General features: G+C 40.4%; 2 protein-coding genes across 3 annotated transcripts; one reads left to right on the top strand and one right to left on the bottom strand.

Moving 5' to 3' along the window:
- The first annotated feature begins 9035 nt into the window (after nucleotides 1-9035).
- Nucleotides 9036-50742, top strand: GYS2 (glycogen synthase 2). 2 transcript variants are annotated; one of them, XM_014262369.2, is made up of 17 exons: nucleotides 9085-9163; nucleotides 9304-9529; nucleotides 17992-18173; nucleotides 20684-20875; nucleotides 21357-21542; nucleotides 29950-30094; nucleotides 34207-34324; nucleotides 34730-34850; nucleotides 37466-37572; nucleotides 39504-39563; nucleotides 40208-40286; nucleotides 41204-41317; nucleotides 43604-43730; nucleotides 45018-45113; nucleotides 46863-47026; nucleotides 48174-48254; nucleotides 49835-50742. In XM_014262369.2, exons 2-17 carry the CDS (start codon nucleotides 9409-9411, stop codon nucleotides 50054-50056), a joined length of 2115 nt encoding a protein of 704 aa, XP_014117844.1. In that variant the 5' UTR covers nucleotides 9085-9163; nucleotides 9304-9408; the 3' UTR covers nucleotides 50057-50742. The 2 variants fall into 2 exon arrangements, with proteins under 2 accessions (XP_005533931.1, XP_014117844.1); XM_005533874.3 differs by having other exon boundaries at nucleotides 9036-9529.
- Nucleotides 50743-53894: 3152 nt separating this feature from the next.
- Nucleotides 53895-58143, bottom strand: SPX (spexin hormone). Its single transcript, XM_088055092.1, has 6 exons — nucleotides 58138-58143; nucleotides 57142-57222; nucleotides 56849-56906; nucleotides 55923-55985; nucleotides 55209-55292; nucleotides 53895-53953 (listed from the first exon to the last, which is right to left on the bottom strand). Exons 1-6 carry the CDS (start codon nucleotides 58141-58143, stop codon nucleotides 53895-53897), a joined length of 351 nt encoding a protein of 116 aa, XP_087911218.1.
- Between the last annotated feature and the right edge of the window lie 5120 nt (nucleotides 58144-63263).

Raw genomic sequence — 63263 nt, forward strand, 5'->3', positions numbered from 1 at the left:
ATAAAATGAAAAACATCAGTCAAAGCGAAGCCTGAATGAATTAAGGCCTAGCAACTCCAAAAAGGCTCGCTTGTTAGACTAAGAAAGAATTGAACTTAACATCCACAATGTTAAGTGAACTTTCAGCTGATGTGAGTAGTGTACATCATGCAGTATTACAAAATCGAGCTGCAATTGATTTCTTGATCTTAGCACAAGGACATGGTTGTGAGGAGTTTGAAGGCATGTGCTGTCTGGATCTTACTGATCATTCAGCTTCCATCCATAAACAACTACAACAGCTACAGGATGGGATACATGCCCTGAAAGAAGATAGTGACCCCATTGGAAGTTGGTTCACCAGCTGGGGCATCACTGGATGGTTGAGGTCTCTTGTGCTAGAAGGGAGATGGACTTTACTTATAGTGTTAATGGGGATGACAGTCTAAGTTGTATGTTATCTTGTCTTCATAACAGTATAGAATGAGTCACATCCAAAGCCTGGTTTGTGCAAAAAGAGAAAGGGGGAATTGTTGATATATTTTATATATTAGTAAAGGCCTGTCTGCACAAGCCAGTCTTTGAAATAAGTTGTGATATTAAAGGCTAAAGTCCTTGAAACCTTCCTGCAGAAGAGAGAGTAAAGCAAAACAATATCCTTGTGTGTAGGAGAAAAAATGTAAACCTGTGTGTGTTAGCCAAGAGTAGCTTGCTCTGCCCGCGGACCCTGTAGAACCCTATAAAAGGTGTGCTAAAGACAGAAATAAACAGCGTTCACAATTACTTCTGTGAAGGGTGGTGAATAGCTGGCTGTCTCTCAATATCAAAGGATAAAATTGGGCCAGGGAATTGAAGGCACATTTAAACAGTGAGACAATGTTAAACAGAACACACAGCTGCAGAGGGATGAAAATGTTTTATAAATATATTTTGAACACTTGTAGTGCTTATGTGACTTTCATACCAGCTAACTTAGAACTGTGGTTTATGGTAAGTAGGTGACTTCAGTTGCCCTCTGAGTTCCCATTACCTTGTATTTACCCACTTCATGTTAGCCTTGTGCTGCAAAGAAATGCTATTTCCCCTGATTAACAGGTGTAAGTCAGAAGAAGTAAGCCACAAACTCTCAGTGGAATGTAGTTGCTGGATTCCTTGATGTCAGTGTGACAAGTAGTCCAGAAACATTTAGGAATCAGATCCTTACATTGTGCTCCCACGGCCTCCTAGAGCAATGGCTAATTTTGGGCATTTCTTCTATAAACAATTCTTCCCTAATGCATGTGTGTGAATCCAGCCTTATGCAAGGTAAAACTTCCAAAGCCTTTCAGACTACAGTAGCCAGGGCCTTGCTAAAATCCATACTGGTCCCTGTGGTGTACATTTTTATAAACTGTTTATAAACTGAGATACCATTGCTTTGTGAGTTGTTATTCTGTGCCAGCATGGGAGTTGTGCAAATCATTAACTTAGAATGGTCTGTTGGAGAGGTCAGGCTCAGGAGGGCTGGATTTGCTCAGTGTCTGAAATGAATAATTCACCTGCAAGCATAAGCAACAAGGACCAAGCAGTGGCTATGCAAAGTAAGATTTCTGAGTAAATACCTTGTTCTTTATGGTCTTCTCTTTAATAGCTCTTCAACATTGTTTAGGTGGGTTTACACATTCAATACCTGAGGTAAAAAAATCCAGAAAATCTATCAAAATAGTGTGAAGGTGGATTTCTACCAACACTGATTTCTGGAAGGAAATATTGATAATTCTTACTCTATGAGGTATGCTAAATGAATATACAAAGGGAAACAAAAAACCTGTTTTGCTTGAGAAACAGCTTTCTCTGTGATGCTGATTCTGTATTTTGGGCAATATGACAGAAATGCAATGATTTCCAGAGTCTCTGTTCACTCAGCAGTCTCCAGATACTCAGCAGTAGTAGATACTAGAATACTTTCCCAGTATCACTGGGAATCAGTCTAAGAACCACATCAAACTTGATTTTCCTACCCACAGTAGCAGAGTCCTGATACCCTGATACTCTGACTGAAGATCAGTCTAGAAGAGTTTTTGTTGAACATCCCTTTTTCTGAGTTTGTTTTTCCCATAGCAAATGGCTGTGCAGAGGGAAATCATTTCAACGTTACTTCTGTACTGGTTTGATCCTGCACACTGCAGGGTTTTGTTTGTTTGGTTGGGTTTTTTAAAGATAAAAGACAGAAGAATAAGAATAAATATCTTATTTTTATATACTTCAAGGGCTACTTCAAGTCAGTAGAGTGGCTCTCAAGGAGGAAGAAAAGAAGACCACACTGACCTTAGCTCAAGTGCCTCTACTGCACAGAGTAGGATTTATGCTTAAGTGGTTTGTTGAATGGAGTTAAATTTCAGTATGTTAAATTTTAATTGGAAGGATTATCATAAACATAACCTGTTTTTTATAAAGTCCTCACTATACTTCCACAGCTGAATGGATGGAAATGCCTCTTTCAGCACTGCACCTCTGTTTGCAGCATAGTCTTTCAAAGCATAGAAACCTTGGTTTGCAGACAGAGAGGTAAAATGATGCAGTGGCCACTTGCTGCTGCCAGCCCTGACAATTCCTCCAAAATCACTCAAAATAATAGATATAAAATAATAAGAATTCATACCCAATCTGAGCCTTTTAACAGGAGAAAAAAAATGCCAACCCAACAAAAAAAATAACCCCAAAAATGACAACAAAAAACAAATCTGGAAAGAGTTGACTTTGATGTAACAGAAAGGAAAAAGAACTATTGTAAGAAAAGGAGTCAGGACTAAAACAGAAACTTCCAGAGTATATATTTACATGAGTAAATAGTGACAGGACAAGGGGGAATGTCTTCACACCAACAGAGAGCAGGTTTAGACTGGATATTGGGAATAAATTCTTCTCTGTGAAGGTAGAGAGGCCCTGGCACAGGTTGCCCAGAGAAGCTGTGGCTGCCCCATCCCTGGAAGTGTCCAAGGCCAGGTTGGATGGGGCTCTGAGCAAGCTGGGACAGGGGAAGGTGCTCCTGCCCATAGCAGTGGGGTTAGAACTGTGTGATTATAAAGATCCCTTCCAGCCCAAACCATTCCATGATTTTATGATATTAAGCAAGTGAGGCTTCCGTCTGTCTGTGATTAGAACTTTTAGTTAAGGAGAAAATACCACAGGTTACACCAACATACTGACAAATTCCCATGCTAAATATGATACAAAAACTGTGCTGACCACAGGAAACAAATCATTATCAAAGCAAACATGTGTGTATATCTATGAAGGTGTTTGTGTCTTTGTACATGAGTCTGAATTATGGGTGGGGGCATGGCACCGGACAGTCGAAAAGATGCAAAACAGTGTATTAGTCTTACATTTTATTTTTCAAGTTACAGCCATATCAGACATGACACAGAAAATCTTGGTGTCTCTCAGATATTGTTTGCATATGCCTGTGCATTTGTTTCCCATGAGAATTAGTGGGATTCTTTTAGTCTCTAATGCCTAGTGCCTGCCTGTAGATACAGACAGGGACATTGCTCCCTCTCCAAGAATGTGAGCTGTATGTCCTTGCTTTGTCAGGAGATCACTTCAGGTGCCTGGGGTGAGGTGACTTCAAAAGGGAACATTCCCAAATCTCTGCTCACATGGGAAAATTGTATATATGAATTGTAGCATAGATTATACATTGAGCCATCCTGTCCCTCAGAGGGATACCTGCTCATCACAGCATTTATTTTAGCCTTTAAATAGGATGGTGGCATTCTGATGCTTATCCAAGTTGCAGGATCCAGCTTAGTGGCCAAGCTACTCTGGTATAATTTTCCAAAGACAAGTCAAAAAATATTAGCCTTAAACTTGCCCATGGCAAACTGGTATTTGCAGGATGGCTCTTATTGTCACTCCTGGATGAAACAGCAGAGGCCAAAATATTCTGCAGAGCTGGTGTGATTTGTGCTAACTAAATTGTAACTATTTGGAAAGTTATTATTATAAAGCAATAAAGGGAATTAGTGTTACAAGGACCCCTTTGCAGATGTTACATGTTAAAAATAAAATGCAGGATGTAGTTTTAAGATAAGTAACGTCTCAAGACAGAATCGACCTTGAGATGGACAAAGTTGGAACAACTTCAAGTATAGGATCTGAAATTATGGTTTTAACTATGAAATGCAAAGCTAATTATTGGAACATAATGCTTACTTACATAACAAAACGCTTAGTAAGCACAAGCAGCCTGTGAGGTTAACCAGAGGGCAATGAGGATGAGTGTGGATGGTCTTCGTCCAAAGACCACCAAAAGAAGACTGAAGACCCCCTGGCAACAAGTGAAGCATGTGCTGTGAAGTACAGTGATGTAGAATTTAAGAACTGAAAGTGGGAGAAAACTTACGGGAAACATTAATGAATATCTATAAGCACATAGTATATAAGTTTAGTCTGAATTGCTTTGTTTTGTATGTGAGGCAGGGTGGGAAGCCCTCTCCGTACCCTGGTCAGTTTTGCATATGTTTTAATCATACTTAATTACTGGCAAATTAAATTGTATTTTTTTTACTAAATTATATTAATTTATACCAAATTGCTATTCAATTCCCTAAACTGCATTAATTTTTAATTAAATTGCTCTTAATTCAATAGACCTAGTTGTCTAATTTCATTCATAACAGCTGGGAATGTCAGCTTCTGAGACCAGCTGATTGGAATGTCTTTGGTTTGGTGTGTCCTGGAGTCCACGCACTCGCAAATTCCTAACTTGGGACAAAATATACCAGGTGTAACTGAGAGAAATCCACTGTGTCCCATCTAATGTTTTGTAGCCCCTTTTGCCTTCTGGCTGTTTCACAGGACCACTCTACATGCCTGTCCTCTAACCGGAAGGAAAACTCGCCACTTATGAGAGTTTTGGAGCACTTTTTGGCCTTGCACAGACAGGGCAAGAGTGAAGGCCATCACTTCCCAACTGGAATGAGGTGTATTTGCTGCCAGGCAGGCAATGAGGGCTGTCCCTAGAGCACTTCTGGGCCCCTCCCTGATCTTCCCTAAACTCTGCAAAGACAAACAGGGACACTGGAGAACTCACGTGAATACCGTCAGTGCCACCTACTGCTCTGTATCACAATTACAGTGTGTGTGCATCAGTGACTGCTACAAACTCCTGCCCTTTGGCAAACCTGGAAACCACAGTTCTGTTCAGAGCAAGCCAGTCCTAGACAATTATCTCTTAAACTTCCACGCATGGAGAGTGTTTGTTCTCCTACGGACACCTTTCCACTTGCAGCCAGGGAGACTGAGGCTGATATTCCAAGAAAAAAAAGTTGTCTGGAGTGGTTCTGGTGGAAGGACTCTGGTATGAAGACACCATCCATAACTCACTTCTTGAGGTGATATACTGAGTTACTTTTTGCAGAAAACTTTGCTCTACCCAAATAGGAGTTGGATCAAAGTGTGCAGACAAGACAACATCCTAGAGGTAACAGTTTCAAAATGAGATTTAGGTGAGGCAGAATGCACAGCGTCATCCCTGTATTACTCTCTCCAGAGAACTCTAGGAAATTTGGGAAAAACAATACACACTTCGTATATTTCTCTTCAAGAACCTTGCAAACTCAGCCTTCTTACTGTCCAGTATTCTTGCAAACAAAATTATTTCAATTCTGTGGGCTGCAAAAGAATTTGGTGGGGTAACAACTGGTGTCTGGCAGAATTGCAACACAATGAATAATGTATTACCAAAGGGCATCTGTATAGTTTGTGATAAGAACAATATGAAAATCTAGGCTGGACTCAAAACCCGTCTCACTGGTTTCCAGAATTCTGGGAAATATTTTAATCAATGTTATATTTTAAAAACTAATCTTTTTGGTATGTTGCCATCTCCTCACTTCAGCAGCTGGCCTCTGGTGAAAAAGGAGCAAACTTCACAATCATAATCACAACTTTTCCCTGCCTCTGTGACAAAAATGACACATTTCTAGTGGCAGCAGGGTGTTCCTTTCAGCGCTTTCACCTCACTCCAGTTCACATGGAGGACAGCTAAAGGTTGCCCTTCTTAATGTCAGATACAGCTTTTCTTCTGAAGAGCTTCTATTTTGTCTTACTACATGTGCACAGCAACACATGACCTCCTTTATGGCCCTAAACCCAGATAACTCCAGCTGCACCCCGACTATCCCACAGTTAAACCTTGCAGGCCATAAATATAATGAATGGGGCCCTTTGCTCTCTAGCAATTAAAAGCATTTGCTGGGATGAAAGTTTCTGGACTACCTGTTGGAGCTCGCCTTTTCTGGGCACTACAAATACTTTTCCCTCACTAATAACAGGAAAGCAAAATTTGGGATGGGATTGTGTGAAAAAAAACCCTCCTTCTTTAAGATGTGCAGATTGGATAAAATGAAATGTACTCAGAATATGAAGTGCTGATGTTCACTTTGCTACTGAACACTTTTTATCAGTTAAAAACTCCATTATCTCCAAACTGCTAAACGTGAGTTACTCCCAGATTCACTCAAGGATGGCATTGCCAGTACTTCTGAAATTATTTCATGGTATCTGACCATTCTTTCTAATTCATTCACTCAGGTTTAAGAAATTATAAAATTTTTTGCCAAATTCAAAGAGTAAAAGAATTATCCTCTTATTACAAGCAGAAGCTGGAAAAACGTGACATTCAAGAACATGAAAACCATAGACTGTGTGAGGAGCTTGAAAAATTTGCTGCTACAACTTTAGTTCATTGTTGTAAAATTATTTACATGTTTTTCATGCTTCTTAGGGACAGTGATATGTCAGTGAACCAGTGACACTGGGTTATCTGGCTAGAGGTTTTCTTTAGAAGGATGGAACACCTCTCCTATGAGGAAAGTCTGAGAGAACTGGGAACGTTCAGCCTAGAGGAGGCTCTGGGGTGACTTTACTATGTGCTGAAGGGACACTACAAGAGAGCTGCAAAGGGACTTTTTATAATGGCCTGGAGTGACAGGAAAAGGGGTGATGGCTTTAAGCTGAAAGGCCCTGGCACAGGTTGCCCAGAGAAGCTGCGGCTCCCGCATCCCTGGAGGTGTCCAAGGCCAGGCTGGGCGAGGCTTGGAGCAACCTGGGATAGTGGAAGGTGTCCATGCCCATGGCAGGGGTGGAATGAGATCTTTAAGGTCTCTTCCAACCCAGACTATTCTGTGATTCTGTGGTCCTTGGAGAGGTAACTGATGTGAACAGTTTTGATTTCAGCACCTTGAGAGCTGTGTGAAGACCTGCAGAGCACAGTGGTAACCAGGCAGCAGTGGGTATGGGGCCCACACACCCACAATTCCATCAGGTTTTCCTTGGGGAAGCTGCAGCTCCTGCTATTTACTTGCAGTGAGGGTGACCACTCTCAGTGCAGTCAGTGAGGGATGTTGGGGGCTCACTGTACCTTCTGTCACCTTTAAAATGAGCAGTTTTGCTGTGTATTCATTTACATAAAGTGAGGTAAACCTGGTCAGCTTCTTTATTCTCTGTTCTCCACTCCTCACCTGAGAAGGCCTTTGTGCACCTGGCAGCTTTAGGCCTCACCCTCAGCATGAATGTCCCAGGAAAAGTATGAAAATGTGACTTGGGCAGATTTGATATTCAGAAATGAAGGGAGCCTTAATGTACTACTGGTTTTTCTTTTAAATAACATGGGGTTTTAGCTATGGGATGATCTAGTTTCCTACCTACTCCAGGTAGTAAAAGTCACAGCTGCTTCAAAAGTAATGATTCAGTGATCATTAATAAAGGCCAGGCATTTTTTTTGGAAACTGATGAATAAGAGCAACTCAAGCCATAGAGACAAAATGATACTCAGCCAATAAAATCCTGAATCTTTGCCTGGCCTCTTACCAGGCTCTTTTCTGAGACAGCTCCAGTTCTTAACTCTGAAAAAAAAAGTTTTCTGCACCCTTAGGTTTTTTCAGTGAGCTGTATCCACCAGCTCAGGGATGGGTCTGACTACCATGAATGCAGACAGGGCAGGAGTGTGGAAGTGGAAGAGCAAGTCTTTTTGGGGGTAGGTAGTCTTTAAGGCAGGTTCAGCTGTACCATGCATTATGTATTATGTCTAAGAGCATGCAGATGGGCTGCCTGTCACCTAAACCAATTGTCTTGGACTTGTTTTGTCTTAGGAGAACTCAGAGCCTTTCCCTCTCCACCTGCTGGTGCAGTAGTATTCTCCACAGAGAATTCTGCCAGAGGTATCCTGGAGCTCACCTAGAGATTTGCTCCCTGCTGAACTGTGGGTTTTGGGCAGTTTGTGCTCTAAGCTCAGAATCAGATTCAGCTCACACAGCTTTCCCAGAAGCACTGGCTCCTCAACCAGATGTGTAAGAATCTAGCAAGCAGACAGGTGGTCTGCAGAGCTGTGAGGATCTCAGGCTGTGAGTTAGGGACTAGCATCTCTGTAGATGTGTGTTCACTGCTTGCTGCATCCCAGCTCTGTGCTGGAGAAGACAGGGGCATGCTGTGCCCTGACTAAGCTCCCTGGGTGGAGGACATGGGCCCAGAGGCCAGGAAAGACCTCTGGCATAGAACAAACAAACAAACAACAAAAAAAAAACCAACAAAAAAACCCAAAAAAACCCAACCGAACAACAAAAAAAAAAACCAGCTGGAAAATCAGGGACAGGAGTGAAAGGAGGGGCAGAGTGCATGCCAAAACAGGAGTAGTGCCTTTGTAGCTTTGTAAAAGCTGTCAGGGCTGCAGAGCTGCTAAAGCAGTCAACAGCTGGGGTAGAGTCCTGGGAACAGAGCTGGAGATAATTGTGGAGGTAGGAGATGAGGTAAACTTGGGCTCACAGACTGCCCAACTGAAAAAGAAGAGGTAACAGCATTTAGCCTGGCAAGGAACCCAAGAGCCATGGTGTAAAATGAGTCTCCTGTAACTCCTGCAGATGGCCAGCAGGTAGGAAAATTCCCTGTGTGTAAGGGGAGGGTGCATCTCGAGGGGAGGACTCAGGGGCTGGACTCAAATCAGGTGGTGAACTCAAAGTGTCCTCCCTGCTGGAGTTGGCTCAGGGCGGTGCTGACTTTACAACTGTCCAATGTCAACTGTTCCTGAAGTGTTGCTGGATACTGAATGCTGTGGCTCGGGAGCTCAAAACCATTTTTTACCTCCCTCTGAGAGAAGAAGAAGAAAGAGCTCTGCCCCCAAAACAGTCAAGACCTTTCTCAGGTCAGTCTTAAATTCTTACCTCCCCCAGCACCTGCTTCTCAAGCCCTGAGGATTTCACTGAGCCAATTTAATGCTGGTGGTCAGACAGTTTAAACCCATTAGCTCCCAGCTATCTGAATAATTTTCTCCTGGGCTGCCAGCACACAGACAGACTGCTCTAACCAGAACTGCAGAGCACTGCCACAGGACCTGGACCTTTGCTGACTGCTGTGGCCTGTGTGGTGAGCACTCAAGGGCTGACGAAAATGCCACTGGCGAGATCCTTGTCCATGACATCTCTGAATGGGCTTCCTCAGTGTGAGGATGAAGACATGCCCGTGGAGGATTTGTTGCTCTTTGAAATTTCCTGGGAAGTTACCAACAAAGGTTTGTACCACACTTGGGGGTTAGTATTGCTGTTTTCTCAGGAATGGAGGGAGGGATGAAGGGCTGGAGATGAAAGGCATTCAGAGGGAGATTGGAGAGGGCTGCAGAGCTGCTGGATTGGGAGAAGTGCAGATGTTTAATCGTGCATACTGAGTGTGGGCAGCACCTGCTTTTTTGTGTGGGATGGGCAGAGCCAGGATGTCTCTGTGTCCTTTTGTGTTCCACCAGCAGGGAGAGGGGGTTTGAACATCTAAGTGGTAAGTCTGAGTGTGCAGATATATATATTGCTTTGTACATACTTAGCTTTTGCCTTCCATGCAAATTCTCTTGGGAACGTCATGCATGGAAATGAGCTGTACAACAGAGATCAGATGCAGAGCAGTTTAGCAGCCCCCCTGTCAGCCTTCTAGAGCAGTGTGGAGAAGAGGCCAGGCCTGGAGGGGGTATAAACAAATAGAGCTGTGTTACAGCCACTGAACAAAACCCAGGGGTCAATGACCGGCAGCCTTTGTGTACGAGCTGAAACTCTTCTGGACTGCTCTTTGCAAACACAGGTGGTGCCAGACAGGGGCTTCATTTGTTCATTGGTTGCTGCTGGTCAGGCAAAGGGCATGCTGCTTATTGGGCAAAAATCCTCCTGCCTCTGTTTCCAATTCACTAGTCAAATCATCCCCTTTCGGGGATGTAGTTCTGTAAGCTTCCATTTTCACCACAAAAGTGAGTTAGTATTAGTAGGAGTAAATGATTGACCCCATGTGTGTTTTTCTCTTGGCAGGTAAATAGAGATTGTTCAGGAGAGGGGATCTGTAATTTGTTAAGAATTTAACTTTAAAGGGAAATGTGTGTGAGAGGATTGGGCAGTGCTGGGATTTATCCCCATGGGGAAACTGGAATTACTGTTCTGTGATAATTTCTGCTGGTTTATATTGCTCTTTTTAGGGTAGTGAGCCCTATTAATACCCAGAGGTGGGACAGAGCAGATTTGGCGGTTTGAATCCCTGTGGGCTTATTTTTCAGTAGCTTCAGCTGAGATTCTAGAGTTAATTTACTAAAGCCACAACTTGGAGCATGCAGCATTCACTTTTGCAGTGTGCATGATAAGTAAGGCTCTGGCAAGCAGATGGCAGCAGAAATCTAGGAAATTCAGGAGCTCCCACTAACTTCTCTGAACTCCACAGCATACATGTTTTCTGAGTCATCTGGACCCAGTGGTTGTAGATATCACACAAGACATTTAGGAAAAGGTAACCAAATTAGGTTTTCCCAGAGCATGTACAAAAGGTAGTGAATCATTTAATCACCCATGGAACTCTGTCTGACTTCACTGGAGCCAAATCAACTGACACAGCTAAAATTTACTATTTACATATTTAATGAGACAAAGTCAATTTTATCCAGTATGTTTAAAAGCAATGTGCCTTTGCTTACACCACTTTCCAAGCCCATATATTCAGACAGGGCTGAAGCAACATGGCATGGAAAACAATTTCTTCATTAGAATCTGACCTTGTACAAAGTTTCCATTAACCAACCTTGACATCTGTGCAAAACCCCTTTTATAAGCCTGTTTCAGCATATTTTTCAGGTAAATTCTTGATACTGAGGGTTTGGGGTTTTTTCCTCAATAGCAAAATATAGGGAGAGTCATCACAAAAGATATATAGGCTTAGGAAATAATAGCTTGTACTATATATTTCCTATCTCCTTTAGCAGGAGGAATTGTTTATTTGATGAAATAAGCTGACCACACAGAGATTTAGTTCTGCTGCATGTTATAGTGTTTGTGCTGCTGTATATGTTCCTAACATAGAGGGCAAGATAAACATTAGATACATGTATTGCCTGACAAGCTAATTTTGAGCATTTAAGATGAACGTTTCTTTCTTCCTTTCTGGCAATGCAAAGGTGTGTCAGAGGAGCTCAGGCTGAAGTTGGTTTGCATTTCTGAGGTGGTGTAAAGCTGCTGCTGCCCACAGGAGTAAATCTCAGCCTTTGTGTTTATTTTGTTTGCATCACCAGGTGCTTGGGTACATTTCCTCCTTGGCCAGGGCTGCTTCTTAGTAATCCCTCCATTTCTCTTGTGGCACTGACAATCAGGCTGAATTGTCCTCTTTCCTGTGAGGAAGATGATAGCAGAGCTCACAGGTGGATATCCATCCCCACACACTGTAACCAATGATCTTTACAGGTGTTGAGCTGAACCTCCTCAGAGCCAGAGGATGGTGAGGGGATTCTGCAAATTGAAGAATATCTGATTCTGGAGAGAGAGAGGGTCTTCATGTGCCTGGCTGCCCACAGGGAGCAGGCATTCCCTGGGATTTTCCTGATGGTGCTGGCTGTTACTGAGGCATGAGGTGCAGCTATAGGGAAGAACAAGATGGTTGTATGAACTCAGGGCTCTGAGATCTACAAGTATCCTTTATTTCCAGAGACTCATCTTTTCTGTGTCAGCAGCAGGAACAGAGAAGTTGTCTCTCCTTTTTTTAAATGTAGAGATCATTTAACACATGCTCTAATAAGGCAGAGTTTCTACTTCTCCATGTTTCCTTTTTGGATTTTCTGTCCTGGCTGCTGCCTCTGCTAAGTTACAACCTCTGACATGGAAAACATTGGCCTCTCAGTTACTGCTCTCACTCTTCTCTGTCTAGAGGAAGCAAAGATAAGGTAGCTGAAGGAGAAAATGGGAAATAAAAAAGGCTTATCTGCCAGTGCCACTGTCCCTCACCCTTCCCCCAAGTCACATGATAGAGAACTTGCCATCTGAACTAAACAAAGTATGGAAATCCTCCAGCATTGAAAGTGCTCTGCCAAAGAAATGAGAAATGTGCAGTTTGTTTTGTGAGATTTCCCTCACTTTAGTTGGCTTTTCACTGGTGGGCAAAACCCTGTGTAAAGTGGATCTACAGTGTTTCTGTGGCAGAAAGTGAAAAATGCAGGCAATGAAAGGTCCCAGTCCACTGCAGTGCTACAAATCGTGGGGGAGATCAGTATTTTTAACTCTTCCTTTCCTGCCTGGCCATCATGCTCTAGTAAAACCAGGTCTGGTCATACAGGAGTGAAAAAAAAGACTGGTTTCTTTCCTCCATGGCATAAAGATCAATAAGCACAGCAGCACAAAAGAAATGGCTACCAAGCTATGGAGATTTTGTGCCTGGATTTGTCTGTAGTGGATTTTCTGACACATTAGTTAGAAGGGCTGAGAATGTTCAAGATCTGCTCTTTTCTCTAGAAAGATGTCTTGAAAATAATTCCAGTGATATTTAGATTAGTACTCCTTGCTGTACCACTCACAGCTTTTAGATAGAAAGTAGAAAAATGCTTAAAAATGCTGGGCAAACAGCCAGCTTGTGTCATCATTCAGCTGGGAACAGCTTAGCTCAAGAGTCACTGGTAGATGAATCTCAAATGGTTTTTTTTTCCCATCATCATTGGAATGAAGACTGTGCTAAAAACAAAACTTGTTTCAGCTCTCCCTGGAGCAGAGATCTCAGTTCAGTTTCTTTGGTGAAAAACTGGACTCTTGGAAATTAAATCCTGCATCCACTGAAGTCAGTAGGACCAGCATTTAACCTCCTCTGTGTCTTCCTATGATGAAACTTCCTTGGGAGAAGGTGATTACTGTAATTTGTGACACAGCTGAAGTAACACCTTTTGGAGAGTGGGGATGTGCTGGCATAAACTTGGCATAAGCACAGCCTCAGAGCTCTGTGCATTTATAGAGTGGGGTGGAATATCAATGTCAAATCAATTCCAAATGAAATCCTGTGGACTGGGGATGATGCACACAGAAATAGCTTTTTGATTGTGGACATCTGTCATAAATTTCAGCGGTTCAATGTTATTTCAGAATATGTTTGGGATGTCAGTATTTCAAAGAATGTAGAGATCTGTCTCCTGAGGAGTCCCAGCTACAAACATAGCCCCAAAACCACAGGAAAAATATCTGCTGGCTGAAGATGCCAGTTGTTTTTCACCTGACACATTTTATAGCCTGATTTTATTAATGGCAGCTCAATAGACATAAATCAATCAATCAATCAAATTCCATTCAAATGTTAGAAACAAGTTAAATCCAAGTTTTTATCACACCTGTGCAGATCAAAGACAGTTTCTGAGGAGATGGGTGAAACAATTCATGTAATGAGTGACTGTGGCAGTGAAGTCAGTTTGAATCCTGAGCCTGGGCTCATGCTGCTCCCATGGATCCTGTGGCACTCATGGTTCTCATGGAAGCTTTAATGCCTTCCTAGTGATCTGGTCAGGACATAGCAAAGAAGCTGCAGAGCCCTGGAAGCATCCTGATCCTCTCTCTGTGTAGCAAAGGTGTGTGGGAAAGGATCAGTGATCATCTCCACTTATCTCTATCTCACTTCCATTGTTCACTGCCTACTTCTCTCCCTCATTTTTGGTTTCTGCTGCTCCTTCCCTCTGTCCTTCTGCAGTGTGGGGTGGGTAGCAGGACAAGCCCTAACTACTGCTTGGTTTTTAAATATACAAAAGAAATAATGCAACAGGACTTGAAACAATGAAAAAAGAAAATGCTGGAGTGGCGCAGAGAACTCCTTCAGACAAATTCATAGTAGTGTTAACATAGATAAAAAGACTTAGACTTTTAAAATAATTTTATAGAATATTTTCTGAGAAAGTATTTTGGTTTCATCTTCTATTTTTTAAAGAGGTCGGTAAAAAGAGGTCAAACTTCCCTTAAATTAACAAAATCCTTCTTTCCCAGATATCTTAGCTCCCCTTTCTGGGCCAGTTTATTTTTTTTCCCCTAAAAAAAAATAAATAAAAAAAAAAAAAATAAAAGAGAGGAAGAATGGAAAGGAGCTAGATGGGGGAAAGATTTGTTCTTGATTTCCTTTTCAACTTGATTTCGTTTATTGGTGGAAAAGTTAAGAGTGTGTTTTAAAAATAAATAATATAAATATATTTCTTTCAAGGATGTTTTAAAATCTAACTAAAACTTAATATGTTTGAATAAAGCATTTTGTTGAACATCAGAAAACTAAACTATTCCTGTAACAACATTTTACTGCTAATTCTCCTTAATCTGTGATATTCCAAAACAGTTCTTTTGTTCTGATCTCTACTGATTCTCTATCTGTTTCTCATTTTGTCATTCCTTGTTTGTTTTAACCCTGTTTCAAAGTACAAAACTTCAGAGGCAACATAGAGAAACTTGCAGCATTTTGGTATATCCCTGCTGTTTGGAAAGGTTTTCTGTTTGTAGCATGACCTAAAACAAATTAGAGAAGAAAAAGAAGGTTTACCAAATTGTTGAAGCAATTTGAGAATTCTGTGAGGTGAATATGTAAACCCCTACTTTGCTTTTCAGTAGGATATGTAATGTTTTGCTTACTGGCACAGGTATTTCCAGGGAATTCAATGCAACTGAGCATATAGAAACTATCTCTTAAAGATAGGTAATGTGTTCCTTGAGTTTGCTATGGAGAAGTGTAATTTCAAGTCAACACATTATTCTAGACGTTGCTCTGTTCTTCTCAAGATGTCTTTTTTAAGTTATACCCAACACTTCCTACATACATAGTTTCACTTGCAGTTTCCCTCCGCTGTCAATTAAACCTTATGCACAGACATGCTTTGTGAGTCATATTTCCACAGTAACAGGGAAGACAAAAGCAAGTCTGGGGGCCAGGTAACACTGCTTTTTTTATCACAATTACCTTCAGAGGGGTTTTAACAGCCTGTGGAATGCACTCTTTGGATTTTATCATAAGTACTTTTAATTGCATTTCAGGCAAACCAGGGCCCTGAAAAGTTTACCTTGCTGTGCAACAGATTTCCACAGCACAGCACACTCTCCATTCTTTCCCCCATAAGAGGTCTTCTATACATCTTTGGCCCTTTAAGGCACACAGGGATCCTAAGGAGAACCTTGTGGAAACAAACACTCAGATGCTGCCTGTGTGAAACAAAGATCCAGGCTCTAGCCAGCTCTGAGCTGCAGCTTCCTCATTTCTCTTCAGATCTGTGGCTGTGGAAACTCAGCTACATTGCTGTGGCAGTGTGCTTCAGGGGAGACAAAGAGTTAACATTGTCCCACCCCAAACCCCTTGTGAAGGACGGCCCAGGTGTTCTGATTGGGTTTGAGTCCCTGGGGGTTTCTCCCTTGTTGTGTTTCTAGTGGTCCCTGACCCTGAACTCCACCCTCAAGGGTGGAGACCCTTGGGAGTTCTGTCCCTGCTGTGCCTCTGTTCGGGGCTCTCTGTTCTGGATCTGAGTTTGTTCCAATGCTGAATAAATGGTTTCATGAACTGGGAGCCCGTCTTGTTGGTGTTCCATGCTGGTCCCCGGAACCCTGCAGCTTCCCTGGACGAGATCCCAAGATTGCGGAATGCAACACATTGCCAATCCCAGTGTTGAACCCCTTGCAATATGGAAGAGGCTGCTCCATGCTCCTGGGATTGGGGAAGGAGCTTTTGCTTCACTCTAGGCATGCACAGCTTTATCATGATATTTAGTGTCTTTCATCTTGCAAGTCATATTTCCTCTTTTTTCCTGGATCACCAGGCTGCTCTGCACTGAAGTCTTCCCTCATTCTAAGTTCTGTATCCCTGCCAATTCAAACCAGCCAGTTTCATGAGTAAGATTTCTACCGAGCCTCATATTTATTCATTTTGGATTGAAGCCCCTTATGCTCCTATGATGAATTTACCACCCTAAAAAACAGATGTATCATCGTAACTATTGCTTTATTGCTTTCTTTTTATTGCTTTTTTTATTGCTTTCTGGTCCTGCTGAAGGGGAGAGTAATAGTCTTACACATAGGTTTCCTTCTGCAGTTCCGTGTCTACATGACATGAAACTCTTGAACTGACAGCTTGATTTAGGAAGAGACATCTGTAAAATTATTGTCTTCTTAGGTCTTGAATTATTAAGGGTAATAATTTATTGTACTAATTCTGCTCAGCAAGCTGGTACATTGGAACTGCATTTTTTTTTCTCTTTGTAAATACCTAGAATCTTGAGACATGAAAATATTAAGACTAGAAATCTTTGCAGCATTCAGAACAAATGGGATATTTGTAGAGAAAAAGCATTTAAGTGAACAATTTCTTTTCTAGGAGAATAATTAAAACTGTAGTTCTGTCATTTGGCTCCTCAGGGCTGCAAGACACCAGGCTTTGCCGAAGGCTTTCTGTAGTTGTCAGGGGATACATTTTAATTAATCTGGGAACTAATCTCCCAAAGTGCTGAGCAACTTCAGCTGCCGTGTTGTACATACCAGTGGCAGATTTTTAAGAAGAATTAGGTAACTTCTCAAAGTTTTAAATTCAATTGGATGTGGTGCATTGGCACCTCTGAATATCCCAATAGCTTTAAAAGGGTGAGCCTAGAGTGCCAGCTCTCAATCCCTGGCAGCTTTCTGTGCTGACTCCATAGGCAATTTTGATGTCACTGCTGGAAGCTTCAGCACCATCTCCTTCCCTGGAGCCAAGTATTTCCAAAGCTTCGTATTCAGTGGAGGAAGAAAATTTTATGTAGGTGCACCAATCCTTTCTGTAGTGTTTCTTTTGCTCTTTGTACCTGTTGAGCTCCCTCTCTCTCACCTTGCTGGAGCTACACTCATTGTCTCTGGTGTGCAGCAGCTGCTTGGCTTCAGGTTTTCTTTTTCCTTGCCATCCCTCTCCCTTGCTGGATTCAAGCATCCCCTATTGTTCTTCTGACTTGGTGGTGGTGCAGTGTCCACTGCCTGGCACCCTGGGGACTGTGGCGAAGGGAAGTTTGCCCTGCCAGTGCATGAATTCCAGGGCTGGCTGTGGAAAACTGTGAGGAGGAGCAGCTAAGGGACTCTTGCACACCATCTGCAATGCTGGATAGATCTGTATTGACTTGGCAAGGGATGCTGCTGGATTCTCTTAAACATTTGAATGCTGCATTTGTTTTTAAAGCAAACAATATTTTGGTGAAAGATGCTACAGACATTTATATTGTCAGTGTAGGCTACATTCCCTCCAACTTTAACAGCTCTTCAAGACTGATAATGGAAGACTCCTTATGCTTTAAGGATATTGGTTTAAGTCCATTTTATAGCCAATAGTCAATGAAATCCATCAGTTCCTCAACTTCTCTTAGTGATTTGTGTCAAACAAGCACAGTTCTTACCACGTGATGAAAAATAGGTTTGAAAATTATAACTGTGCCAATAAAACAAAAGCAGAAGGCTGTGCTTGGGATGCAGCAGAATCAAGATTAGACATGGGAGAGTGGAAGTATGAGGCCCAGGATTTTAATCTCTCAACTGAACTGTGAAGTTCTGATATCATTTAAGAGACTGAACTTCCATTTATTTGGTAGAGGCTGGATTTCAATTAAAACCTACATGTGTGAAGGGATTTAACTAGCAGTGTATCTGATCCACAGGTGGGTTGGACCTTAGTACAGAGATCTGTGGCCTGTGCCCCTTTCTAATTTTTGTTCTTTGTGATCTTTTGCAGTGGGAGGCATTTACACTGTGATCCAGACAAAAGCCAAAACTACAGCAGATGAATGGGGCGAAAACTATTTCCTGATTGGCCCCTATTTTGAGCAGAATGTGAAGACTCAGGTGGAATTCTCTGAACCTCCAAACCCTGCAGTTAAGAAGGCAATGGACACCATGAAAAGCCAAGGGTGTCAGGTAAATCAGATGTGCTGCTGCTTCCCAGGGCAACAAATCTGACTCTGAGAAGATTAAAGTTTGGGTTAATGCTCTTGTCGTTCCACTTGACACAGCAGTCCTGGGCAATGTCACAACGGGAAAGGCTTGGAATCCACTGTTAGAACAGCAGAGTCAATTCATTAAAGGTTATTTTTGAGGAAGAACCGGTTCATCCAATTATGGGTTTTAACAGTCATTTATCTGCAAGCTGCTTAATTGGATTAATGACTTATTTATCTGGTCTCTAAGTATGGTGAGATTTTAGTAGATATAATATGACCTTACTTTGAGCCTTTACATTTCACATTCTTGCAAAGGAATGAGAAGAGTGTTCCATTAGCTCTCAGTTTTTCTAATGAAGCATAATGTTGAGCTGAAAACCAGAAAAGGACTTGAGAAAAGAACTGAGGTGACAAAGAATCGACTTCCTCAGTTCAGTGCAACCAGCTGTCAGTTCCCTGGGAAGAGAGGTTAAACCACGACACAAGAAGTGGATTCATCTCTCTTCCAACATGATTTTTAACCAGTGTTTTCTGTGTGATCTCATAGCCTTCCTGAGACTTGGTTTCTCCAACAATAAAGTAGGAATAAACTTCTTCCTGTAAAGATTATTTGCTAAAAGAAATAGATTATCTGCTGTGTTGGTGGGAAATGATTAAAGCGGCAAGCAGCTTTGGTTACCTGAAAATGAGTGGAAGATAACTCATGCTAAATTTGCCCTCCTTTCTTTAAGTCCTTATCAGAGATGTAGAACTCGCCTGCACTCTGACTGTGTTGAGTCCCTCAGAGATGCCTGTTTGCAGGAGGAAAAATTGTCCGCTCATTATGCGTACTGAACAGATGTGGAGAGCATCGAGAGGCAGCAGCAGGGAAATGTTCTTAGCGTTGCTGAGGGGATTGACATACTTCACTGTAGAAATTCCTAAAGGTCTTGAGCTGCTGCTAGCTGTGGCACTGGCAATGTGTTGTCTCCCTTTGTAAGTGCAGTTGTGCTGTTCTTAGGATCTAATGCCCTGTTTTGCAGATGTTTCTTGTTGAATGAGTGTGTGCCACAGCTTGAGAGAGTGTCAAGTGACATGATGCTTGCATTGTACAGGCTCAAACTGAAAGGTCCAATTTCCCATTTCTTATCTTTTTCAGATTTTCACAGGTGATTGATCAAGTTTTCAGTGTTGCCTCTGTAACATTCCTTTGTCTGGAAAATGGCTAAAGACTTCTACGGCAGATTGATTGCAATGCTTTATATTTTTCCAGCAATGCATCCAATTTAATCAGCCGCCTCTGCCAGCCCAACATGTGTATGGTGCTGCTGGAGTATTCATATACAGCAGCAAATCTGTCCCAGGGACGTCAAATACAGCTTTGACCTCCAATAATGACGCTCTCGTTTCCAGGAGCTGCACTTATCCTATTAACATTTATGTCTGGATTTTGCTTATGCATCACAATGGATGGTTTTAAACCAGGGGACCTAGGAATTCTTCCAAACTTCTCAGGTCAGGTGTGTTCCTTGCCATGACCTGACCCCGTATTTAGATGAAGTCTGGGTTCCATTCATTTTCCTGAACAGCAAATCTGGAGAGTCTGAAATAAATACATGAGGAGCAAAAAGGAGCAAACCTGTCTTTGTTATGACTTGTACTTTTTGTGAAAACAGGCCAAGGGCTTTTCTCTTTTTTGTTTTCAAGACCTGACCTCTCTTCAGCTCATTGTAGCATCAGGGCTGGGTTCAACCCCTGAGGTCCCAGCTGTTTTGATGGCAGATTTAATGTGAAATAATTTGACTTTGCAGACTGTAGTGTGGGCCCAGCTGGGCTGGGCAGGCCGGTGAGGGCAGTGAAGTTGTAAATATTCTTAGAAATGTTTAACTATACCAATGGAGACAAAGCAGGAAAGCTGCATTTTTAGCCTGAAGTGATTTTAGGTATTGAAATACTTTCTGATAGATCCTTCCACTCTTCCAAATGGAAGTGGAATCCTTCCCTCCTGTGCTGCTTCTGGGGAAGAAGGAAGAAATGACATGGTAGATACAGGCGCCAAAATACAGCAGTCCTACAAAACCTCTCCCCAGTAATCAGGCATAAATAGCAAAAGACTGGAGACATATATGAGTGAAAGAAAATAATAATTTTAAAATAAGAACAGAAGTATCATAGATGCTTCAATAAGAAGACCTTATTATTCAAGCAAGTGCAGTCTTCCTAACCATTTCTTTTCTTTTATGGAAAAGAAGTTAATACTGCAATGAAAATCTGAAATTAAAGTCTTAAAAGTAGAATGTTCCTAAAGATTATAGTTTCCTTTGTTTCAGTATTACTCCATGTATTTTACTAGGAAAACTGCAAGTCCTGAGTGTGTAGGACTGTGAACACATATTCTTTGTGTGAAATACTTCAGATTTGATGGATGAAGATCATTGTGCTAACTGGCCTTTACATTCACTTTAACATTTTCTTTCTGTCGTTCTTATCCTTTCCTCCTTTCCACAGGTCTTTTTTGGAAGATGGCTGATAGAGGGCAGCCCATATGTCTTACTGTTTGATATAGGATCAGCAGCTTGGAACCTGGACAAGTGGAAAGGTGAATTTTGGGAAGTCAGCAACATAGGAATCCCTTTTCAGGACCGAGAAGCCAACGATGCTGTGATTTTTGGATCATTAACAGCCTGGTTTTTGAAAGAGGTACAGTTTTTAAATCTAGAGACTTGCAGACCAAAACTGGCTTTGGGATGTGGTTCCTAGTCTCCAGTTTGAAAACTAAGGTTTTTAGGAAGTTGATCTTAATGTAGATCAAATTGTATTTAAAACTTAAATGTTAAGTGGTCATTTAAGTACATTTTTCTAGAGGAAGGGCAGTGGGGCTGCCCAGTGCAGAGTCTGAGTGACTGTGCTTGCCAGAACCCTCAAAAACTCTAGAAAGGAGTCTGTTCTGAGGCACTAGAGAGGCACACATTTTTCTTGTGCTAAGGATTAGGGCTGTTGGAAATCAAGGCACATGACCACTTAAAATGGTACTGTTTTGTTACAAGAAGAAAAGCAAGCACACAGAAGGCTTCACAAAAAAAACCCAAAACAAACAAACAAAAACCAAAATAAAAAAAAATCTGAGGCTGGGATGATGGACAGGATGATGCATGTTTTCTATATTTCTTTCTATTTTCAGCTTTCCTGTCAGTTTGATGAGAAGCCCAATGTAATTGCCCATTTCCATGAGTGGCAGGCAGGAGTGGGTTTAATCCTGTCTCGATCACAGAAACTCCCTGTCGCCACAATTTTTACTACCCATGCAACTCTGCTAGGGAGATACTTGTGTGCAGCCAGTATTGACTTTTACAACAACCTGGACCAGGTAAGAGACATTTTTCTCATTCTTCTCTGTTTATTTTTAGCTAATCATCTCCTGGCTCCCTTTCTGTTTACTGTGTTACACCATTTATTGAATTTTCTGTCTTGTGTGTGATCACTTATGACTGACCCACAGCTGGTTGTTGATTCCAGAGCACAAGAAATGGTATTTGTAAGATCATGAGGTGTCTAGGCATGAGTGCCCTTGTGTCATCTGACAGGTCTGAAAGCTCAGTGGAAACTAGTAAAACCTATTCAACCCTAGACAACATCTGACCCTTCAGGTGCAGCCTCACAACACTCTTCCTTAATGTAACACAGTAGAAAAAATAACCAGTAGCCCTCCTCTTGCGAAAAGTTGTGGAGGATGATGGCTGCTTTTTTTCCCCCCAGCTTGCTTCTTAATTTTCACAAACCATAATCAGTCCTAATTTCAAGCATTTCAGGTTCAGCCTAATTTGTAACTGGCAAATGTAGGAAATATTTTCTGGTCCAAAAGACCCATATGTATTTCTTGGAATCTGTGTAAACTCTCTATTGGTTTTGATTTTCACTGTTCTCTTTCCACTCAAAGCATAGCACAAACCAATGTTTCGAGGACCCAAATGTTTTTAGCACTGCCATCTTTGGGGTACTTTGCATGATCTGGAATTTCTTACATGGTCACAGACAAACCTGAATTCAAGAGGCTTTTCCATTCCAGCACTTAGTGAATGTAGAGGTAGATGAAAGAACCACGTTGTTCAGGCACTTCCTTAGCTAAGATCGGTGAAGAGAATTACATCGTTGGTAATTTTCAGTTGGATGTTTGAAGCTTGACACTTTGGGGAACTGTCTTTCAAAGACAAGGCCTAAGCAGTTGTGTACTGCTGGCCTGATTCAGGAACAGAAAATCATGGAATCGTGGAATGGTTTGTTTTGTTTGGTAAACATCACTTCATTCCAACCCTTGCCATGGGCAGGGACACCTTCCACTATCCCAGCTTGCTCAGGGCCCCATCCAACCTGGCCTTGGACACTGCCAGCGATGGGGCAGCCACAGCTTCTCTGGACAACCTGTGCCAGGGCCTCACCACCCTCTCAGGAAAAATTTCTTCCTTGTATCCAATCTAAACTTTCTCTCTGTCACTGTGAAGTCATTGCCCCTTGTCCTGTCACTCCAGGCCCTTGTAAATCATCTCTACTAGTCTCCTAAGCTAGTTATGGTTGTTAGGTACATTAATAAGGCAGCATGAATATCACGGTCCTGCTGTGGAGGAGTCCAGACATTCCTGCTCCCTCATTGTCTCTTTATGTATATATATGCATAATATAGAATGGTTTGTTCTGATTCTGGTTAATTCAGTGAGCTGCAAGCAGTCTGGAAAGTAGACTTTATTTTCTCAAAGCAACTGTTTTTTCTCTTCATGATGAATTTGGGGGCCTCACCCTTGTTCGTGTACTCAAAAGAAAAGTTAATGATCTCACATCTTAGTGACCCTGCAGACTTTAATATATTTATAAACTAGCCACAGTATTAATACATTTTCTTCTGTTTATATGTTACATGGACACCTTTATGTGTAGAGGCACTATCTGTCCAAAGCCCCACAAATCCCATTGGTAACCATCAGCTATGTCACAAATACAGAAATGTCTATTCAGATTTTATTCTAAGAATATGTGGAATGAAAAATAAGTATCAATTTCAGATATTTTTCTAAATTGCTGTAAATAATATTTAAGGGAAGAAAACAGTGGATTTCTAGGCTGTAATGCTTTATACCCTCTGTTGGTTGACATTTAAAGGTACTAATAGAGGAAATTATATCAAGCTGTTATACCATTGTTTAATATTTCTATAGGATGCTAAAACTCTTCCTGGAAAAGTTAACTGAGGACTTCTTTGGCTGTGAAAAGATCACCTTGGCCCAAAATTCAGTTGAGACACAAGAAGCTGATCTCGAATACTATAATTAAATAACAGAGAGCTAGATCTTCAGACATATTCTTGTTGTTGCCTTCTAGCAGCAAGCTATTTAGGTCAAACAAGCAATTTGTCAGTGAAGAAGATTCTTTTAGGGCTTCCTAATGTTTAATCTTTGGAGGAAGCAATATTTTTTAGAGCATTTCATTCCCTCCCACCCTAAAGTAAAATAGCTGGGTTTCCTGTTGTAGTGCTATTGCATAAATGTTTTCCTTTGAAGTATAATTAAGTTCTCAGATTTGACCAGTGTTTCACAGCTAGAACACAGTTCCCACCAGGCAGCAGCTGAGATTGGGGGAAAGATGCAGCTGCAGGATGTGTTGTGGCAGAAGTCACAGAAAAATGCCTGCAGCACAGATTGAAAGTGCATGGCCTTATTGTGCCTAGACACAATCAGGCATGTACAGCTCATACGGAGAAAAGAGGAAACCTCATATCTTTGTTTCGGCTCCCCAGCACAGTCCCCAAATTGCTGAGTTAGGGTGCCTGGTAGACAGTTCTACATCACCCACACAGTGCAGGACTCTCCCACTGCACTGTCAAACCATCCTCACAGAGAAGCAGGGCTAGAAGATGTAAGATCAGTAGAGTCCTGAACTGTACACTACCAAAACTCCCTGTTTCATGAGCTGAGGGCACATGTCAGTATGTAGGCTGCAAAGCCAGTCAGCCTAGTAGAGGAGAGCAGTGGATGGCTGGAAGATGGGAGGGTGCATTAGAGATGTAAGACTGTAATGTTCTGTGAGTCCTGACCTCTTCCTGAGCCATCTGCTCTTTGCCTCAGTCAGAGATGGGATCCTGGTTCTTAAGGCAGCATTACAGCTTAGCAACTAGACATGGCACTCAGGGCTGTGCCTTAATTGACAAGGTGGTGATCAGTCAAAGGTTGGACTCAGTGATCTTTGAGGTCTTTTCAAACCTTAATGATTCTGTGATTAAAGTTTGAGCTTATACAATTCCTATATTCTTACAGTTTTAACTCAGTTCATCTGGACTGGCTGCAATTTATCTGCCTCTGCTCCAGTGAGAACCTGGGTGTTAAACTCTTAGCAGGTGCTCAGGAGCACAGTGACCACCAGAAGTAATGCTGTTGTGTTACTATTTAGTGCATATTTTAGTACCTAGATTCACATTTAATTCACTCCCATCCTGGAGAAAGGAAGGGAGGGAAAACCAAAAGAGCAAAACAGGGGGTGACATGTGCAGTAACTGTCAGTGTCTTTACTTCTATTTACTTTTAATTATTTGAAGAACCCTGGGTAGATGACTGGGCTAGGAACTGCTCACTAAACCTATGGGTTACTGGCTTGAACTCTTGCAAACTCAACTCTTCCTAATTTCAATAACAAGAAGGGTTTGTTATGAGTTTAATTCCCAAAAGAAGTTTAAGAACTTTTGTATGTCTAAATAATCCAACCAAAAGAGCATTTTCCCATTGTCTCCATTTCCAGTGTAACTTTTACATTAGATTTCTTTTTTGCCAAGATCAACTGAACCAAAATTGCTAAAAGTTAGGAATTTCTCTGAAAAAAATCTCTAAGTCTGTGGAGCCTTTCTGTCTTCAGGAAGAATTGGCTTCTTAGCTGAAGATTGAGAATATTAATCTGTTATTGTTTTCCCCATTGTTTAAAGGGACTGATTTAGGTTTTTGTTTGTTTTGCATGGGGATTTTTTAGTATCCTTTCATCTCTTTAGAGTTTTAAATAGACCAGCACCTTTCATAAATTGACTGAGACACTGATGATTCAGACAAGTTCCTAGGTGAATAGACAGCTAATTTTGGGAAATTATTTAACCTGGAATTTCATCTTAGAGGTCATCATCTGAAATGATTTTTGGGACTACTGGTCTGGCATCATGAGAAATTTGTATGCTTCAGCCTCTGATGCTTCTTACTAAAAAAACACTTTGAGTTTAATGGGAAAAGTGTTCTAAGAAGAAGGAAAAAAAGGTTAGTCATAGTCTTCATTGCCTTTTTCCTTAGGTTGACTTGCTGATGTGTAACACTTCCGTTTAGAACTTGGAACATTTTCATTCAGCTCACGAAGGTGCAGCTGAATCCCATTTGCAAAGTGGTGGAAAATCCTGTCCCAAGAAGCGTAAAGCAAAAAGTACTAAAAATCCCAATTAAAATGAATAGTCAAGAGCTTTTTTGCTGACAGTATCTCACTCCAGTTAGCGTGGTACTGTCCAGTTTGTCACCGTGCTCGCTGTTACACAGAGCTAATCCACTTTGTCAGCAGAACAGCTGATGGAAATCTGATTTAAGCCAGGAAGTGTAAATTTCATTCTCTTTGGCCTGGCAGAGCTATACCAGAATGAAAATTCTCTTTGCACAAGGCAACAGTAATTTGGCGGTAAAATTGATGTAAACTGGATTTTAAAGGAGACAGTGGCAGTCAGTGAGATTATGCTGGAAGCAAAAATGTTTCCATTCTACCTTTTAGTAGTTAAGAAATTTGAACTTCAAACCTGTTCCCTGGTCCTGCAGAATCACTTTGAACTTGAGTGTACCACTGTTTTAAAAGACCAAGAGAGATTATTTCATTCTCTGTTTAAAATCCTCATGCATCAAACCTGTACCTTTTAATTGAATTACAAGATATTTACAGCTATATTATCCACTCTTGAGGTAAGGTTTAAATGGTGAGGGTAGTCTGTATTATTTCTGCAAAGGTGTTGTAATGGGGTTTTTTAGGAAAATTACATCTATTAATTCCAGTTTGAATTTATATTTGTTTAACTTCTGTTGGTTTTCCCATACTTTTTTTTTCTTTAGGAGACCATAGTCTAATATCAGTATCTAGAGATTCTTTGCAAACTGTGACAAATAATTTGTCTTTCTTTTAGACAAGTATTTAGATAGCTAACATAGTCCTTCCTCCTTTTCCACTCTCAAATGATTCTTGTACTTTGGAAACACTTTGCAATTTGTCTTTATAATTTTGAAGTAGGAATGGCTGATTTGGATTTACTACTTCAGTGACTGTTTCCAGAAGAAACATTGCTGCTTAATATTCACTTGTTTTTCATTAAAAGTTCATCTTAGCTGTCTTAAACAGAATGTCATGCTGGGAGGCTCAGTGATTACCTGCTGTGCCCCCTAACATGTTAAATCTTAAGACATGAATGAGATGTTATGCTCATTACATGAATCCATAGAAAAGGCAGAAATGACCAGAAATTTTCCCTCAGAATTGCATTGCAGAAAATGCAAATTTTGCTCCAAAGCATTACACCTTTGGAATATCTTCTTCTTTTGCTTTGAAATTAGAGTGGCCTTATAAAGCAGTCATTTCACCTTCTAATCCTTGCCATCTTGTAAATTCTAACAATCTGCTTGGTTTCTATCAGTCAGGGAAGAGGATACTCCAATAAATTTATGGGGAAGTGGATGTCAAAGTTGTTGGTCTTTAAATATCACTGAAATGGTGGGACTCAAGGATCTGAAGAGCCTCTTCTACCCTAAAGGGTTCTGTAAGCTGTTCATCTGACTTAGATTTTTTTTCTCTTGATGCAGCTGTGATCTGTGGCTTTGCTAGTGTTCCCGTTTGCTGATAACAGCAAACAAACAAAAGCAGGCGTGATGCACTTCACGGGTATCTCGTGTCACTCTGGCTGAACATGAAGGATATAGAACAGAGTTCACAGGTGCCTGATCTGGGCTGGACAGAGAGCAGGGCTTGGTGTTGAGCAGGAACATTGGGTTGGGGGTGAGGAGCTGCCCTGGTGTCCTGCTGGTTTCAGCATATTGTTCCATGCCCCACAGCACCTCTAACTCTGGAGATTGTCAGAGCAGGCTCAGCTGTCTTTGCACAGGACTAGGTGGGTTAAATTTGTCACCTGCACTGTCTCGTCATTTAATTTTAATTTAACCTGCCCTTCAACTTTGCTAAGGCTCTTTGCTGAAGTCGCTTGTCTAGCCTGCTCAGAAGTGCACAGTTCTTACTCCACGCTGAGATCAAAAGTCAAGGTCTTGATTTACTGATTGGTGCTGGAAGCTGCTGGAGAGTGAGAGCAAATGAAATGCGAGAGTCCTGTTACCTCTGTTTGTACTTCCTAATAGATGTGGAATTGTGTACCTTTGAAAAACACGCCGAATGTCCCACAAGGACTATATGCAAAATAAAATACTTCCTGTTTATAAAAGATGGAAAAATGAATGCCAATGAAGAAATAAGCACCAGTATGTGTTAAATATATCAAGTATTTTCATGCAACCAAAGAAATAAAACTAGAAATAAATCATAGTGCTTAACAATCTTTTTATGCACCTTTGTCCCAGCAGTGTTACAGGGAGTGTTTGTCTACTGTTAGTGATCATGTCCCAGATTTAATTTTTCATCACATTTTGTAATTAAAACCCGTTCTTGCTGAGAAAGAGAAAAGAGAACAAAAGCTCCTTGAAGTTTGACCAGCTATTTGTTTGCTAGCAATTTCAAAAGTATTTTTAATAGAAAGCCAAATGTGTTTGAAAAGACTTGCATAGTTCTGACTGTGTAGTTGTGCCCATCCCATTCATATGTTTGTCTAGCATGCTAAGGAACTGTCCCATTTTATATCTTTTTTGCACAGAATGTTTGAACAATCAAATATGCAGTTCAGAGCTGCTTGTGAATCAGTTTAGTGTAAGCCAGGTATGATACTGAGACCTGTGGCACGATAAGGAGCCAAATGAATTCCCTTTTATGTTTCTCTTCTTTGTGCTCTTTCTACCACTCAACTTCTGTCAAATGAGATGAATGTTCTAGAGAAAATATCATCCTTTGTATTTCATGCTCTAAAATTCGTATGTGGAATGAGGAAAATACAATATATGAGGATAAACTGAGAAATGGTATCATAATATTTAGCACATTTATGTGGCAAGTTGTATTTGGCCAATGTAGAAAAGCCCTTGATATAGAGGATCATCAATACCATAATAAAGTATCTAGTTTCTTTGGAAGTTTTCAGCTGAGATTTTTCAGGAGTCCTTTTTTTTTGGTCACACTAGGTTGGTTAGATTGGCACTTTCAACTAATACAGTGGAAGCCACTTTCCCACAAGTTGTGTAGCACTGCTGCAAAATTAAAGCAGATAAAAGCTGTTAACCTTCTCAGCAAAGCAGTTCTAAAATATGTGTCTGCATCTGTGTCTATACATATCTAAGTGAAAATAAGTTGTCTGCTTCACTCTAGTTCCATGAAATGGTTCACATTGCATCAATGTTCTCACAGTATGTTCTGTTCCAGCATTAAGCTTTGCAGGACAGGTCACAGCCTAAATAGCTTTGCTTCTGTCCAAGTCCTGAAGTGCTAAAAACAACTGGCCATGGCAGGGGTCACACAGTCCTAACTATAGAAAGTGCTGTCTGGCCTGCCTGTGATAAGGGTTAAATCTATTATGGTCAATGAAGTTGCACAGTCAAATACAATCAAAATCAGGCTGTGCAGCCAGCATTAGGCAGTGATCATGACAGAGCTCATTGAGAGCCATTGTCACCCTCCATGAAACTCACATTGGGTGCCCATGCTGTTGACCTTAGGGGCTCAAGACTTCTGTTTCCAGAAGTGAAACATCATGGAAGACTAAGAGGATTGTGATTTAATTGAAAGCATTGACACCTTTTTTAGACTACGTTGTAGTGATTTTGCAGTGGACACTGTTAGTGAACATTTGAACCTTTAAGCATGAGCTCAAGGAAATTGTGCATTTTCTTTGCCTCAGGATAACACAAGCTCAGTTAAAAAAGGGTAGCTGCAAGATTTAAAGGTGATTTATAAATACTTGGGTGTTTGGGATGTCTAATCTAGCAGTTTAACTTACATCTGCCTTAAAAAATTAAGGGAGTTCAAACTGAAATATAAGAAGCAGCAAACAACAGCAGTTGAGTTGGAGAAAGAACATCTCTGAGTGTCAGAAAATATCTCATTTTCTATTTTCTTTTTTTCCTTTGGGATTTGTGATTGAGGCTTTATATCCTGTCTCTCCACCACAGCTCCATTTCTCTCCTGCCTTCTTGTGATTCCCACCATTCTACCAAGTCCCCAGGTTCTGTCTTCATCCCCATTCCTTTTTTCTTCTCTCCCCTTCAGCTACCAGCAACTTCCCTGCTCTCCCAAGTTTTCAAACAAGTCCGGGGAAGTTGCAACATGGTACATTGGCAGCTAGCAAGCCAAATTCCACAGATCCTTACCTTTCTTGGGATCATTAATCTAGGTATCCTTCCATGGCAGAGCTGCCGTTTTTCAGGAACAAGTGGGATCTCAGAGCTCTCTTGCTCTTTCAAACCCTTTGAAGTTGATAAAATAGTTGAAAAACCAGAATGACAAAACAGCAGCATAATCACATGGTTCTCATTCCCTGGGGGAATGGAGCCTAGCAGGAGAAACCTTCCCTGAGGGAGACAGTCTGATGGTCATGTCACACAGGTGTCTTTTTAATTTGTTTTGTTATTTAACAGTTTGACATTGACAAGGAGGCTGGAGAGAGGCAGATTTACCATCGGTACTGTATGGAGCGGGCATCTGTACACTGTGCCCACGTGTTCACCACAGTCTCTCAGATCACAGCTACAGAAGCAGAACATATGCTTAAAAAAAGCCCTGGTAAGACCTGAATTATTTTTTTTTTCTGTATTTCCTCCAAATGCCTGCACTTAGACTGGATGAACACAATAGAGATAGGTATGCAGACATGAAGAGAAAGAACACATGCACAGCGTGGCTATGTTATTAACCAAATTTCCATGGATGTTAGGGTTTTTTTGCCAGAGCTCCTCAACTTCAGGAATTTTGTCTGTGGCAGGGTTTCCATGCCTTTAGAACTGAACCATAATAAGCTGCATATAGATAAAGTATTTTCTATTTGGCCAAAGAGTAGAGTTTGAAAAATAGTTATGTGCCAAATAATTTGTCTGGTTTTCCCCTTGATATTAGTCTCATAAAATATGAAGCTTAGAAACCTTGTCCTGTTCCATACATAGATTTTGAGTAAGGTCACGATCCCAGTTTGATGTGTCATCAAAGTTCTCTTTAAATCATCTCAGTGCTTTATAGGGATAAACCTCAGTACACCATCTGCAGGTAAGCAGCATGAGGGAAAAACTGCACAACAGTTTTGGAGAGTGTTTAGCAGGTGTGTTTGTATCTTGGTTATTTTAAATATAACAGTGCTCAAATTATTTTTTTTTGTTTGGGTTTGGTTTTGTGGGGGTTTTGGGGTTTTTTTGGTGGTTTTTTTTGTTGTTTGTTTTTTGCTTGTTTGTTTGGGTTTTTTTTTGCTTACTCTTTGTAGAGTTATTGGTTGATTTGCAGTGCTAATTATAGTTTGGGTTTGTTATCCTGGTTAACTTCAATGCTTTAATTACATTGTGGTTCCTGAACCCAAACAAATCCTTTGCCTCATTCCTGACTAGCTGTCAATAGGATGATGGACTTAGATTATATTTTTGATTTTATTTTAAGCATGAAAGCCATGTCTTAAAAGTCACTGAAGTTCAGTCATTTAAACTGGGATATCTCTGAAGGGTCTTGATTTTTAAAAAGTGAAGATCACTCTGAAAATCAGACTTTTGAAGCTTTTTTTTCATATAGGGATGAGGCTTCTCCCTACCACAGCTACCATTGAAAATCATAGTCTGTGTTTTGGGATTTTAGGAGACTGAAATGAGTCTGAATCCAGTTTAATTTGGGGAAGAAAATCTCCAGGCTGCTCACAGATAAAACATCAGTTGAAGCTGAAGAGAATTCCATGCACAGAGATTCACAGGCCTGAGCTTTTTGTGATTATTCTTGCAACTTTGAAGAAACCAAGTAAATATACTTAATGTTTGGGTTAAAAAACTACTGACACATGTTGACATAGCTAGAAAGAAATTCAATAGGAATTGTCACCCCAAATCCTAAGGGATGACTTTAAGTGGAGAGTATATTACGATGGGAATAAGTACTTTAATAGTTTCTCTGAATCCAAGACCACAAATAAACTGTGGAGGAACATATTCTTACACTATTTCTTCTCTCTGAAGTTGTGAAATCTGCATAGACATTGATTTTTTGGAAAGTCCAGCAATCCTTTAGTAGGTCATTGAGCTTGAATTCTGCAAAGGTACTGAAAGCATGTGTACATTTCTCCATCCACTTTAAAAATATACCTTTAAAAGGAGGGTGCTGAATTGGCACAATTAACTTTTATTTCCATTTATTGAGACATAAATTCTGTAACCAAAGTGCTAGCTAAAAATAACTCAGAAATGTGCAAAATTGAGCTGTCTCTGCTACTCCTCTTTAACATCAAACTTGGATTATAATTTAAATTATAAATCTCATCACTTGGAAAAGTCCCTTTAAAATTTAGTAAACCTGATTGCATAGAGAAATTTTGCAGCAGGACAAAGGCCAATTTACCAGTCTAAACCTGGCAGAATGACTGTTTGCATTATGCAGATCCCACTTGCTGCAGTTGTTACGTGATCAAAAATTTATCAAACCATATTTGTCGAAAGCTTGAGTATCTTTGACATATCCAGCAAGATTCTGTCCGTGATCATAAGTTATATTGTTGTGATTTGAAAACGGATGTTATGCGATTTCTAATGTTTTCACTCAGATACAGAAAATATTTCTCATGAGCAGTAGAGAAGGCTTTGAATCAAAAATCCAAGAGACTCAGGTATCAGTTGAGTTCTAGATCTAGACTTCCTATCTGTATATATTTGATCAAAATCATAGATGGAGACTCTGAAATAGTGCAAGTCAACTCTGAATGTTAGTGATCTATTAAGAGAAAACTTCATTCTATGCCAATATTACTTATATCAATGCCAGTTTCTTTCCTATAGATGAAAAGTCAAAACATTCTGATTTGACCTATTTGGGACGATTTTTCAAACAAAAATATTGGTAATTCATTCAACAACAACAACAACAAACCAATAGTGAACAAACAAACAAAAACCAACCAACCAAAGAACCCCAACAAACCAATTAGCGTAGGGCTCAATCTCTCATCCCTCACACATGTTCAAAATATTCCTGTATGTCCAGCAGAAATAGTGAACTTTGGGCCACCATGTCTGTCATGCATCCCAAAGCCTTAAACAAGAGATGGATTGAGCCCCAGTCTTCACGAAAGGGTAAATGAAGCTGCAGTTAAACCAAAGAACATGGTTATTCAAAGGCTGCTGCTGGTGTGTGAGACTCTCCAAAACTCCCTGATAAATGAATGTGAGAGTAGAAATAAGCCGGCCAGAAATACCCAGGGAAGGGATTCTTCCCGCACTGGAAGGACTTTGAGATGGTTGGAGTCTCAAAGCTCTTTCCTGCATGAGCCAGTTCTTCCACAGAACAAGAAATAGTCGTAGAAAGGAGAAGTTTTTGATAAAGACAATGGAGGATGTTTCTGCTCTGTTGCCTCCCCACAGAGGTCTCTGTTCAGAAAATTCTTAAGTGCTGGGCAGGAAAAGCTAAAAACAATTTTTCCTCAGGTCTACCAAGACTTTTTGTCATTGAAAACCAAATTTTAAGTACCTAGCAAGAAGAGATTTCACGGTCTTTAGTTTAAGTGATATTCCAGAAACAGATCCATCAAGACTTTTGCTATTTCATAGTTGCTGCTAAAGGTTATATTTTTATCTGTTGCAGTTTAACCTAGAGCGTTTCAGGACATTTTACAGGTGAAAGTTTAATCAGAGATCACTTACATGGCAGGGAAATACATATATTGCTGGACCAGGCTGTAATTTTCAAGGAAGTATTTAAAAATGGCTGTGGCATTTGCATAATGTCAGGCAAGTATCATAAATCAGTATAGGTCTGCTTCAGTCACTTGTGTTGCCATGAAATACATCTGCTGAGGTACTGGCCTTCCCTTTCATTTCCATTCATAACCCAGCTCAAAGGATAGAAAACAGCATTCTTTCCATATACATGGACGGGATTTAGGGCAAGCCTTTGAATAGCTGCTGTGATCTACCAGGAAGGCTAAGAGTGACTGAATTTCAGTGTCTGTGTATATCCTAAAACTCTACCTTTAAAATGCTGGAAATGAACAAATTTTAATTGTAAGATCCTTTAGAATCTTGGGGGAGGGCAATGGTAAAATGAACAAATTTTACTCGTAAGATCCTTTAAAATCTTGGAGGAGGGCTGGAAATAAATAAATTCTAATTGTGATATCCTTAAGAATCTTGGAGGAGAGCAGCACAAAAAATATACAGTGTACTTTTTGGTGGCTGTTTTTAGGAGAAATGCAACTGGTTACTGGAGAGAGGCTATTTTGTAAAGGTTTATTATATGCTCCCTTTATGATAAATCCTCAGAAGTTTTGATAGAATGGATATCTCTTTTGCCATGCAGTAAACAAGGGCATAGTACAGCACAGTTTATTCTTCCAAGGACTCTCAATCTGTAGTGATAGAGCAGACAACAGTGAGATCAAGGATAAAGAGGTAAAGGGCAAGTTGCAGAACAAACATATGGCTCAGTGGAGACATTACTGGAGTCTTGACAGGACTCAAGAGCAGGGTCTACCCAGTGCTGAGGACAGGTGAAAGCTGCTTTGATGCTGCAGACAGTGTGTGGAGGCAGCACTGTTCCCTCCCCCTGAGTAACATATATAAGATATAACCCACATAAAGCTGAGAGACACGTTAGTTCTTTCCTTAAAGATTTCTCTGACTCTGAAGATGTCTACCTCTGCCTTTTCTCTACTTTTCCAGATGTTGTCACCCCAAATGGCTTGAACATTAAGAAATTTTCAGCAATGCATGAGTTTCAGAATTTGCATTCCATGTACAAGGCTAGGATCCAAGAGTTCATTCGAGGTCATTTCTATGGGTATGCTTTTACTTTTCAAAAATTAGCAACGCTTGTCCAACACTATTTAAAGCAAAAACCAAAGCAGGAGGACTAACAAGTACTTAATAGAGGAGTGGAAATGTTGGAACCGCCTTATTCAAATATCTGTCTGGGATTTCTCAGTCAGAAGCTGAGGGAATTTTAGACACCACATCTGACTCTACTTAACAGATTGTGATATCAGACAGCAGATCTTGATCTGTTTGTTATTTATCCAAGTTACAGTTTGTCAGATTAAGATAGTCAATTTAAAGCACAGCAGAAAAGCCTCACTTCCATTTTTCTCTTGGGATAATAAGTTCCTCCAGAATAGAAAGCTGTTGTGTGTTTTGTTTGATTGTATCTCGATAAATACTTTGTTCTTGTCTGTTTTCTTGCTTTCAGCCACCTTGACTTCGATCTTGACAAGACTTTGTTTTTCTTCATTGCTGGGAGATATGAGTTTTCCAACAAAGGAGCTGATATGTTTCTAGAAGCCTTATCAAGATTAAACTTTTTGCTGAGGGTAAGAAAACTTACACAGCTGTTGAAAGCATAGAGCTTATGCTCAAACGGACAATACTGTGGAAGTCATCTGCAAGAATTCCCTTTCAATACTCTGGTTTATAGGAAAGTAATTATGGAATATTCACAGAGGACTCTCTTCCTGAACCATCAGAATATATGATGATTTCAGACAGTTTAAAAATAATTGATTACATAGTTCAAGAAGTTAATCCATGGTTGCCTCCCTGGTTTTTAGAGAGAAGTCATGAAAATAGGATTCTAGAGTTTACCCTGATGGCTTATATATTATGATGGAAATAAAAACAAGTCTTTAAAGCTGCATTTTAAAAAATCTTTTTAAGCAAATTGCTTAATTCATCAGGACTTGATCGTGATCTTTTAATTCTCTGAGTACTGCTGCCCCACTGGATGGGAATGTTGCATTAAAATCCACAGAGTGACAGTGGCCTAGTGCAAAGCAATGGGAAGCCACTCAGTTCTCCATGGTTCTGTTTCCTCAGCTACAAAATGAGTGCAATGTTTCTAAATGCCTTTATGGAGTACTTCAGTGAAGATAAGTGCAAGGCCTTGTTAAAAATCACAGAGCAGAGCCCTCACCTACAATGAGGGTGTTGAAAATCTCTCCAGGTGTGTCTCAAAGACTGGTATATTGAAAATAATACCCAGAAAAAATGCTAATTGGTTTCCAATCATCTGTCAAGGATCAATTAGTTGTAGTCCTACACTATGTCTTTTGCACTCTTATCAGTTGAATTATATGGAAAATATGGATAAAAATTATGATACTGCAGTGTCAGCAGGGATCAAAGAATCACCAGTGTTCAAAGCCCTAAGTACACTTGTTTTACCACAACCTTTACCACAATGGCATTAATATGCCATTTAGAGCCTCTGGATTTTCTGGAAATTTTTAATCCCTTCATGCACACAGATCACCTCACAGAACTGAAGTATTTCTTCCTCAGCAGAAGTTAGTTGTTTGTCAGTGCTGTGCAACATCAGCTGCCTGTTAATGGCATTTACGTGGCTGTTACTTTGTGAATGCTGGTAACATGGAAGGTCTTGTGTGATAAGAGGGAAAGAATTGCTTGAGCAATTATTGCGGCAATCTCTTTTTGTAGCTAATGATTTATATCATTGAACCATAAAATCTTTAAGGTTGGAAAAGGTTTCCAAGATCATGGAGTCTAACCTTTGGCCAATCACCAGTTTTTCAATTAGACCATGGCACTAAGAGCCATGTCCAGTTGTTTATTGAACACTCCACCACCTCGCTGGGCAGCCCCTTCCACTGCCTCATCACCCTTTCTGTGAAGAAATTCTTCCTGATGACATCCATGGCAAACAAGGCTGATGGAAATTAAAGGAAACTGAGGCTAGTTTTCCCAGGCTCTATAAAGCAGTGTACTGTTGCTTCTCCCATAAGTTGAGCCTGGATTTCTTGCATTATTCTTTCAGTTGGTGACATCTGATTAGCTGTTCTAACAACACTTACTCTGTAATTGTTTCAAGAAGTAATTCCATTGGGAGTAGCAGACTGCCTGTACTAATTACAAATCTGGAAATGGTGATACTTCCTAAACAAGTCCCAGTGATGTGCCTGAACCTAAAAAGTACATAACATTGCATGGAATTGTTTTATTTTATGGAGATGTTTTCCTCTGCTGGTTGAAAACCTTACTAAAATTCTGTAAATAAAATAGGGATGTTGGGAGAGTGTTAATGCACACTGGATCGTGCCATGATGGATTTGGAACCTGCTTTGAAGAGAGGGAAGAACATTAATTAACATTAGCAGCATAGATGACTCCCATAGGTTATCTTATACTATACATTTCCCCCTATGTCAGTCTGACAGAAGGCACACTAACAGCATGTTTATGTATCTAAAATTTAAAATGGAGACAAGTCAAAGTAATTTAATTTTTACAGCTCTGAACAGAGTTCACCCTTAGCTTTTCAGTAAACAGTTTCTGAGAGGAGCAAAACTTCATTCATGCAGCAATGAATGGACCTGGTTTTCAGCCTTGTTCATGCACAGGAGAAACTAACAAATGAAACCATCTAGAAATAAAGGGTTAGAATTTACAGCAAGTGCTTTTTGCCTTTGAAGTAGCTGGATGGGAGAGATGAGCAAGAAGTTCCTTGTGGCTTTTTGTGGGTCTGGCAGGTTCTTTGCCAGGGTTTCAGGTAGAAAATGGTTGCTCTCTCTGCCCATGCAGTTGCTGCTGTAGGAAATCACTCATCTCATGCCTAGGCATGCCTCAGCTAGTGCACCAAACACTCACTCCTTTGAGCCAGCACAGTTTGTCTCAGGTGAGGAAGTGTGTAGGACTTGTGTTTTTCTGCAGTTTATGTGCGCATCCAAAGCCGTGTTCTCTAAACCATGAGAGCTCAGGAAGATCTGATTGCCCAGATTGAAGCTGGGTGACATCTCTGTCGATCTCTGAGAAAACTTCATTTGCAGGAAGAGCTACAAGATCTGAACCTTCCTGGAAAACCAAAGTGCATCTGGCATTTCCTGTGACTAATTCTTAAAGTTGGATGTGATAACCATGAGATAATAATAATGAGATTTTTTTTTTTAATTCCTCTCCATTTCTTGTCATGTAGGTTCACAAGACTGATGTTACAGTTATTGTGTTCTTCATCATGCCAGCAAAGACCAACAATTTCAATGTGGAAACCTTGAAAGGACAAGCAGTCCGTAAGCAGCTCTGGTAATTGCCATTCCCACCCTGGTACAGTCTGATGTGGATTCATGCAAAAGTCTCAGCTGAAGAGTTATGCTCCTTCTTTTTGCTAAAACTGAGAATTGTGGGTAACTAGAACGTATGTCAGGGATGAAAGAGATGGGAAAGATAAATAAGGTCAAATATTTCTCCTTTTAGTTTGTTTTCTTTTGTTTGTCCAAAGTTATTTTTAGTTAACTTGCCTTGCTATTCTATTAGAAGGAGCAATAAAGTCAAATGCTCTAGAAAATCCAGTATTCTGGATGTCTTCTGGCTGTTTCTGGTACTCCCTTTGGACGTGCCATACAGCTCCCACAAAATAAAGACTTCTCATTTTTCACAGTGAGCTTCTCTGTGGAAAAAATAAATCAATTACACATCCTGTTTTATTTAGAAATATGGAAATTGCACTGTGTGATCCAGCAGATCAGCAATTGGTAACAATTGTATGTAATTTTCTATATGGACTACAACCTTATGGCAGTGGCCATAACCAAGCAGTGAAACTTACAGTTATGAAGAGAAAATTGTCACAGCCCTACGTATTTTGTAACTTTCCAAACAAAAAAGCAAAGCAGGAGCAGGATTAACCTTCACTTTAACTGCTGTGTGATAGGAAAAGACTGCTTTCAGCTGTTCTCTGTGAAAAACAAAAGACCCTCTGCATCACTGTATGCAGCATTATCATGGTCATAATCTGAACTCCAGGATAAACCCACCTGCTAACAGTATTCCATAATAATATCAAATGATTTTCAGGATGCCACAGAAATTAAAGACAAGAAGAGGTAGGCACTTATAAAGGAATACAGCACTTAACAAATTAATATGTGATGGCTGACTTGAGGTATAAAATCCTTCTTTTCCTCTGCTTCTGAAAAACCAGTCTATCCCATCTGGGTTAAATTATATATATTGTGCATGGCAATCTATGAAGGTATAGTCATGTGGGAACTATCCTGCTGGGGTTTGGATCAGTGTGGCTTAATATTTGGCTGCTTTACAACTCACCCAGAATTAACTCATCCACTCTTCTCTCTGTTGTGAGCTGGGAGGGAGCACCTAAAAACAGGTATGTGGATTCCCAGCTTGGTAAAGTTTAGGATTTCACTTAACAACTTTCATCTTAGCCTAAAGTATAATTAGAAATCAGAAAGGCAGGAAAGGTTCTGTGAAGTGGAACTTTACCCACAGGAGATTTACTCAAATTTAGAGTGCACTTGCTGTTTTGACAACAGGCCACAGGCAGAATAATAAAAGTGACTCTTTGCATGCAGAACAGTGGTTCACTGGGGTTCTTCCTTAGCTAAAATACATTTGTCTGACACAGGCCTCATTAATAGCTTAAAACTTGGCCTGAGCTTTTCAGGAAGTATTTTGTTTTGCAAACTAATTAAGTCAAACTACCTTTTAGTCAAACACTTGTTTCCAAAAGTCTTTGAGTTGGAAAATAGGGCAGAAAGTGAAGGGGGAAGCTTGCTTTGAAAATCCCTATTTGTTTAATTCTTATATCTTGCATCTCTCTTCTAGGTCAAGAGAAGTTGGAAATCCCTCTGTCCATTATTAATGATCACATTACACTATGTAGGGTCATATATATGACTCTTTTTTTCACAGGTGGCATGTGGTTTACTGATCAGAGAAGAGGGTTAGAAGGAATCCCAAGTAAAGCCTGCCTCTGGCTTTCCCAGTGCACTCATCTGTAGGTGCAGGTCAAATCCTCAGGTCTGCTGGAATCCATCAGCACAGCTGCTGGCTGGAGAAAAAAGCTTTTAGAACCAGACCTCTGTCTGCCTTTGCATCCTTGGATATATCAGTATCCAAGTTTATCAGTTTAATTTCCAACAGTGGAAATCTCTTTTGTACTGTCTTTGTCCTGGATTCTCCTGTTTTATACATATATTTATTTATCTTCCTAGGGACACTGCACAATCTGTGAAAGAAAAGTTTGGAAGAAAGCTCTACAATGCCTTGCTGAAGTGAGTGAACAGATTGCTTTGCTCTGCCTTGCAGAGCCTCATGTTCAGGTGGCTTTACTTGTGCTGTTTTTGTGCTTCTGCTCTTTGTGTAAGCAATTTTGACAGCCATAGGAGGGCATGGAAGAAAGATATGGGACCATAAACAAGATACTTGTTTAACAGGCGAATCACAGAGTAAAATAATAAAGATACCAGCAGCCTGTGGTGGAAAGAGTCGTAAGAGACACAGGGGATGTGTACGTAACACAAAAGCTTATCCACTGTCAAAAACGAGCTACTTTAGCTTAAAAAAGCACCAGAGACAAAGTAAAATGGGTTAGTGATTCGGTCATATCATTTCAGAAGACAGCTGGAAGTGAATAACCCAAAGTACAGGTGAGATGACTGGAACTTCAATAAAAAAAAGCTGTGTCCAAAAAAAAGATGAAACCAATTCTTTGGCCTTTTTTTGAAAGCTAATTGGCAGATCACCAACTATATGGGAGAACACAATATAGGGAATATAGAAGGGCCATGAAAACAAAGGAAAGGTTCACGTTGATATCAGCAAACTTCAGATCAGACCTTGTTGGCCATTTCATCATTTTCTTTACAAAAAGGAAAATGAGTCATTTGGTAAAACTGATTGTGTGTTTCCTTTGCAGAGGAGAAATCCCAGACTTGAACAAGATTCTTGACCGAGATGACATAAGCATTATGAAAAGAGCCATCTTTTCAACTCAGGTCAGAAAATATGTTATTTAGATAAACATCTAATCTGAATAATGAATGTGATGATGTAAAAGGATTGTGTATGTGTAGTGGTTTAGATTTGTTAATTTGAATTTTCTGGTTAATGCATCAAATAATATGGTGGGTTTTAGCACTGGCTAAAATCACCAAGGTACTTACTCATTTCCCACTGTGAGATGTGGATTAGGGGAAGGACAAAACAAGCTTAAAACTTTAAAGGAATAAAGAAACTTTATTAACAGGACTACAAGAATAAGAAACCAGAATAAAACCTCCAGAAACCTTTCCTCCCCCTGCCCAACTTTTTCTTTTCTCAACTGACAACATAGAGACAAAACCTGGGATGTTAAAACAGCACCAACTATACAATAATCTTTCATCAGTCCTTGTAGGGAGAGAAATTTTTCTCTTGTTATGTCATGGACACTTTTCCACAAGAAACAGTTTTCTTGTGGCTTTTCAGTTCCACAAATAGCGGTACTTGTGTGTTGGGAAGAAGTTTTCAGCAAATACAATTCTCATCAGTAACATTTAAAATCAGCTCTGATTGTTTTTAGTGAGAGTATGACCCAAACTAATCTTTTGGGGAGTCTATGGATATTCCTTTGGTCACATGCATTCCTAATTATTTTATTCTGAGCTGTGAACTTGTTCATGAGCCTGGATTTTTATAATTTTATTAAATATGTGAAATCAAACTCTAAGGAGATACAACATTGACTAAAAATCTTCAAAATTAAATGATGGGACCTTCTAAATGTTAGTACAAATGAATTTATTTTGATTAAATTAAGCTTATTCACATAAATGACAACGTCTGCCACTGTCTTCCAGTAGCCTTAGGAAATGGCAACAGGACTGTTTGCCAAGAGTTTGCCTGATTTATGGATTGCCTTTTCTGTTTTCAGAGACACTCTCTGCCTCCAGTGACCACCCACAACATGATTGATGACAGCAATGACCCAATCCTCAACACCATCCGGCGCATTGGGCTGTTCAACAACCGCACAGACCGTGTGAAAGTGCGCTCTGGCCTTCTCATTTTAGATACAAAATGGGACTTCTTTGGACATTCTCAGTCTGCATCGTTAGCAAAGGGAGTACAGTTAAAGTCTTGATAGGTGGTATTATACTGCTAGAGTACTTCTCTCTCTGTCTCTTTCCAGGAATAACAACTTCTCACTGCACAGAGATCCTCAGGTGCTGTTTAGCTAAGCTAATTTCAAATTAGAAGTCTGAGGTTAGGGAGTTGTTTTCATTGCTGCCTCCTTCACTGAATGAGGAGCTGCTACTTCTGAAATCAAGAAAGTGCCATGGGTCATTTGCACCCAGATAGAAAACTCTGACATAGATTCACTTGCCTAAAACTGGAGGTCCAAGGTTTGAGCACAGACATTCCTGGAGTATTGATTAATCTCTTAACAGGAATACCCTGATACCCAGCATTTGCTGTGAAAGGTTAACCAGGGCTTTGATCCTGAGTAGAAAGAATTCCTGTTCATGCCGTGCTCATGTTTACATCACCTTTTGAAACTAAATTTATTCAAATAAACCCTTTCCTTACTTCCATGTTTACCTTGTCAGACCACAGAAGTGATCATCTCCTGCTTGCACAGGTCTGCCAAAATTGTTTTTTTTCTGGCAATCTCTGACATTCTATGACTATCTCAACATCTATCTAGTCAAAGCTGAACCTAAAATTAAAACTCTTCCTCTTCCAAACCTTTTCTTTAAAGCCAGATCCAGGGTATCTCTAACAATGACATATCACTTATTCTCAGTTTCTTTTTAAACCCATGGCTATACCTGAGTAAATATTTTCTTACACTTCCTAGTTGCTTCTTCCTGGCTTAATATATGAACATTAACTCCAATGAATTCTGGGATCATAATATGGTAATAATACATGAGATATAACAAAAGTAGGGGGGAAGGATGCGCTGTGTACAAATGTAGTTAAAAATGCCTCAGAATTAACTGCTTGAAAACATTACAGAAAAGATACAACACAGCAGACATCTGCTTCTCAGCAGATGTCAAGTTTGTAAAAATCTGTCATTACCACTGAAAAATTACTTCCTGCATGAACAAGCTTAATACTTAATGAACTGAATATAATGAAAAAAAAATTCTGTAAACTTCAATTTGAAAGTAGTTTTGAGAGAGGTATAACATATCTAGGCAGACACAGTCGGCATGTGAAAAATACCCTCAATTCCAGTGGAATCACTGGGATCAACTAAGCTTGCAAAATGACTTTACAGCCCATTTACTGTTTGAGTACATTCATTTGTTTACTCAAGTGAGTAGCATAACAATCTTATTAAGAAGGGATAAAAAATTATCCTGGGCATGGAATAATGGCTGTAGTATGTTCATGCAGGGAAATAAACCCAGAGCAGTTTAAACTATTCCCTCATGTTTTTTCCTCATGAAGCTGACTGGGCACTACATACAAGGCACTTCTCAACTAAGCAGTGAATTAAGTTTGGTCTTTGGAGCTGTCTTTCAGCAAGATCAATTGGCCTAGGCACAGGTTTGTGGTGACAGGACTATAATGTGTCTGTTTTCAAAATTGCCTCTGTTCATGGGAGATCTGTCGAGTACAGTGAACGTCCCTTTATTTCAGGGAATGCTGTGCAGTTCAGAAGTGCTGTGTCTGCCTGAGGCCTCCTCCTAATGAGGCATCCCTATAAAATCACAGAATGGTTTGTGTTGGGAGGGATCTTAATATTCCAACCCCTGCCATGGGCAGGGACAGCTTTCACTATCCCAGCTTACTCAGAGCCACATCCAGCCTGGCCTTGGACACTTCCAGGGATGGGGCAGCCACAGCTTCTCTGGGAAAGTTGTACCAGGGCCTCACCACCCTCACTGGGGAGAATTTCTTCCTGATATCCAATCTAACCCTCCTCTGTGTCAGTGTGAAGCCATTCCCATTGTCCTGTCACTCCAGGCCTTTGTAAATCACCTGTACCTTTGTACAACAGACCAAATCTTGCTAAATGCCACAGTCCTAGGCCTAATTCTCAATGCACATGGGCCACCTTGATGAAGAAGGATAAAGTTAAATATCTGTCCAGTAAAAAAAGGGCTCATTATCAGTACTATTTCCAGGACAAGAATGCACACAGGCAGGATACATTGTAGTGTGAGAAGTGGGGTAGATAACAGATGAATGGTCAAAGGAGGTGTTGTCCAGATACTTAGAAAAAGACTAGGGTGAAAAAGTTGCCTAAGCCTTTTTATAAGAGAAATATAGCAATGATGGTTTTCTTTCACCCCTAACACAAGTTTTGAATATCCAGGTGATCCTACATCCAGAGTTTCTTTCTTCAACAAGCCCCTTGCTGCCCTTGGACTATGAGGAGTTTGTTAGAGGCTGCCACCTTGGTGTATTCCCATCTTACTATGAACCCTGGGGCTACACTCCAGGTAGGAATTCTGTACCCTTAACTAACATGGAAAGACGAACACCCATTCTGTTGATGCAGCCAGTTTCTTCTGGAGTGCTGAAAAAGCTCTTTAGACTCTGTTTCCTCTGCCATGCAAAGGTCTTACTGCTGGCAAAATTGTCCCTGCACTGAACTCTTTCCCATGCTAATGTGTAATCTTTCGATTTTCTATGGCTTTAGAAGAAGAAATAGTTTTTAAAACTTAATTCTTGGTTGGAAGATTTTAAAAGAAGGTGTGCAGGAATGTAAATTAAAAAAAAGCAGTGCAAGAAATCTGATGCTGTCAGCTGACAGAGTTCAGTGGATTTAATTCAAGAAAACAAGTTTGAGAGAATTATGTAATACCATAGCTAGGTTATTTAACATAAATACATGAAGTGGTAGTGAATCTCATTGAATTAACTGGAAATTTCTAGAAATGCAGACAGCATATAGATTCTGACTTAAAATATTTTCTTTGTCAATACCCATTTATGTCTCCCAGAAACAAAGACTGCTTTTTTAAGGTGTATTTATAACTGCTTTATAGACACCAGTTTTATTTTCATATGAATGAAGGCCATGTAGATGTCTTTGCACTTTGTTAAGACTAGAGTCTGCATGCTGGTTTAGGTTAGGCTTAGGCTCCTTGGCAAAAACCCTTTAAGGAAGGTAAGCAGTTATCCTTATTCATGGCTGTGACAGCAAAAGCTACAGAAAATGCATACATTTTTTGATTTTATAGAAGTAGCTCCACATCTACTGTGAATACAGTCTGGAGTTAATGATGGGGTTTGTTGTTTTGGGGTGGGCTTTTTATTTTGTTTTGTTGGGGTTTTTTTCTTGCTATAGAGACCTGTTGGCAAGCCATCAAAATCCAGAGTTTGATATACTCCTCCTCCTAAGAGATTCAGTTTTGTAAAGAGTTGTGAACAACTAATGAACATAGGTGTACATTAGGCTCCAATTTAAAATGTAAATAATCCTGTCTATATACTGGGGTGCTCTGTTTCAAAACAGAGCTCCCAGAAAGTTTTCAGTTTACCTGCTCTGAAACTCAAACATGTGTTTGCAAACACAGGGTGAATTTTGTGTTTAAAAATTCTTTCTATATTTTTTTGCCCATAATCCACAATAAAACATTATTATAGTTTTCACTTGACATTTTCAGAGCAGCTGTAGTGTTATGGGACTTTCTGTCTGCCTGTTTTGGTTTATTTTTTGTCTTAAGGTGAAACCATTGCAGGTGTATTTCCCTGAAACCCTTTTTGCCTGTTTCTTTCTGCAGCTGAGTGTACTGTGATGGGCATTCCCAGTGTAACCACAAACCTCTCTGGATTCGGCTGTTTCATGCAGGAACATGTTGCTGACCCAGAAGCTTACGGTGAAAACTTTAACAGCATATCAAAATATCGCCTCTGAGTTAGGAAAGCAAAAAGCACAGCAACCATGCTGTTACTCCTCAATTTTGTATTTCAGAGCTCTGAATATCTTGTTAAGTTGGACAAGTGATTTCAGCTTTCATATTTATCCAAACCCTTTCCATGTTGTTGGTTTATTTTTTTTCGTCTCCCTTTAACCTTTTGTCTGCTGTATCTTTCCAAATTCATCACTGCTCATATCAGTCTTGAGTCTCCCAGCACTTCCCTTTAGTGCCTCTGGCTGCATTATAACACTCTGAGCCTTCCAAAGAAGCAGGGGAAGTCTGCTTCTCCTAATAGTCTGGGACTTCGAGACCAATGACATGACCCTCCCCAAACAAATATTAAATTACCATGTACACTTAAAAATAGCCATGGAAATACAAGGAATCTACTTCAAATAATGATCTGCTCAGGAAGGTTTACAAATGGTTCATGACTGGAATGCCAGTGCCTGCCTGGTATGTCAGGACAATTCTTCCTCTTCAGTCATCCTCTCCCTCAGTAGATCCTCCTTTTAGGGTTGATTGTCCCTGTTTTACAACTGGTGCAGTTGTCACTAAAGCTGTGGCCTCCCTAAGGCACAGAGCAAGGCACAGCCCTCTCTATCCTTTCCTCCTTGCTTAGCCAGGGCTAACAGGATGCCCCATCTCTGGAAGTGTCCCAGGACAGGCTGGATATAGCTCTGAGCAGCCTGGGACAATGGAAGGTGTCCCTGCCCATGGCAGGGTGTTGGAACCTGATGATCTTTAAGGTCCCTTCCAACCCAAACCATTCTATAATTCTGTGGTTCTGTGAATATGTTGAATATGTTCCCAAACTAGGGCCTTTTTCCAAGTACCTGGGCTTGTTTCCACAATAAGGCATTGACAGCCCACACTGGTGCTGTCTTTGCCCAATGTAGGGGCAAGGGTTACAAAATATAGATACACCTTCCTGGGTGGACATGTCTTTGAGATCCTTCAGAAAAACCACACAACACTGGTCACTTGCTTTTCTCTGCCAAAGCACAGATGTGATTTGACATAAATTACTGTGCTGTCCCCAGACACTTCATTAAGGTAGTTTTGCATCTGTCATGTCCATTAAGAGATCTACAAGGTCTGGTTCCCTCTTCTTCCCCAACACCCTGGTCTAAGGAAGGTGGCAAAAATAAACTATTGATCTCAACAATGTAGAGGCAAAGTCTACCTCTGCCCTCTCTGTGCCAGAATTGTCTGTTGAATGATGTATATAAGTTAGCTGTCTCTATGGAAACACTTTTATTTCTACAGAAAACACAGCCTCTCCCCTACAGCCTGATTCTGTCCATCCACACTTGTGAATTCTACAGCAAAAGCACTAGATTATGTTTTCTTTAAGAAGCCAGTATTTTAAGAATTATAGGAGATAAAAATGATATGTCTTTATCCAGAAACTCTAACTCTTTTGGACATACTTACAGAGCAACAACAAAGCCTCTGAGTTTTGAACAAGTTGCTGAAATTCAGCCTGAAAAGTAAAGAAAATTAAAGTTTAAAAAATTGCATATTCCTCTGCATCTCTCTGTTCCATTGGAGTGGCAGCAAATGTTCCAGTTGTAGCTGCCTTTTAACATTATAAAGTATATACTGCATGTAACATTTGTAAGGCTACATGACATAGATTGGAAGTGTAGAAGGTCGGATCCCATCTCCAATCCCACTCTCCTTGGCCTTTCGTTTGTCCCTCAGGGATCTACATCGTGGACAGGAGGTTCCGCTCGCCGGACGAGTCGTGCAACCAGCTGACCCAGTTCCTGTACGGGTTCTGCCAGCAGAACCGGCGCCAGAGGATCATCCAGAGGAACCGCACTGAGCGCCTCTCGGACCTCCTGGACTGGAAATACCTGGGCAGGGTGTGTGGCATAGAGGCATTAACAATTCCAGGCTCATAGGCCTAGCCAGAGCCTTCAGCATGGTGCTGCGATGACACAGCCCTCTGCTGAAATTCCCCACTCAAAGGGGCTAAAGGCAGAGCCTGCACATTTCGGTGTAATCCTTCCATGCTCCAGTGGCAAGGAGAGACTGAGTAGGTTAGAGCAGAATCCAGTCACACCACTGAGCTCTGTCTGGTGCTAAACACAGTGTTAAAACCTGGTGTTGCTGGCAAGCCTACACTAAGGAGGATTTGTGTTCCAAAGTCACCTGAACACTTCCAAAAATCCTTCCGATCCTTCTTGAAAAGTTGCTGAGCCCTGTGGTTCCTCAACACTCTTTAACTACCTCTATGCTTTAAATGCAAGGTAGCGGTTTTAATTTAACACAGAGAGCACTACAGTACCACCTACTAAGAAGACAGTAGCAAGGTATTGTTCTCAAGTCTGCAACACTAAATAAGTGGATGCACATAAATCAGTTTTATAACTATTTTGGACCTTTTCCTCCTCTGATACCTGTGTGAGAACCTTAGTATTTATATGGTTCCCAACACTTCATAAGATATAACAAGCTGGTTTTTTCCTGCATGTGCTGCAAACTCAGGAATACAGTGGATCTAAAAATTTTTTAGTCAAATTCTTAAATACCAAGCATAAGTGAACTCATAAATATTACTTCTCTGTCACTGTTACACATACTTCTGTGCAGTCCAAAGTGACTTTGAATAAGTATAAAACTTAAGTGTAATACATATGTACTTAAAGATATAAATTTTCCTCGTTAAAAAAACCCCAGTTCTTTCCTGAGGGATAAAGAATACCTGTCTCTCAATAGGAACTACACTGAACAAGTCCTAGTTTCCACCTTAATACATCTTACAGGCACCTTATTCAGCATCTGTTCCAGACTTTATTGGTGTGAATCTGTCATGAATGTCTTGTCACTTCACAGTAAAAGCAGTGATATCAGCTGGATTTTGCTTATCTGAAAACACTTTAGCCTTTGTTTAGCCATCTTTTAGAAGAAACTAATTTCATTTTCCTTTCCCCCCTTGCTTAAATCTAATCTCTTGATTAGAAATCAAGATTTCTAATAGCTTGTAATACCTTCTCTGTTTTTTTGCAGTATTACATGCATGCCAGACACTTGGCCCTCAGCAGAACGTTCCCAGATAAATTTGAGATGGAACCAAGTGCTCCACCGAAGGTAAAGTCTGCTTTTGGGGATGAGTTCATTTTAACTGCTTTACAAGGAAAGAGAAGAAGAGTGTGAGGGAGAAGAGAGTTGGCAAGTTTGTGTTTAAGTAAAGGGAAGTAGGAACTCCTAATTAAAAGCTTAACAAGTTATAGACCCAGTCTCCAGTCAGGAGTGTGCTTTTTTTTTGACAATTTTCCTCACAGTAGCTGGGCTGTGTTTTGGATTTGTGCTGAAAGCAGTGCTCATGACACAGGGATGGTTTAGCTCTTGCTGAGCAGGGATTGCACAGAGCCAAGAACTTTCCTGCTCCTTACTCATCCCACCAGCAAGGGGCTGGGGGTGCACAGGGAGTTGGGAGGGGACACAGCCAGGACAGCTGACCCCAACTGACCAAAGATACATTGCAGACCTTATTGGTGTTATGCTCAGTATATAAAGCTGCAGGAAGAAGGAGGAAAGGGGGATATTCAGAGTGCTGGCGTTTGTCTTTTCAAGTAAAGATTACCAGTGATGGGGCCCCGCTCTTCTGGGGATGGCTGAACACCTGCTTGCCCATGGGAATGAATTCCTGGATTTGCTTTGCTTGTGTGCACAGCTTTTCCTTTCCCTACTAAACTGTCTTAATCTAACCCATGAGCTTTCCCACTTTCCCCCTTTTGATTCTCTCCTCATCCCCTCCAGGAGGGAGTGAGCTGAGGCTGTGTGAGGCTCAGTTGCTGACTGGGGTTAAACCACAACCTATGGGTATCAGATCCAAACACGGGGGTTACCAGGTGTGGCACAGGAACAGGTTTTCAGATGATCTAGACTGAGCTGGATGGAACTATGCCACTTTGGACCAGCTGAGGAACTGGCCCTAGAAATTCCCTTTGGAAGAGTGGCAGCTTCTAATTTTTGCTTCTGCTAAATGCCGTGGAGATGTTCTGCACCAACCAAATAGAGGGAAGTTGTGAAAGGATGTTCTAGGGAAAGCAAGGCAAGGTATTGCGTTCATCTGAACATGGTACATTGGCTGGAGCTGCAAGGGATCACTTTAAAGGCACACCTTCAAACAGTTCTTGCCTAGTCCAGATTAGCACCAATTTGAGAAGAGAGGCTGCTCAGAACAATTACTTGAAACTGAACCTCCAAAGAGCAACTCCTTTTGTTTTTTTAGTAAGGAGAGAGAGGTTCAGACCAAAACCCCTTGCTGGGTTCTACTCTTGCAGATACTGACATTATAACCAGAAAATGGTTTTGAATGTTCAGATTGAAGCCTGAATTTCAGTAAGCAGAAATACAGAAGGATTTTGTGTTGTGCTGATTGTTTTAAGGCTCAGTAAAGATAGCCATGTTTTGCAAAAAGCGATGCTGGAAGGGCAGGATGTTGTTTACGGCACAGGGTAAACATCTCTGTCACACCAGCATGTACTTAGTGGCAGAGGATTGATGGGATCTGGGTTGAGGGAACCTCAATTTTAGAGTGCAGGGTAGCTCTAGCTTACATCTGACCACTGGCTTCCTCTGAAGTGATGATAGCCTTAAATTGCTGAATAAAACCCAGCTGAGGAACTCAGTTAATACATCCATCTTGCCTGTCTCTCTGCCAGACGGAAGGTTTCAGGTTCCCCAGGCCTTCATCAGTGCCACCATCACCCTCTGCCTCCCAGCATTCTAGCCCCCACCACAGTGAAGCCGAGGACGAAGATGAGGATGAGAGATACGACGAGGATGAGGAAGCTGAAAGGGACAGGCAGAACATCAAGTCCCCCTTTTCCCTTGGAGCCTTGCCACAAGGAAAAAAGAAGCAGCATGGAGAATACAGGAACTGAAATCATTGCTCTCATCCTGGCATTGCTCCCCATCCACTCAACAGTTTCTCCTGTAGGCTTGGCAAGCTTTGTGTTAAGGACAGTGTGATTTAATTAGGGGAACCATAAATGTTACTTGAGCTACACTCTTGGAAAGCCTAATATTATTTCACTTTGAAAGTAGTTTAAATGACAATTTTTCTGTGCCCCTTTGAGGTAGAAAAGATTTTTCAGTCTTAATAAAACTAGAGAATGAGACAATCCTCTCAGGAGCTTACACAAACTGCAGATCATACCTTTATCTATGGAATCACCTGTATTAATCATAGTCTACACAAATAGCTACATCTTGGGTATCCCAAAGGAATTCCTGCTTCATTTATGTTCCCCTTCTCCCCTCCTAAATGAACATGAACATTACACCAGAGCTCAAAATATTAGAGAAAAGAAAGTGTTACACTGGAGAAATACTGGAAGAGTTAAAAAAGATACACTGAAAATAAAATGGTCTTTCTTTTTCCTGATGCTGTTTATTGTAAGCTTACATAATTTAAAACACTTTTTTACAGCACACAGAAGTTTCTTGATCCAGTGGTAAAACATGCATCCTGTGGAACAATATAAAAAGTCTTATGTAGTGGGCATTTGAATTTTAGAGATAAATAAAGTCATCTTTCTGAGGTCATTTAGACCCACAATAAACAGCAGACTGTTTATTTTCTGATTCCTCTGGTATGTCTCTTTTATTTTCATCTTGTTGTAGATTCTAAGTTTGTTAACAAACTGGTTTGGGAGGAAATTAATGTAACTTAGCTAAAGTGAATGGCAAAATTTCCTTGAGTACCACCTTCCCCTGCAGACAAGAAGTCACAGACCAATGTGACAGCATTCAAGGATAAATAATTTCTATTAGCCCATGCTCTATTTCTCTTCTAGAAGGGACCTAATCCTAACAAATAATGCTGAAAAATTTTCAGATATCATTTTGAAATGCAGCTGAGACTTCAAAGTTCTTGGGGAATAACTGATCCTCACAAGAAGAGCTAAGCATTTCATTTGCCTTACAGAAAGCTTTTACAAGTATTTCAGCTCCTAGAGATGCAGAGATTTCCTGAACAGGCTCTTCAGAAGCACATAATGTCTTGATATGAAGATATTAGAAAGGAGATCAATCTCGTTTTTCACGTTTGCACATCCAGGACTTTGTTCAGCGTGTCCTTCAGCAGGTAGGACAATGTAAGATTTGGAGGTATTTACCTTTCCTGTCAATCCCAGGGGGAGCTTAGATGTCCAACTTTGGTTAGGCTCCTACCTTTCAAACACTTAACCAATGCTTGATGACATGGTTCAGACTACAGGCCATTTAGGATGAAAAGTGACAATGTGCCTATTTGTATTTTTGGCCACCTACCTAAAGTCAGTTTTAAAACTGGACTTTCATTCTTGAGCTAATTCAGATACTTGAAAGAATATTCTCAGAAGTCAGGTTCCAGTTTTTATGGTAAAAACTTATTTGGAATTAACAGGAGTCACTATTTCTTTAGCCATTTAAAAGGTAATTAAACACTGAGTAGTTTGTCATATAAAAGTGGTGAAAGCAAAGATACTGCAAATATTTTCCTTCACACAGTTTACTACATGGAGAACAACTGCATTTTGTGTTTCTTCCACAAAGTGCTCCTAATGAGAGCTCCCTTACAGAGTCAAAAGATGTAATGGCTGAGAGTCCCAAAGAAATACCATATAAGAGGCATATTGATTGAAAGTTGATGTTTTTATAAATAAATCGAGAAATCTGTATTTATTGCATGTATTTCAAAACTGTCTTGTAAAGCAGAAAAGCTGTGTGTGTTTCAGCACGCTTACATGCTTTGAGCACCCTCCTGGTCTTAGAAAATGCACAGCTTTTGAGATAGGACTAATCTGAATTCTCAGATTCAGGTCCTGCAGTGGCCAAAGCTACCTCTGCCCCGCGCCCTGGGCTCGTGTTAGTTTTGCCTTGATTCCAGGATTAACAGTTACTAACAAGGCAATTCATCTACAGCAAAACACTTCTGTATGTTGAATTTATAGCACCGTGGGAACGGCTTCTCATTCAGCCACAGCAACAGATTGCCTAAATTAAATGCCATACATTCCCAACAGCTACTGACACCTGACAAACTTGGTAGCAGCTCCCTGTTACATAAGGTATTGTCTTCCAGATGGAAGTTACTGGGGTTTCACATACAGCTCACCAGCAAGGCAGAAGGTTTATTCTGTTTCATCATATTCGTGAGGAATTGTTTAAGCTTGAGACCTTAAATCAGGAACATGCACAAAAAGCTGTCAGCTAGGAATAGGCTGAGTACAGTTTCTGTATCACTGGGACGGGCAGGGGCATATAAATTTCAAGACATTGATAAACCAAAATATGTATAACCCCTCTAACTTTTCAGTTTTCTAGTGGAAGGTGCCCCAGCTCATGGCAGGGCATTTGGAACTTGATGATCTTCTAGGTCCCTTCCAAACTAGGCCATTCTAGGACTATGTTCTCTGACTCTATACTATTTTCTGTCTGAGCATGGACTGATGATCCTGTAAAACATACTGGAAAATCACTTAGATGCACCTGAGATATTCCAAATATGTTCAAGACAAAGGACAACTAAATTAGGGAAAGGGTTCTGGTGGATTCCACGGGCCTTGAGGTGAAGTTCATCATGGATGTGTTCTGTCATACAACAAACACTGCCACTGGAAGATAAAGTAGTGCTTAAAAGTGAACAGAGCAGGACACTTCGATTTCACCTGCTATGTTCCTCCATGAAGTGATAAAGATTATAAAAAATTACTGAAAGTGCCTCTAACCCCATGAAACAAATTAATTCCTCTGTTCCTTCAGCTGTGTTTCTTTGGGTTGAGGAGAAGCAACATCATAGTTTAATTAGCAGTGTTATGAGAAAGATCAGGGGAATTTAACATTAAAAGATGAAGAGTGTGATTAGGGTAGAAAGTTAAAAAAATGAAACAGTTGCTTGGACAGAGAAATCATGTGGCTACTCTTTAATTACATTAGAATTACAGAGGGCTTTCCAGTAAGACCACAGAACTACATAAATAATACATCCTTATCAGCACAGAATGATAATTAATAGATTTATGCATAATTCCAGTTTTACAACTCAGAAGGAAAGAGCAAAAAAATACAATCACAATGCAGTCATTAATGAGGCCCTGATAATGCAAGACCTGTCCCCAAACTGTCTTTATGTGCTGGGACTTTCTCAGTAGGACCATTCAGAGTATTTCTGTGGGAGTGAACTGGGGCAAAAAGTGCTGCTGCCTATTCTCTGTGCTGACTGATGTCTGCCAAACAAACAAACAAAAAACCAAAAAATCACCAGCTTTGCAGTCACAGATAGCTGGAATATTTTCATATATCTCTGAATTTATTGACCATCAGCAGTCTACAGGGCCACCAGTGAAGTAGTAATGGAACCTGTCTTTATCAGAGTTAAAAAAGCTTCAATATTGAGTGAGTGGAAGGTGGTAAAAAGTTTCCCAATGACAATTGAAAAAACTTTCTAATGAAGTGGTTGTCCAAAAAGATTGTTTTAATCATCTTTTCATGTGAGATGGTACCATGTATTTTAATTTTTGGATGGGACATACAGAATGCTCTAAAGAAAGCAGGAACTTTACAGACACTTTCTTCATCTGAACCAGTACCTTTTAATCTGTTTGCATTCAAAATTTTGCACTGTGAAAACACCTTATTCTTTGGAAAATCCAGTGAGAATGGATGAAACACTCTACTTACACAAGTTATGCTTTCAGGCTCAAAGCTGTACAGATGTTAAAGATGTTTTCAGTAATTTCACCAATTTGATAGATTGTCTGCCAGGTAGCCAGGGTGATCACCATTTTCCTCTTCCACTGTAAGACAAGACACAATGGGCAGAAATAAGTTGTAGCTGAAGGAAAGTTCAGCCAGCCAAAGTTTTCAGCTTTCAGATATGCCTTAGGCATAGATCTAGTGCAGCGTGACTGCTCAGCTAAGAGAGGCAGCATCTCTGAAAACAATCATGTCTTCTCACATTTTATAATGTAGGAATTTTTGTTTGCTGAAGAACAAAAATATCAAACCATGTCCAGAGGGGAAAGTTATCACATGCCAAAAAAATTTCATGTTGAAGAAAATAATGAATTTGTTCTTCATTTGTGCATTGCCCTCAGTTAAGTCCAAAATCAGCTGATGTGAAAGTGCATGGCTTACCCAAGTTTGACTGGTTATCTCCTACCACAGTGATGGAAATATTATTCCACATAGTTTTTTTCAAACAAGCTGCCAGTTCTTCTTATCTCTCTCAGATATTTCACCCTTTTTTCTCAGTTGCTGTCCATCTCCCCTGCTACAGGAACGCAGGCAGGAAGATACCAGTAAAATTTGTAAAAATCCACCTTCAGAGGATTTTGTGGGCATACAAATGACACTTTCACTGATTTAACATTAGAAGTACTAATATATTTTGTCCAAAGCACTGTGCTTATTTTTAAATCTGCCTTTCTCCAAAATGCCACTGATTTTTTTTTTTTTTTTTTTTTTTTGTTCAGAGTTCTGCCAGGCAGGGAAGAGAGGGCTGAGCACAGAGCCCCCAGCTCCATTTCAAAAAAAAAAAAAAAAAGAAAAAAGAAAAAAATGTCTGTAGTAACTGAAGAGGTGAGTCATTTAACGACAGAGGAATGGAGGAATGGACAGCAAAGGTTCAGAGTCTCAGTCTGGTGATGCAAAATCAACAGCTCCTCTCCTGAGGTTTTTATGGATTCTTTTAAACTTTTGCACCAAGTCCAGTGGAGGAATAAAATTTTCATAAGTAAACAATATTCTATAGAAGAAGTAACCCCAGTAACAATTTGGGTTGGAAAAATCAATTAAAAATAGCCATTCCCTTGAATCCAAACCAGTAAAACATCTGAAGAGAAAATTAAAAGCAGAATATACAAATATTTACCTGCTATCATTATTTGGCTCATGTTGTAATCTGTGTAAATGTTCACTTCAATAAAGGGCACTCTGTTAAACAGTATCTCAGTTCAAAACAGATCTTTTAGATTAATTTGCTAAATTGCTAGTAAATGAAATACTGAAAAACCACTTCAAAAAAATCAGTAAGACTAAACGTGCATTTACCTTCTTGTGCTTTCTGTAAGGAACTAATGAACACTGCAGTAGCTTCAGAAAGAGATAAAGGATTTGTTTTATGGCTGCGTGTTTCTAGAATGAAAAAATCAGAGATGCATGGGTTGATAGTGTCTTATGGCATTTCTTTACTTTGTTCTTTGCTTTTTTATTATTTCTATAACTAGAGACTCAAAGACAAGAAAATATTGTCTCCTCCACTCTGTAACATTGTAACAGCCTGATAATTAACACGGGAGAGATCAGCAATCTTTTTAAAAGGGAGGTTATTTCAAAGTCCCTCAGAAGGTAAACAGAACATTTTCCTTTTTTGTAAGTTCCTAACTTTATTTATGACATTCTGTTCCCTCCAGAAACAGTGCCTATTGTGGATTGATGTTTTCTGCTTCTGTTATTTGTCGCTCCAGCACAATTAATAGCTTGATTTGTTGGGTTTTTTTCCAGTGCAAGAAGTCAAAAGCACTGATGAAAATCCCACTTAGCAGCTAGGTCAGTCTGGAAATTATGTAAATGAAATCACACAGGTGCACCAGAGAGGAAAGTCAGACTTTGTCATGTGCTGGTTGGAATGAAGGGACTAAATAAAGGGGGTTTAGTTTCCTTGGCTGTGATTCCAGGAAAGCAAATCCCCTCCCATTTCCAGGGATTTCTCCCATAACCTGGGGAAGGTGGATGGGCTCCACAGCCCTGTGATGATGGACTCACCAAGCTGCACTCTGTCATACAGGTCCTTCCTCTGGCTCTCATCTGCAATGAAGCGACGTCCCTCTACAAAAGCAGTGGGAGAAGGGTGAAAACCACCCCCAAATTTGTTGTAATTCCTACTTCATAATCCCTAAAAGACTCTTTTCAATTTAGTATATGGTCAAGAGCCTTCAATACCTTTGCTGGACTGTAAAGTATTGCTTTTTAAATTGTATTTCTCTTTAAAAAAAGAAAAAACCCCACCCCAAATCCCAGACTAACAAAATAAAATCACATTGTTTCCTGTTCATCAATAAAAATGATAAAAAGGTCACTAGGGAAGTAACACAATTCATTATTCAATTGGAAGAATTTTTTAAAATAGCAGAAAGGGTAAAAATCTTCACTTTTATGACTAGAAATAATCGTATTAATGTCACTAGAACTTTCAATTATATGTACAGTTGTTTGGAGCTTATATTTATTTTGTGTTGTAATTTATATTGTCTTTCTTTTGTATTTCTTTCAGGATTATGACCTCTTTTCTCTAATTTACAGGAAGTTTTTTTCTTTCCTCCCTTAATACCTGTCCTCCCTGATATCTTTTAATTTTAAATTAACAATTCAGAATACATTTGGATTCTGAATCCAAATAAATTAGATGATTTTGGATTGAAGGACAAAATAACTAAGTACAGAATCAGAGAATATTCTGAGTGGGAAGGACCCAAAAGCACCATTGAGTCCAACTTTGAAGTGAATGGCCTGTACAGGGACCAAAGGTGTGACCATGACATAATTAGCACCATGCAATTAGCATATCCTCCCTGCAAGCCTCAAAACTTCTACACCCACAGCATCCTCAGGATCTCCTGCTTGTGTGGAGCCAAAGAGTAACCCAGGGGTGGAGAAAACGGATCTCAAAATGGAAAGAGCTTGGGACTCACGTGCACCCTTCAAATAGAGCATGGCCTGAGGAGTCCAGTTTCTCCTTTGGAAATGAGCCTTTATATAAAATAAAATAAAAAAATAAAATAAAATAAAATAAAATAAAATAAAATAAAATAAAATAAAATAAAATAAAATAAAATAAAATAAAATAAAATAAAATAAAATAAAATAAAATAAAATAAAATAAAATAAAACATGTCAGCATTCCAGCATTCCATGCCTTTGCTAATTTGTGCAAATACTAAACAGCACCAAGCTCCGAGCTTCACGAGCTCCAGCCTGAGCTCACCTGAGGGGCACTCCAGGAGAAGGTGACGAAGGAAGCTGCCAGGATCAGGGCCAGGGCAGATGCTGTGAGTTTATGCAGCTCCTGTGCAAAACAGAGAACCAGAAGTTGCAGGAAAAGTCTTTCACATCTGCACATCCTCCCAGATTCACATCTAAATGTGAGGGTGTTCCCAGCTCCTGCCTTGTCCCTGTTTTGCTGCCAAACCTCCTCTTGCTCAGGGGGTGTTTCCGTGCACACTGATCTGATCAGAGGATTAATGTTAAATAGAACGTCATTGTTTTTACTTAAATCCATTCCATCCTGGTGAGAACTGCCATCCAGGCAAGCACCTTTTGTGCTCCTATTTACAAGGACATCAGATCCTCCAGAAATGACAAACTAATGAGTAAAGATAAATTATTATTATGAGTAAAGATAGATTATAAAATCTATCTTGATTTTACCAAACCAAAGACAACAAGGAAATGTAGGAGGCTTGTCGTTCCAAACAAGCAAACCAACCAAGAGACAAAATCTCTACTTCCTCAGGTTAAAAAATAAAGGAAAAAATATTTTAAATTTAGCATCCTATCAATACCAACCATGATTAACAAAAGTCACAAGACAGTTTTTTTTCAGCTTTTGGAGTTTGTTCACTGATGCAGCACATGCAAAAGGAAGCATTGAGCATGAATCCTCTGTGCACAAGTTGCACCTTTGCCTGTTTACATAAACCATGTTGTTATTCATGTATTGATAACAGTGATGGGCACGAGAGCACCTAACTTCATGTTTCACAGTGGTTCATTTCCTCCTGGGTTTGAGAGGCTGTGCTGTCGGTGTTTTTTTAATGCAGTTGGTTAAAATGCACATAATATATCTAGGTGTATATTTCTTTCAGATTATTTTTAAGGAAAATTTCTTAAGCCCTCCTGCAGTTCCTAAATATTGCACTCACATGAAAAAGAAGCATTAATTGCAAAACTAAATGTTAGCTACACACCGATAAATTCTCACCTTCATATTTATCTCAGTGACAAACCTTCAGTCTTCTTTCCTTGGGATGATGTGTCACCAGATCTCCTTCCTACATGTCCAGGGGTCCCTTTTTAAATCTTTGGAGTGGAGGTGCCCTCCCCTTCCGTGGCGGGGCGAAGGAGTCTGAAGGGATCTCTTGTCAGCCCTGTAGATGGAGAAGCAGAAGGTCTGATGACTCCTGAGGGAAACCTGCAGCCTTGCAGGAAGTCATGATTGAAATGATTGAAAGATGGATGCTCTTGGAGATGCACCCCATTAACCAGGTGAACACCTCCTGAATACATCAGCATCAGCCCTGTGTGTTTGCAATGCATCACCTTCCTGCTGGATGATCAATAATCACAGCCAGAGTGGGTATTAATACAGAAGGTGAGAGTTTACCCAGGATAATCTACAATACATCAGATTAGTATCCATTGTGGGAGCTGGAAAAGCTGGTAAATTACTCACCAGCATCAAGAAAAAAGCGACTTACACAGTGTTACAGGCTGAGGTTATTCCTTGCATACATTCAGAGGATGTAATCTATGGTTTGATTCCCTAATGATCTTTTGCATCTAGTTTTCTTACGCACAAGTAAAAGTACAAAGTTCAACAACGACAACAAAAGACCAAAAATTCCCAATAAACCTAATAGTCAGAAACACTTTTCTGTGTCATGGATTGGCTGGAGTAAAAGCCCAGATCAGGGCTTGAATAGGTCAAACAGTGAACAGAAAAAAGGAAGGGATTAGGGAAGTCATACTTCTGGGTGATTGCTGAGCTCACTGCAGTCATGGAGAGTGGGTTTGGTCCTCAGGCAAAGAGTTAATCACACTTGATGCCTGGCCTTGCTTTCTCTGTAGCCAGGGTTTTAATCTCTCCTCCTGCACTTTTTCCTTTGTAAACTTGATGGAAGCAGAAGGAGAAGCAAAGCAAACAGGGAGGTAGAAATTTGCTGATTAGAAGATTGACCAGTGGAAATTTTACTGCAGCAGCCTCACGAACAGGGCCAGCCCATGATGTGACAAAAATCCAGCTCAGGCCATGCGTGTGACAAGCACTGGCTCAAGGATGTGCAGTCCAAGGATGAATGTGCAGAGAGGCACTGCTGCTGCTCACTCTGAGCTCCTCCCTGGTGTTGTGTGTCTGTGGACACTGCTCCATAGCACATTATTAAGTGAAGGTGCAGTTGCTGTCCAGCTTTTGGGTGGTATCACCCTGTTCCCTGCCACACAGAATTGCTCACTGAATGTACAGAATTGCCATCATCTGCAGCCTGTGCTGGTGTAGAGGAAAGAAACCAGAGCGAAGTTCAGGTTTTGGTCTCAAGCAGCTCCCGTGGTGGCTGGGAACTGCTGTTAGAGCTCTATCTTTTTTAAAAGGCCATGTCCTGATGCATCTTAGCCAGCAGAAGGGGTTCTATGTGCATCTACTTCCCTGTGAAGTTTATTTTCCCTGCTCTTTTCCCTGTGCTCTGACAGATCAGAGACATTTCTTGATGCTGCTTAACCCTTAGCCTTAGAAGGGGGCTGTACATTTCATCCAGGAGACATTTAACATGCAGAGGCTTGGAAAAGGTAAAGCTACTCCCCTATTCCCGTCTGGAGTGACTTTAGATCTTCCTGTTATGCACAGACCACAGGGTTGGAATCAAAACATTCAACTGAGCCTGTGAAAATTAACCCCCTGCCTTTGGGATTGGGCAGTGTGAAGTATCTCTTCAGGATGGTTCTCCTTGTAGTATGAAAACTAGAATGTGTCTGGCACTGAAAATAAATCCTGATTTTCCTGCCACTGGAATGAGACAAGATAACACAAAAGAAATAGGGGGGACAACCAGCTCAGCCCCTCCTGTTGCATCTGGGGAGGAGGAGAATGGGAGGCGTGGAGAAAGATGTTACCACACTGTAGGAAAACAGCTTTAGGTTTTCTTGTCTTTTGACCATTTTGCAAAATCTGAGTGACTCTGACGTGGTGTTGCTGGAGTCTGTCTTCCAAACCTGGCTGTATTCTGAGTCCCACTGGAATCCTTTTAGAGACTGGGGCTTGTTTGAGGCTGCCTGGAGAGCAGCAGGGAGCTGAACTGAGCAGAGCAAAATCTGAACTGCCTTGCTGTGGGGACAGGAGAACACCAGTTCAAGAAAAAAAGCAGGATCTTGAGAGCATCATCTTAAAGTAAATTGTTTTATTGCTATACCATCAGATGCCTCAGTGCCACCAGGGTGTCTAAAAGTCAGGAGTTTAACTACAACTTGTAGCAAGAGAGAGCTGACCTTGACCTTTCACATCAGGTGAAATGAACCCAATCTCAAATTGCATTTCCATGATGGTTTGGGGCTTTTTCTGAGTTTTTTTAATTTTCAAAATGTTTTAATTTTTCCCTTAAATTGTCTGTGCCTTTGTGACTCATAGCTCTAAATCAATTTATTTTTACTATGAGCAGTGACTCCAAGTTGCTTCGGTTTTCAAACAGAAGTGTATTTCAGAACCTTGGAAATCTCCTTGGAAATCTGTAAGGAGTCTGCATGCAGAACAAAGAACTCCAGGTTTGTCAATTCTACTTCAGGGATTAAAATTTAAAAGACTCAGCTTCTCCCTTCAAAGCTTTTTCTTGCCATGTTTTTATGAGAAGGTGGCCATCTCACCCTTGCCAGAAATCCAACCACTGCTAGGATGGTGTGTGGGACACAGTTTATTTGTAAACAGGGACAAGAGGCAATGTTTTGGGAAGGCAGTGCAGGTACTGAGAGTGTTTGCATTCACGAAAGAACTGCGGCTGTGTGTGGGCACATGTGAGCTGGTACTCTTGAAAAATGCAGCAGCCTATAATTGGGTTATGGATCATAACACACTAAAAAACTGTGGCACTTCAGGAGGATGAGCTGTGCACCAAGCACTCATTGTCAGTGCTGCCATTTCTCATCTGATTCACCTGGAGGAGGAAGTGGCTCTGGCATGAAATCAATACCCTGAGTGAGAAAAGTAGAGGGAAGCTTGCCATAGCAGCAGGACCCCTTATTAGAAAGAACATAACCTATTCTTATTCTTCGAGATGATCTAAAGGGCACAGCCTGCATATCCTGACACTGTAAGCGATAAAAAGCTAATTTCTGGTATTGAAGTTCAGTGCTGAGGTGAGGGGAAAATGTTCTTGCGTGCTGGAGTTTGAACCAGTGGCGTCAAACTTAACTCACTGACTTGCATCATGACCACCATGCACTTTCCCAAATATTTTCCTGGAAATATAGGATACAATCATTGTGCCCCTGTATTTTTTACTGCTGGTAAGGACACCAGTGATCCATGGCTTGCTCCTGAGAAAAAAAGTGCAGCTCTCGTGTGTGTAGGTGGTCAGTGGGTACATCAGCAAACACTGGTGCTGTCAAGGTATAAATCTCCCAGAACTTATGACCTTTGCTTTGTGCTTATTCTCATTGCCTTTGGGTTTTTTTTTTTCCCCCCTGTTAGTCTGATAACTCTCTGGGAAATACATCCCATTTCTGTCTGGCACCTGAGCAGCACACGGTACCTGAGCAGCACAGTGTACTTCTGGCTCCTACATGCTACTGTAGCATCATAAAAGGCTGTGAAATGTCATGGCAGAGCCTGCAAAGTAGGAAATTACAAAGCATTTTGCATTTCATTTGCAGTAAGTTGCATAGTAAGGCAAGCTTTCGACCAGTAGCAAAGTCAAATGTAGTTTGCCCTGGAAGGATGTTGATTTGTTATCACTGAGAAACTCAGAGAATAGATTAGACAATCCTTTTTTAGGACTCATTCCCCAACTGATCCTGCCCAAACACGATTGAACCATATGACCTCTTAATATCTTCTTTTTGGGCTGCTTTTTTGTGTTTCTGTGATCTTTCAAAGCTGACTCTGGACTTTAACCCCATATATCCCACTCAGACTGAGGGGAAATTTGTGTACAAGCTCCATATTTGCCCTGTAAAACCTATTGACCAAAACAAACCTATCTGCAATCCATCAATACATTTTATGCCACACAAATATATTTTTCAGTGTTATTTATTTTCATAGTAGACCTTGATTTACAGAACCATGGAATAGTTTGGGTTGGAAGACACCTTTGAAAGTCATCTAGTCCACCCCCCTACAGTAAGTATGGTTGTCTTCAACTTCTCTGGGAAGGTGAATTTTCATGGTGCAGCTCTGAAGGGAAGAGATACTCTCTGGTGTAAACCAGGTGCAAGATTAGAGAGGCCATCAGTTGCTGGCCCAAATTCATTTAACTATTCTGTTGCACATTCAGCACCACAATACCCATGGGGGCGTTTCAAGCACTGCAGATTTGCTGGAGAAGCTTTTTGTCTTTTCTCTAGACTTGAGAATGAGAACTACTTGAGGGAGAGAACAAGGTGTAGAAAATCCAGTCTGTCAGAGATCATGTAAATGCCTCAAAGAAGAGAGGTAACAGGGACTTTGTTGAGGACCAATGTGTGAGCAACGCTGCAGCCAGGTCCAGGTTCTACTGTTCTCACAAGTGTGTTTGTGAAAGAAAAGCAGCTTCAAGGGATAATTATAAGCAAAATTTAGATATATTATGTGGGGGGAGGGGTGTTTGAAAGCATCAGGAAAGAGTAGAAATTCACAAATTTTTGAAAGGTGTAAGAATCTCAGGAAGAGTGTTACTTCTGAAGTTCAGTGAACCACGGGATGGCACCACAATTTTTTTTCCCAGCAATGGACAAGTCTGAGGCAAACACCAGGTGAAAAGACCAGCTGTAAAACAGTTTTCTCCAGTTTGCAGGCTGGAAAGGAGACATGGCCATCTAAGAATGGAATTTACAATGTACTTTAGCAGGAGCCACACAGCTCTGCAGACAGGCAGGCTCTACTGTACAGGTCTTGATAATTTAATACAAAAATGAAGAATTAGTTAAGGGTCCTAATGACAATTTCTATTTGTTTTTCACATAACCAAGGGCAGAGCTGACAGCTAACAGAGATACTATTTAATACACTATCAGCTCAAGAGACTTCAACACTTCCTTCCTTTCAAAAGTGGTGAGAGTGATGAAAAGTATACAGTTTCCAGATTCCCTGTTCTAACTCTCAGAAATTAGCAGAGATCTGCTCCTGCTTGAAATTTTGCTATAGGT

Source organism: Pseudopodoces humilis, chromosome 5 (assembly GCF_049639895.1).
Source record: "Pseudopodoces humilis isolate 2021_Gansu_Grassland_sample_001 chromosome 5, ASM4963989v1, whole genome shotgun sequence".
Lineage (NCBI taxonomy): Eukaryota > Metazoa > Chordata > Aves > Passeriformes > Paridae > Pseudopodoces > Pseudopodoces humilis.

What these genes read in the sequence shown, in the direction of transcription:
- GYS2 (XM_005533874.3), top strand. Translation starts at nt 9,409, where the DNA reads ATGCCACTGGCGAGATCCTTGTCCATGACATCTCTGAATGGGCTTCCT. An exon ending in TATGCTTAAAAAAAGCCCTG is followed by an intron (nt 30,095 to 34,206) that starts GTAAGACCTGAA and finishes CTACTTTTCCAG; the next exon opens with ATGTTGTCACCCCAAATGGC. An exon ending in GATTAAACTTTTTGCTGAGG is followed by an intron (nt 34,851 to 37,465) that starts GTAAGAAAACTT and finishes CTTGTCATGTAG; the next exon opens with GTTCACAAGACTGATGTTAC.
- SPX (XM_088055092.1), bottom strand. An exon ending in TCTCCTGGAGTGCCCCTCAG is followed by an intron (nt 56,907 to 57,141) that starts GTGAGCTCAGGC and finishes TTTTATATAAAG; the next exon opens with GCTCATTTCCAAAGGAGAAA. An exon ending in GTATGACAGAGTGCAGCTTG is followed by an intron (nt 55,293 to 55,922) that starts GTGAGTCCATCA and finishes TTTTCATTCTAG; the next exon opens with AAACACGCAGCCATAAAACA.